We start from the raw sequence: 72,089 nt of genomic DNA, 5'->3' as shown, positions 1-72,089 counted from the left end.
CCTAGTTGGGTGTGGGCATCTTGGAGCTTGTTTCTCTCCTGCTGCACCTTCATAAGCACCCTCTCGCCGGCCTTTAGCTGACGCAGTAGCTGTTGCTTGTCCGGATCTAGTCCGGCGCCCTCTGCAATATTATTGTCAGATTCACGCCGCACTTTGTTAATTAATTATCTTTTCAAAGTACGTCTTACCAGCGGGGGTCTCTGTGGCTCCCCCTGTGGCGGCCAGTGCGGCCTCAAGTTGGGCCTTGCACTCTTGGAGCTCCTGGGACAGATGGGTATTCTTCTCCGTAAGATCCTGCATAAAAATTGATCCTTAAATCAGTTATTTTAACTATTTTAAGTCTCGGGGGCTACTGGCATATATAACTATTAAAATTACTTACACGTATGTCTTTCACATACTGCTCCGTGGCTCTGGTTAACCCATCTTGAGCGGCACGGAGGTGTGCGTTTCCCGCATCAAAGGCATTTAACGCCTTCGGGGAGAAACACGCGTCACGAAGAACTGTCCGGCGACGCCTGTGATTCATGGCGCTCTCCACCTCAGACCGGGTGGCGGACAGCCTGTCGGCATCCTCCGTCGGAGGAGCGTCCGACTCATGCCTTGTATTCGCCTCCCCTCCCGGGCCATGCGTTGGAGCATGGCTGGCGGAGGCTTGATTGGCAACCTCTCCGGACACTGTCCGGCGAGCGCTCTTTCTGAAAAAGTTATGAGCATTAATAAACCTCCTGGGAATCCTTCCCTTAAAAATAGCGGTGCTCCGTACCGTTGCAGCGACGTTTCAGTTCGCGTCGCACTCCTCTTCCGCCTGCTGGGCCGGACTGACCCTTGTTGGCCGGCCATCGCGGGTTCGGCTTCCCGCCTTAAAGGCACCTCCTACGATGCACCATCAGTATGGGATGGTCAGAATTGAGCATGGATTAAATGATGGTGTCAAGACCTCGGTCGTAGTCACCTGGGAGGCCGGAAACAAACCAGGGTAGTCAGCCATAATGGCGACTAAAGCATTGTCTATGCTGAGCTGGTGGAACACCCCGTCGATCAGTTCCACCGCTAAGTCTGGATCCTCTTTGGAGGCCGGATCAAGGGACCTTTCTGGATCCTCGGGTAGTGGAGCAGGGCTTTTTATGCCCTCCACATCCCGACGCAGTTCCTGTGTCAAAATCATACAATAAGACAATTGCCTTTAAAGGCACGGATCAGATATGCATGCGACCGCTTACCCAGCTCCGAGGGTTGTTCATGGAAAACCCGTTCAGAGGATTCGTGCAGAGGAAGTCCTCCTTCTCCCCCTTGTACAAGCCGGACAGGATCTTCACCAGGTCATCGGCCGAGCCAGGTCCCTTGCGGCCGTGACGGGTGGCGTCATCGTCTCCATTAAAGTCCCACATGGGGTAGCCCCTATATTGGAGCGGCTGCACCCCGCGCATAATGCATGTGGCCATGACTCCGATCATGGTTAATCCGGAATGGGCTAGCAGCCATATCCGGCCCATCAAGTAATGGACGCTCCTATCATCTTCTTGTTGAGGGCTCCGTGGGCGCCAACTCAGGCGTTTCTTCAGTGGAGCGTTGCTGAACTCCGGAAGGCCAATTCGGACTAGATCCGGCAGCGGAGCGTCCTCCATATAAAACCACTTCGAAGGCCAGTCTTCGGACGCCTTCTTCGGGGTCCCGGACAGATATCCGGTCCCGGCGATGCGCCATATTTCGGCTTCGCCCACTTGATATATCGACCCCTCGTGAGAGCGGGGTACGAGGCAAAACAGCCTCTTCCACAGCGCAAAATGGGGCTCAATGCCCAAGAATAGCTCACACAGAGCTACGAAGCCCGCGATGTGCAAAATGGAGGCAGGTGTAAGATGATGAAGCTGGAGTCCGTAGAACTCCAGGAGCCCCCGGAGAAACGGATGTATAGGAAATCCGAGTCCCCTTATTAAGTAGGGGACGAAGCACACCCGCTCTCCTTTGGAGGGATTGGGGGCGCTCTCCGCCTGCTTCCCACCCTTGTAGGTGGCCAGTCCGGCTCGAACCATGAAGGCCGGGGGAAGGTATCCCTCTGCTTGGAGCGTCACTAACTCGCTGTGCGGGACTGGGCATCTCCTCCAATCTCGTGGCTTAGGGCTGGGAGCGCGAGAAGAGGAGCCGCATCGACTGTCCATGTTGGAATGGGTTTGGTGTCAGATGCGCCTCGATGAGTACTTGCGGAAGGAGGATGGTGTGATTTGGATCTGGATCCTCGCCTCTCTTATAGGCAGCTTATTTGCACAGCTAGGGGGTAAAACATAAAAATACCCTGGCTTTTCGCATTCGTACGACGCGTGGAAGAAGGCCATTATTGGACGCGGAAGCCAAGGAGCGCATCATTTATGAAGCAACCGGACACTATCCGGCAAACACATAGAGCATGGAGAAGAACCCGCCTTGCAAACGCCGAAGACAACATACGCGCCGGATTCGTCGTTATTGAAGCCTGGTTCGGGGGCTACTAAGGGAGTCCCAGACTAGGGGGTGTCCGGATAGCCGAACTATCATCATCGGCCGGACTCCAAGACTATGAAGATAGAAGATTGAAGACTTCGTCCCGTGTGCGGATGGGACTTTCCTTGGCGTGGAAGGCAAGTTTGGCGATACAGATATGTAGATCTCCTACCTTTGTAACCGACTCTGTGTAACCCTAGCCCTCTCCGATGTCTATATAAACCGGATGGCGTTAGTCCATAGGACGAACAACAATCATACCATAGGCTAGCTTCTAGGGTTTTAGCCTCCTTGATCTCGTGGTAGATCTACTCTTGTAACCCACATCATCAATATTAATCAAGCAGGACATAGGGTTTTACCTCCATCAAGAGGGCCCGAACCTGGGTAAAAACATCGTGCCCCTCGTCTCCTGTTACCATCCGCCTAGACGCACAGATCGGGACCCCCTACCCGAGATCCATCGGTTTTGACACCGACACCGCGCTTGAGGCTGGTGGGATCAGCCAATTGGCCTGGTGCCAATGGAGGTCTTGAGCATGGAGGGTTGAGTGCGAATTTCTTCATATACTTGGGAGTAACATACCTGTACTCCCTCCATTCCCGTGCCCATCTCCTCTCAATCTTTTGAATGCGCACCTTGCGCTGATTTCTATCCTCCTCAGGGGGTGTGCAGTACCCAGCATAAATGTCCTCAGGGATTTTGAAAGCAGTATTGACCTCAGGCCTCTTCCCACCCTTCTGTGGCTTCTTACCTTCAGCCATTTTCTTCAGCTGAGGAATATGAACAACTGAAGTTTCTGAAGAGGTGTGCAACTTTTCTTCAAGGAACGCTGCAAATGAGTTAAGTTGATTAGAACCTAGTGATTCAGCAGTGGACATTTGTACCTGTGAACAGAGTATGGTTGCGAGGAATTCGGAGAGGTCATATGCGTTCTCAGAAGATTTTTCAAAAATAATAGGTTTGAGGAATTTGACCAGATGAGTCTTGAAGAATTTCACTAAGCGTTCTTTGTCTTAGGTTCCAGAGTTGTATAGATTAAAAATCCACACAATTGAGGAATCTTGCAGAAAATCATTGCTTAGAGAAATGAATCAAGAGCAGATGACATGTGAGGTCTTCATGTGTGTGAAGATTTGAGGAATAAACACCTTTGATGATTTTTAAGAAAACACAAGAATCAAAGAGGGCAGTAAAAGTAACTTTTAATTACCCGAAATGAAGAACTCGACGAACTGGGAAGTGTAGATGTGAAGTTCGTCAGTTAAGGTCTTCCACGCCCTAACACGGCAGAGGAAGACAGCTACGATGACAGCGGAGTGAAGAAATCCACAACCGGAGCGAGTACGATGGCAATGACATCGAGGTAGTGAAGCTCTTCCTCACCGGCAATGATGAAGTAGCGGCGGTGCTAGGGTTTGGGGAGCTCGAGCGGGAGTGAGAGCGAGCGGAGTAAAAGAGAAGTGAGGTAGAGGCAGGGGTATTTATAGCGGGAGTGAAAAACTATACGCCCGAGGAAATCGGACGAATGTGCCCTTGGCCCTTCTCATTCGCTTGACATGTGTCACCCACGTACTAAGAGGTGGCGATCGTGTAGGATCGTGGGTGAATAGATAAGTATTGTCGTGGGATGCGGAGCGATTTGAGAGGCAAACCCGAAAATTCAGATAAGATAAGTTAAAAGTTCCGTTCTCAATTTCTTCAGGACACAATGAAGATTTTGAACGAGTTTCAAATAGAACGCACATGAAGAATTTGTGAACAGACTGGGTTGAGTTTAGCATAGAGGGGGAAGGGTCCGATCACATTCACTTAGCAGAAGAAATCAACTTGAAGAAATAGCAATAAGTGAATGATGTAGAGGACATAAACTCATATATATATTCGATAACGAACAACATCGGAAAGAGTGAAGACAATGCAAAGTGAAGAATTTGAAAAACCGAGGAATTTCAAAAACGACGAAAACACTCAAATGGAAGATTTTCAACTTTTGGTTCGTGGCGTAACCCACCGTATAAGAAAGCTGATTTCAGAAACCGCGTACAATTGTCGTAGGGCTCTGAGAATCAATTTCTTCATTAATTTCTTCACACTTAGAGGGTTAGTCTTCATTGATTGAAGAAAAATGTTACTTTGTGTGTTGTGCATCTAAGTCATCAAGTCAGCATAAGTGTTAGGATGTGTGTCCATTTCAGAGAACATTCAAAGATTCTAGGATATTTAGCCCACACCGCAACTTGCTAAATCTCTTCTCATCCAAGGGCTTAGTGAAGATATCGGCCAGCTGGTCTTCAGTGCTAACGTGGTCGATGGAGATGTCTCCCTTCAACACATGATCATGAAGAAAATGATGACGAATTTGGATGTGCTTGGTCTTCGGGTGCTGAATTGGGTTATGATCAATCTTGATAACACTCCCATTGTCGCAGTAGAGAGGCACATTCTTCACATTGACGCCATAGTCCTTGAGTGTTTGCTTCATCCATAGTAGTTGAGCACAGCATGATCCAGCAGCAATGTACTCAGCTTCTGCAGTGGAGAGTGATACGCAGTTCTGTTTCTTCGAGGACCAACAGACCAAAGATCGTCTGAGGAAATGGCATGTGCCTGATATTGACTTGCGGTCCACACGATTGCCAGCATAGTTAGAGTCTGAATATCCAATGAGATCAAACGAGGAGCCCTTGGGATACCATAGTCCAAGTGTTTGTGTGTGAGCTAGATATCGAAGAATATGCTTCACAGCCTTATGGTGTGATTCCTTCGGTGTAGCTTGAAATCGGGCACACATGCAAACACTAAGCATAATATCCGACCTAGATGCACATAGGTACAATAAAGAGCCAATCATGGAGCGGTAAAACTTTTGATCGAAGTCTTTACCATTTTCATCAGTGCATAGATGGCCATTTGTGGGCATTAGAATTTTGACCCCTTTGCAATCTTGCATGCCGAATTTCCTCAATACGTCCTTGAGGTATTTCTCCTGAGATATGAATATCCCATTGCATTGTTGACGAATTTGAAGACCTGGTGCTTCAATGTAATTGATGATCTTCTCGATTTGCACTTCGTTTGCAATGCGAGGATGAGCGGGTTGTCTTCGAGGAATTTGATCCGCATTTTCTTCAGGAGCATTTTCCTCAGCAACATTTTCTTCAGGTGCACTAGCTCGACGTTCATCTTGTTCTGGAATGAATTCTTCAGCAGATTCTTTGGTGGGAATGACATCCTCAGTAGCCTTGAACTTGATAGATTCTTCAGGTGCTGGTTCATCTAACACAGAAGGTAGGTGCTCTCTTTGTGAGCCATTAGTTTCATCAAACCGCACATCTACAGTTTCAACAACCTTATGATGAGCGTTGTTGAAGACTTTGTAGGTGTGCGAGTCCTTTCCGTAACCAAGCATAAAACCCTCATGTGCTTTCGGTGCAAATTTAGAATTGTGATGAGGATCTCTAATCCAACATTTAGCACCGAAGACTTTGAAGTATCTTACATTGGGTTTCTTGTCAGTGAGGAGTTCATAAGCAGTCTTCTTGAATAAATTGTGAAGATATACTCTGTTGATGATGTGGCACGCAGTATCAATAGCCTCAATCCAGAAACGACAAGGTGTCTTGTATTCATCAAGCATAGTGCGAGCCATCTCAACAAGAGTTATGTTCTTGCGCTCCACGATGCCATTCTGCTGAGGAGTATAAGGAGCAGCTAACTCATGAGTAATACCAAGTTCATCAAGATAGTCATTGATACATCTCCGTCGTATCTACTTTTCCAAACACTTTTGCCCTTGTTTTGGACTCTAACTTGTATGATTTGAATGGAACTAACCCGGACTGACGCTGTTTTCAGCAGAATTGCCATGGTGTTGTTTTATGTGCAGAAAATAGAAGTTCTCGGAATGACTTGAAACTCCACGGAACACCTTAGAAAAAACAATAAAAAATCCTCGCCAAAGATGAAGACCAGGGGGCCCACACCCTGTCCACGAGGGTGGCCCCCCTGGGCGCGCCCCCCTACCTCGTGGGCCCCCTGGTGGCCCTCCGACGCCAACTCCAACTCTATATATTGGCTTTCGGGGAGAAAAAAATCAGAGAGAAGAAATCATCGCGTTTTACGATACGGAGCCGCCGCCAAGCCCTAATCTCTCTCGGGAGGGCTGATCTGGAGTCCGTTCGGGGCTCTGGAGAGGGGGATTCGTCGCCGTCGTCATCATCAACCATCCTCCATCACCAATTTCATGATGCTCACCGCCGTGCGTGAGTAATTCCATCGTAGGCTTGCTGGACGGTGATGGGTTGGATGAGATTTATCATGTAATCGAGTTAGTTTTGTTAGGGTTTGATCCCTAGTATCCATTATGTTCTGAGATTGATGTTGCTATGACTTTGCTATGCTTAATGCTTGTCACTAGGGCCCGAGTGCCATGATTTCAGATCTGAACCTATTATGTTTTCATGAATATATGTGTGTTCTTGATCCTATCTTGCAAGTCTATAGTCACCTACTATGTGTTATGATCCGGCAACCCCGAAGTGACAATAATCGGGACCACTCCCGGTGATGACCATAGTTTGAGGAGTTCATGTATTCACTATGTGCTAATGCTTTGTTCCCGTTCTCTATTAAAAGGAGGCCTTAATATCCCTTAGTTTCCAATAGGACCCCACTGCCACGGGAGGGTAGGACAAAAGATGTCATGCAAGTTCTTTTCCATAAGCACGTATGACTATATACGGAATACATGCCTACATTACATTGATGAACTGGAGCTAGTTCTGTGTCACCCTATGTTATGACTGTTACATGACGAACCGCATCCGGCATAATTATCCATCGCTAATCTGGTGCCTACGAGTTTTCCATATACTGCTTCTTGCTTATTTACTTTTCCGTTGCTACTGTTACAATCACTACAAAATACCAAAAACGTTAGGTTTGCTGTCTTTACTTTTGTTACCGTTACCACCACTGTCATATTACTTTGCTACTAAACACTTTTCTGCAGATACTAAGTTTCCAAGTGTGGTTGAATTGACAACTCAGCTGCTAATACTTGAGAATATTCTTTGGCTCCCCTTGTGTCAAATCAATAAATTTGGGTTGAATACTCTACCCTCGAAAACTGTTGCGATCCCCTATGCTTGTGGGTTATCAAGACCTTTTTCTGGCGCCGTTGCCGGGGAGCATAGCTCTATTCTTTGAGTCACTTGGGATTTATATCTGCTGGACACTATGAAGAACTTGAAAGATGATCGAACTACTATTTTTCCCTCAACTACGAGGGGAGGTAAGGAACTGCCATCTAGCTCTGCACTAGATTCTCCTTCCGTTATAAGTAAGCTTGCGACACCTAAACCTGCTACTGCTATGAATGCTGATATGTCGCATGTTATTGATGATGCCACTTCTGCTATGCATGATACTTATGATGAAACTATTTCTATGCTTGTTACTACTGTGCCCCTTGGTGAATTTCTTGATGAGCAAATTGCTAGGTCTAGAGAAAGAGAAATTATTGAACCTGAATACGATGATGATAGTGATGATGAGAATATGCCTGCTATTCCTGAGGGTTATCTTTTTTATGCAGAATCTTCTGCAGCTATTTTTCCTTGCCAGGATAGATACGAACTTAAGAGGTTGCTAGTTAAATGGAGTAAAGAATCTCTTAGAGATAGAATGAGGCCCGACCCTGCTTTTGCTACTTTACCTATCTGTGTTCCTGATAAGGATTATTATGATTTTTCTGTTGATCCAGATATAATTACTTTGGTTGAATCTGATCCTTTCTATGGTTATGAATCTGAAACTGTTGTGGCACATCTTACTAAGTTAAATGATATAGCTGCCCTGTTTACTAATAATGAGAGATCGCGCTACCTTTATTTACTCAAAATATTTCCTTTCTCATTAAAGGGTGATGGTAAGATATGGTTTAATTCTCTTGATCCTGGTTGTGTGCAAAGTCCCCACGATATGATTTATTACTTCTCATCTAAATATTTCCCTGCTCATAAGAAACAAGCTGCTTTGAGGGAAATATACAACTTCGTGCAAATTGAAGAAGAGAGTCTCCCACAAGCTTGGGGGAGGCTTCTCAAGTTACTTAATGCTTTGCCTGATCATCCTCTTAAGAAACCTAAAATACTTGATATCTTTTATAAGGGACTAACTGATGCTTCCAGAGATTACCTGGATAGTTGTGCCGGTTCTCTTTTCAGGGAAAGAACACCGGATGAAGCTGAAATTCTATTGAATAATATGTTGACAAATGAAAATAATTGGGCACCTCCTGAGCCACCTCCTGAGCCAGCTTCTGAGCCAATTATTGAGCCTATTCCTAAACCAACTCCGAAGAATAGAGGTGTTCTATTTCTCAGTCCCGAAGATATGCAAGAGGCAAAGAAATCTATGAAAGAAAAAGGTATTAAAGCTGAAGATGTTAAGAATTTACCTCCTATTGAAGAAATACATGGCCTTAATTTACCGCCTGTTGAAGAAGTATATGATCTCAACTACTTATTTACTGAAGAACCTCCCGATATCCCGGCACAGGTAGTAAAGGTAAATTCTCTCTATAGATATGATAAAGCTGAAGTCCCTCCTACTAAAATTGCTAGTCAGTGCTTGGATGAGTTTGATGACTTTATGTTTAAGAAAGATGACTTTAATGCTTATTTTGGTAGACAATTAAAACAAAATACCTTTATGATTAAACGCTTGGGTGATTATATGGCTGATATTAGAGGTGAACTTAAACTTGTTAGCAAACATGCTTCTATGGTTACCACTCAAGTAGAACAAGTACTTAAAGCTCAGAAAGAAGTGCTTGATGAAATGAATAGTAAGAAAAATGATTATGCTGTTAGAGTGGCTACTAGAACTGGTAGAATGACTCAGGAACCTTTGTATCCTGAAGGCCACCCTAAGAGAATCGAGCAAGATTCTCAGAGAAATAATATTGATGTACCTAGTTCTTCTAAGAGGAAGAAAAAGAAAAATGATAGGACTTTGCAAACTTCTAGTGAACCTATTGCTGAACCACCTGAGAATCCGAATGATATCTCTATTTCTGATGCTGAAACACAATCAGGTGATGAACATGAACCTAGTGATAATGTTAATGATAATGTTCATGTTGATGATCAACCTAGTAATGATAATGATGTAGAGATTGAACCTGCTGTTGATCTTGATAACCCACAATCAAAGAATCAACATTATGATAAAAGAGACTTTGTTGATAGGAAACTTGGTAAAGAAAGGGAACCATGGGTTCAGAAACCCATGCCTTTTCCTCCGAAACCATCCAAGAAAAAGGATGATGAGGATTTTGAGCGCTTTGCTGAAATGATTAGACCCATCTTTTTGCGTATGCGATTAACTGATGTGCTCAAAACAAATCCTTATGCTAAGTATATGAAGGATATCGTTAATAATAAAAGAAAGATACCTGAAGTTAAAATTTCCACCATGCTTGCTAATTATACTTTTAAGGGTGGAATACCAAAGAAACTTGGAGATCCCGGAGTACCTACTATACCATGCTCCATTAAGAGAAATTATGTTAAAACTGCTTTATGTGATCTTGGAGCCGGTGTCAGTGTTATGCCTCTCTCTTTATATCATAGACTTGACTTGAATAAGTTGGCACCTACTAAAATATCTTTGCAAATGGCTGATAAATCAACTGCTATACCTGTCGGTATTTGTGAGGATGTGCCTGTTGTGGTTGCAAACGTTACTATTTTAATGGACTTTGTTATTCTTGATATTCCCGAGGATGATAGTATGTCTATTATTCTTGGAAGACCTTTCCTTAATAATGCATGGGCTGTTATTGATTGCAACAAAGGCAATGTCACTTTTCATGTTAATGACAATGAGCACACAGTACACTTTCCGAGGAAACAACCTCAAGTTTATAGTATCAACTCTATTGGAAAAATTCCATCGATTATTTTGGAGGTTTTGAATTTCCTCTACCTACTGTCAAGAAAAAGTATGGTATTCTTATTGTTGGGGATTTTCATATCCCCGTTGAGATAACTTAGTGCTATTCGAAATTTCTCTAGTTCCATGATTATCGGAATGAGTTTGTTAACAAGACATGATCAACCTTGTTAGTGGATTCTTTTTGATGAGAATGAGATGGATGAAACTAGAAGCACAACCTTCTGTACCCTCTTTATATTTCCTTTTTATTTAGTAGAAATAAAGTAAAATAGTATTTTTCTGTCTGTCTCCCGACTTATCCGTGCAATATAAAAATATCCCGAAAATAAAAGTCCTCAGGATGCCATGCCTATTTAATATGATTTTTTGGGAATATCTGAGGATTTACTGTGCAAAAATTACCGCGGGGGGGGGGGGGAGCTGCCACCTGGTCACGAGGGTGGAGGGCGCGCCCCCTGCCTCGTGGGCCCACTGTGGCCCTCCTCCACTTATCCCTGCACCCATCTTCTTCCTCTTCCTCACACAAACACGAAAAACCAACTCAAGCACGAGTTCCAGCCCTCGTTGCTGTGATTTTCAATCTCCTTGCTCAAAGCACCTCTCGCAAAACTGCTTAGGGAGATTGTTCCTTGGTATGTGACTCCTCCATTGGTCCAATTAGTTTTTGTTCTAGTGCTTTATTCATTGCAAATTTGTGCTGCATAGGTGACCATGTTCTTGAGCTTGCATGTCAAATTTATATGGTTCCAAGTAGTTCCAATGCTTTATATGGGCTCTAGGCACTTGTGGGATTTGTTACTATCAATTTTATTGAAGTTGGTTCACTTTTATTTGAAGTTACTAAAAATTTTAGAAATTTTTCAGAGGAAACAATATGTTTAGGAGGATGTTCCAAGGTGGTTCTTCAAGGAAGCAGGGTCCCAGACTTGCAATACGTGATGCTGACGAGGAACCACCAAGAGACGCTCCTGTGAGGCCCTGGAATGGCCTTCGGAAAATTTTATGAATCAAGTGGGAATCAAAGAAGAATTTAGCGCATATTTGCACAACGCCGGTCTTGAGGACTTTGAAGCTGATAAATGCCCCCAGTATCATGATCTCACAAGTTCATTTGTGAGGAGGTTTGAGTTTTCATCTTCGCATAATTCTCCTTCAGTCATGTTTGACCTTTATGACAAATCTTATACCATGGACTTAGAGGATTTCACTTCTGCTTGCACACTTCCATCATGGGGTAGTGTCAGGGATCCCTCTAAATCTGAATATAGAGACTTTCTTGCTAGATCAACTATGGGGGAATCTAGAGATATAACACAAGCCACTTTAGGGAGCATTCACTTTCCTGCTATACATTATTTTGCTCTCTTCATAGGTAGATGCATAAATGCAAAGATGAAGCATGTCACATGTGTGTCCCTGATCTCAGCATTCTCAGGAGTGTTGTGTTAGGAGACCAATCTTATCATATGGGAGCCATTGTAGCTCGCAGGTTGCATCAGAATAGACATAACGGAGATTTCTTTGGAGGAATTTATGCAACCCGCTTAGCTAATTTTCTTGAGATAGACATTCGTGAGGGTGATATGGAGTTACCCCCTTCTTATTTAGATTTTGATTCTATGGTTTCCCACCAGTTTGTTGAGAGGACTGAACCACCTCTCCAGTATCGACTAATCTTTAACAAACGTCATGTAGTCCATATTGCTCTTCCTGCTCCTGCCTTCTTTGATTTTTAGACAAAAGGAAGATATATTATTACTAGAGAGGAGGCAGATGAGTACGAGAGGAGAGTGGAGGCTGCTCGACGCCACGCTACAGCTCAGGCGGCGATAGCAGCTGCATCACAGTATGACCCCAGCTTCGCCTACGGGTATCCGCCAGGCTATCCCTGGCAATAGACCAACTTAGGCCAAAAGCCTAAGCTTGGGGGAGTACGTATTTCCCACCGACATTACATTCATATTCACACACACTCATTGCTAGATGTCGGTGCTCATACTCTTTCACTGTAATATCCATGCTAGTTTATTTTCTTTTTCCTGCTTTCTTCTTGTGTGTTTGATAAACCTTAAGGAAAAACCAAAAAATTAGTATTAGTTTCTTTCTTTGCTGTAGTAATTAAAAAGAAAACCCAAAAATATTTCCCGTTCTTCTTTTGCTTGTTGGGAGCTTTCCCGTGTAAATAGTTTTTATTTCTTTTCCTTTCTTTGGGGGTCGAGAAGACTATATTGAAAATGCTTAGTGGCTCTTATATGCATGATTGTTTATTAAACTTAGAGCCCATATTACTTGTCTTCTCTCTTGAGTTGAATGCTTGCAGATTCTAGCTTAGTCCAATGCACGTGCACTCTTATTATTATACACATCGTTCAGTCGTGCAAGTGAAAGGCAATAATGATGATTTATGATGGACTTGTTGGGATGAGAAAAGCTGGTATGAACTCGACCTCTCTTGTTTTTGTAAATATGATGATTCATCGTTCCTGAGTCAGCTATTATGAAGTAAACATATTTGCAATGACATTTAGAGATTATAGTTGCTTGTGCCATGCTTTATTAGCTATGAGTTATAATGGTTTACCTTGCGTGCCAACATGCTATTAGGATGATTATGATGTGGTATGATGGGATGGTATGCTCCTTTAAATGAATTGAGTGACTAGACTTGGCACATGTTCACGCATGTAGTTGAATCAAATCAACATAGCCTTCATGATATTTATGTTCATGGTAGATTATATCCTACTCATGCTTGTATTCGGTGTAAATTAATTTTAATGCATGTTTACGACTGTTGTCGCTCTCTCAGTTGGTCGCTTCCCAGTCTTTTGCTAGCCTTCACCTGTACTAAGCGGGAATACTGCTTGTGCATCCAAACTCCTTAAACCCCAAAGTTGTTCCATATGAGTCCACTATACCTTCCTATATGCGGTATCTACCTTCCGTTCCAAGTAAATTTGTATGTGCCAAACTCCAAACCTTCAAATGAAATTCTGTTTTGTATGCTCAAGCAGCTCATGTTTCAACTAGGGCTGCCCTTATCTTCCATGTTAGGCGGTTATTCTCAAGAGGAGTGGACTCCGCTCCTCATTCACGAGAAAAATGGTTGGTCGCCGGGATGCCCAGTCCCATGCTTTATGCAAACTAAATCAAAATAACTGCAAACAAAACTCCCCATGGGACCCGTTGAATGTTGGAGGCACTCGTTGTTTCGATCAAGCCATGGATTGATGCTTGTGGAGGAGGGGGAGTATAAACTTTACCATTCTGTTTGGGAACTGCCTATAATTTGTTTAGCATGGAAGATATCATCATCTCATAGTTGTTGCGTTGACAGCAAAAGTTTGCCGCTCAAAATGTTATTCAATCTCTATTTTAAAACCAAGCTCTGGCACCTCTACAAATCCCTGCTTCCCTTTGCGAAGGGCCTATCTATTTACTTTTATGTTGAGTCATCATCCTTCTTATTAAAAAGCACCCGCTGGAGAGCACACTGTCGTTTGCATTCATTATTATTGGTTTATATTGGGTATGACTTGACTGGATATCTTTTACCATGAATTACAATGTTTATTCAGTCCTTGATCTTTAAAGGTGCTCTGCATTTATGTTTTGCAGTCTCAGAAAGGGCTAGCGAGATAACATTTTGTTATATCATGTTATGATTATTTTGAGAAAGTGTTGTCATCCGAGTTTTATTATTATGGCTCGCTAGCTGATTATGCTATTGATATGAGTAATTGTGAGACCTTTGTGTTATTGTGAGTATGGTTAGTTCATAATAAATGCTGAAACTTGAATGTTGGTTTTTCATGTTTACAACAACAAGAGCAAACAGAGTTTGTAAAAGTTTTTCTTTTTCTCTTTCAGTTTATCAACTGAATTGCTTGAGGACAAGCAAGGGTTTAAGCTTGGGGGAGTTGATACGTCTCCGTCGTATCTACTTTTCCAAACACTTTTGCCCTTGTTTTGGACTCTAACTTGTTTGATTTTAATGGAACTAACCCGGACTGACGCTGTTTTCAGTAGAATTGCCATGGTGTTGTTTTATGTGCAGAAAATAAAAGTTCTCGGAATGACCTGAAACTCCACGGAACACCTTAGAAAAAACAATAAAAAATCCTTGCCAAAGATGAAGACCAGGGGGCCCACACCCTGTCCACGAGGGTGGGGGCCCCCCTGGGCGCGCCCCCTACCTCGTGGGCCCCCTGGTGGCCCTCCGACGCCAACTCCAACTCTATATATTGGCTTTCGGGGAGAAAAAAATCAAAGAGAAGAAATCATCGCATTTAACGATACGGAGTCGCTGCCAAGCCCTAATTTCTCTCGGGAGGGCTGATCTGGAGTCCGTTCGGGGCTCCGGAGAGGGGGATTCGTCGCCTTCGTCATCATCAACCATCCTCCATCACCAATTTCATGATGCTCACCGCCGTGCGTGAGTAATTCCATCGTAGGCTTGCTAGACGGTGATGGGTTGGATGAGATTTATCATGTAATCGAGTTAGTTTTGTTAGGGTTTGATCCCTAGTATCCATTATGTTCTGAGATTGATGTTGCTATGACTTTGCTATGCTTAATGCTTGTCACTAGGGCCCGAGTGCCATGATTTCAGATCTGAACCTATTATGTTTTCATGAATATATGTGTGTTCTTGATCCTATCTTGCAAGTCTATGGTCACCTACTACGTGTTATGATCCGGCAACCCCGAAGTGATAATAATCGGGACCACTCCCAGTGATGACCATAGTTTGAGGAGTTCATGTATTCACTATGTGCTAATGCTTTGTTCCGGTTCTCTATTAAAAGGAGGACTTAATATCCCTTAGTTTCCAATAGGACCCCGCTGCCACGGGAGGGTAGGACAAAATATGTCATGCATGTTCTTTTCCATAAGCACGTATGACTATATAGGGAATGCATGCCTACATTACATTGATGAATTGGAGCTAGTTCTGTGTCACCCTATGTTATGACTGTTACATGACGAACCGCATCCGGCATAATTATCCATCGCTAATCCAGTGCCTACGAGTTTTCCATATACTGGTTCTCGCTTATTTACTTTTCCGTTGCTACTGTTACAATCACTACAAAATACCAAAAATGTTACTTTTGTTGTCTTTACTTTTGTTATCGTTACCACCACTATCATATAACTTTGCTACTAAACACTATGCTGCAGATACTAAGTTTCCAGGTGTGGTTGAATTGACAACTCAACTGCTAATACTTGAGAATATTCTTTGGCTCCCCTTGTGTCGAATCAATAAATTTGGGTTGAATACTCTACCCTCGAAAATTGTTGCGATCCCCTATACTTGTGGGTTATCAGTCATCAAGACCAGAATTCTTGAACTCAGTCCCATTGTCACTTCTGATGTGCTTGATCTTCACACCAAAGTTGGTTGAAGCCCTCGAGGAAAATCGTTTGAAGACTTCCTGCACCTCATGTTTGTAAGTGACAATGTGCACCCATGTGTAACGAGAATAATCATCAACAATAACAAAGCCATATAGAGATGCATCATTTGTAACAGCAGAATAATGATTAGGACCGAAAAGATCCATGTGAAGCAATTCAAATGGACGCGTGGTAGTCATGATATTCTTCACGAGATGCTTGGCCTTTCTCATCTTTCCAGCTTCACAGGCTCCACATAAGTGATCCTTGAGGAATTTGACATTCTCAATGCGAATGACATGCTTCTTCTTTGCAAGCGTGTGCAAATTCCTCATGCAAGCATGACCAAGTCGTCGATGCCATAGCCAGCCTTCTGAAGCTTTTGCAAGTAGGCATACAGCCGGTTGTGGTCCTGTAGAGAAATCAACAATGTACAAGTCTCCTCTCCTAAAGCCTTCGAAGACTTTGGAATTGTCAGCTTCCATGATCACAACGCAACGGTATTTGCCAAAGACAACAACCATATCAAGATCACAAAGCATTGAGACAGACATGAGGTTATATCCTAAGGACTCGACAAGCATGACTTTGTCCATGTGTCGATCCTTCGAGATCGCAACCTTACCTAGACCCAATACCTGACTTTTGCCTTTGTCAACAAAGATGATATGCTTCAGATGTGACGGTGATAAAGGAGCGTCCATCAATAGATTCTTGTCACCAGTCATGTGATTCGTACATCCACTATCGAGGACCCCCTCATTGGCTTTGGGTTGATCATCCTGCAGATGAATTAGTGCATCTTACGAACTCATATACTTCATCAGTGAAGAATATGACATCAATATCATCAGATCAATTTCATCAAACAATAGAACAGATAAGTAGTATGAGGACATGTGAAATGAAGGTTCATTTCATCATGATTAGCCTGCGTCCTTTCAGGCAATGTTCAGGTCTCCAGCAAATTCTTCAGACGTTTTAAGCACGTCTGGAGACCTGATCCTGCATAAGAGATTAGTTATTTTTCTTCACCACCCACATCTGAAGGGTTGGCAAAGAATTCATCACTCTACGAGCACCATATGAGAAAGGTGGCATAGAAGCCAGTCCACTTCGTTTCACATAAGAGGAGTTAGGGTAAGCATATGAATAAGCAGAGAAATTCTTCGAGGACTTATCAACATAATGATTAGAAGAATAATGCTCATATTCATAGCCCTTAGCTCTACCCTGCGAAACAGAGGGGTTACCACGATGATGATCATATGAGGACTTTGATCCATTTGAGGAATTTGATCCACGTGAGGAATTTGGTCTGTATGAGGACTTGGATCCATATGAAGAATTTGGTCCATATGAAGAATTTGATCTGGAGTTCCTATTCTTCACAGGTGGTGTCATGAGGACATTCACCTGAAGACTTTCAAGGCAATTTTTGGGAACCCGGATTTTCTTCATAGGGGAACCATTCCTGCAGTTAGTGCCAACATATCTAGCAAATACTTCACCATTCTGATTTTTGAACAGTTTATAGTTGGAGTCAAATGACTCATCAAAAGAATGAGGGGATTCACATGTAAAGCCAGATAAATTGGATGGATCAACTGGAGGTCCCTTTGCAGCAACCCATGAGGTTTTGGGGTACTGCTCAGGCTTCCAATATGTTCCATCTGCATTGAGTTTCCTCTCAAAGGCAATACCTTCTTTCCTAGGGTTTCTGTTGAGGATCTGCTTTTTGAGCACATCATAAAGAGTCTGATGCCCTTTGAGGCTTTTGTACATGCCTGTCATGTACAATTCGTTCAGCCCTGCATCATCAGTGATACTAGCAATGTCCTCAGATGAGGAATTAGTGATATCAGAGACAGATGAAGAATTTGTAGTATTAGAAGCATTTGAACATTTAGGTGAAGAATTAGCAGTTTCACGTTCAATGCACTTGAGACATGGAGGAACAAATTCTTCGTGAGTAGCATTGATTTGTTGAGCAAGTAATGAATCGCGCTCCTTCTGAAGATCTTCATAATCCACTCTTAGATTTTCAAGATCTTGCTTTCTTTGAAGAAATTCATAAGAAAGCTTCTCGTGATCAGATAAGAGAGTGTTATGATGACCTTGAAGGTTGTCAAACTTGGACTGAAGTCTTTGAAGACTCTTAGTGAATGCTTTTGACTGATCCATTTCTTCACCCAACATATCATCGCTCTTATTTAGCATGTATTGAACTTTTTCCAAAGCTCATTGTTGTTTAGTGGCAAGGGAAGCAAGTTTGACATAGCTGGGGCCAAATTCATCACCTGATTCATCATCACTAGATTCGGAAAGGTAGCATTCAGTTACCTTGTCACCCTCTGCCATAAGGCATGGTGAAGAGGATGATGATTCAGGTGCGAAATTCATCTCCTTGAGAGAATCCTTGTAATCCTCAAACCAAGGATCATGACGAGTACGATGACCTTCGTAGACCTTAGAGAGACGGTCCCAGATCAGCTTCGAGTGATTGAGATGCATGACGTTCCTGAATTGATTTCGGGACAAACAGGAGCAGATGACATCCCTCGCTGTGAGGTTGAGTAGAGTGTACTTGTGAATGTCACCAGCCTAAGCCATCTTGCATAGATCGGTAAGACCAATCTCAGTGACGGTCCACAGTTCGCGGTTCATAGCCATGAGTCGCTTCTTCATCATGGCCTTCCACCGAGGATACTCATGACCGTCAAAGATGGGACATGATATGTTCCTCAATCCTACAGTCAACATAACTAAAACTCCAAGCGGTTAAACCAAAATCACACAGAACAAGGGAGTACCTTGCTCTGATACCAATTGAAAGTGTGTTATATTGACTAGAGGGGGTGAATAGGCGATTTTTATGAATTCTTCACTGAGGAATTTGCTGGTGAGGAAATTCCTAAATGAAGAACTACTAGCAGCGGAATAAGTACTCAAATGTAAACATAACAGAACACAAACGCGGTCATCATGATGGAATGAAGACAAACACAGAGTACAGAAAGCGTAAACTCAGGATAACACAGAAAGAAGACAATGATTTGGTAGACTAGCTGAAAAAATTGAACTGAGGAAATTGAGAAAGTCTTTAGTCAAAGTCTTCAAACAGATATGAACAAGCACACAACAACAAAAATGAGGAAATGAAAGAGTTGAGGAAATAGAACCAGTAAGCTTGGTGAAGACAATGATTTGGTAGACCAGTTCCAACTACTGTCTCAGTTGTACATCTGGTTGGAGCGGCTGAGTATTTAAACTCGAGGACACACAGTCCCGTACACACAGTCCTCACCATGTTCTCCTTGAGCTAAGGTCACACAGACCTCGCCCAATCACTCGTGGTAAGTCTTCAGGTGGCATCCAAACCTTCATAGACTAGGTCATTCGGCGATCCACAATTCCTCTTGGATGCTCTAGACCATGACACCTAACCGTCTGGAAGAAGCACGGTCTTCAAAGGTAACAAGCGTTGGATCCACGCAGGATCAATCTCTTAAGTGATGCTCAATCACTTTGGGTTTGTAGGTGTGCTGGGTTTGGGTTTTCCTCACTTTATGATTTTCGCTCAAAGTCCTTGGAGGATGGGATGCTCTCAAATGACAAGTGTCAGTTTCTCTCGGAGCAGCCAACCAGCTAGTAGTTGTAGGGGGCGGCTATTTATAGCCTAGGGAGCAGCCCGACATGATAAGACATAAATGCCCTTCAATGATATGACTAGGTGGCTAGATGTTTTGGGACAGCTGGCGCATAGCACAGCAACGGTCGGAATTTTGACTCTCAACTTCCTCAGGGCTATCATGTTCCTCACTGTGTAGGCAATCCGCACTGGAGAATTCCTAACTCCTCAGTCAGAACAAATTCCTTAGAGACCAGAAGAACTTCGTCTCTGTCACTGAAGAATATGACTGAACTGTAGGAGACTTCCAATGGCTTCACTCGAAGGGATTGGTAGGTGTAGGATTTTGAGTTGAGCATCACATGGAAATTTTTCCTTAGTATTTCCTCGCCCCCCTTTAACAGTATGGTGTTTCCTATGACTCAAGAAATAGAAAATGAAACTATAAAAACAAAAGTCTTCACGCTTCATGTTCCTCGAATGATTTCCAAGTCTTCAAGGTTACACCAATTTCTTCACTTTCAAAGTCTTCAGAAAGTCTTCAGAAATCCAAAGTCTTTAGTTGAAGAACTTCAGTTTTAGGGGTCGACTTTCTCTGTAAATATCAAACTCCTCATAGACTTATAGACCTGTGTACACTCACAAACGCATCAGTCCCTTAACCTATAAGTCTTCAATACACCAAAATCACTAAGGGGCACTAGATGCACTTAAAGCCGGGGCGACCGTTGTCGTCGTAATTGTTGTTGTTGTAGCCTCCACCACCATAGTGACCGCCGCTACTTCCACCATGATTGTAGTCGTCGCTACCTTACTGGTGACTATCGCCATCATATTGGTTTGAGCCGTCGCCGCCACCATAAGAATTGTTGGAGTTACCCCGTGATGGAGAGCCCTTATAAGAAGTGCGGCCTCCTCGAGCAGCTGCGTTCGTTGAGGATTTAAAACCACCTATGGCCCCTAGAAGATCTCGATGCGCTGATCAAAGTTGGACATCAACGCAACAATATGGTCTAGGGAGAGCGGCTTAGTACGGACTTCGAGGGCGAAGATGAGAGGCTGGTAGTCGAGGCCGAGCCAGAGAGGATGTGAGAGATGATTTCTTCATCATTCAGATCACTTCCAGCTGTTGCAAGTTCGTCAGCCAAGGACCTCATGTGGGAAAGTAAGTCACTACAGGAATCAGGAACTTTGCCATCTGCCATGGCTGGCGGACGGCAAAGGCCTTTGCCATCAGCCAGCAGACGGCAACACATCAACAAACTACGGAAAAGGGCTCTTTGCCATCTGCTGGCAGGCGGCAAAGATGCAAAGGCCTTTGTCTTCTACTAGCAGACGACAAAGGGCCTAGGCGGCACACGTTCCAGCTTAGGTCCATTAAGGGGTTAACGGCGTGCTTTGCCATCTACTGGCAGACGGCAAAGATGCAAAGGTCTTTGTCATTTGCAGACGGCAAAGCAACCATATAGGCCAGCCCAGTGCCCCCCCAGGTTGCACAGGTAGCTGCCACGTGGCAGCTTTGCCGTCTGCTGGCTGATGACAAAGCTCTTTGTCGTCTGCTATATAGCCCCTATTTTTTCTTAAATTCATTCAATTTCACAGAATTTCACATACACACACACACAAGCATACCAACACATATCTAACAACAAGTTCCCAACAACATATGCAACAACAAGTTTCCAACACATATCCAACAACAAGTTTCCTCCAACAAAGTTCATCGTACAAAATCAAGACAAAAAGAAGCACAAGGAGAAGAGTAGATTCCATGAACGCAAGCTCCTCATCTAAAGCAAATCTGCAAATTGGTAAAGAAGAAAGTTAGAAGAAGAAGAAGAAGACTAGCTAGAAGAAGAAGGGAAAATAATAATAAGAAGAAGAAGAAGAATTTTTCTTCTCTTTCTTTTTGTCCTCCCCTCTTCTTTATCTTCTTCTTCTTCTAACTAAGGTAGGTAAAAATGTCGTTTTTTAGCTAAGCTAGATAAAAATGCTAAGTGTGGGTCATTTTAGAGCTAAGCTAGGTAAATAGGTCATTTTGGAGCTTAGTAAGGTTATTTTGTCATTTTGGAGGAAAATAAGCTAAGTCTTTGTCATTTTGGAGCTAAACCAATGTTATCATGCCATTTTGACCTAAGTATGCTAAGTATGTCATAAATGAACTAACCTAGGTAGTTATGCCATTTCTGAGCTAACTAAGCATATTTGTCATTTTGGAGGAACAAATGCTAAGTATAGGTCATTTTATAGCTATCCTAGGTAAAGTATGTCAGTTTGGAGCTAAGTAAGGTTATTATGTCATTTTCAAGGAAAATAAGCTAAGTATAGGTCATTTTGAAGCTAAACCTAGGTTATTATGCCATTTTTACCCAAGTGAGCTAATTATGTCATAAATGAACTAGCTAAGCTAAGCATAGATCATTATTGAGCTATCCTAGGTATTTATACCATGTTTTAGCTAACTAAGCATATCAAGTCATTTTGGAGGAAAAAATGCTAAGTATAGGTCATTTTATAGCTATCTTAGGTAAAATATGTCATTTTGGAGCTAAGTAAGGTTATTGCATCATTTTCGAGGAAAATAAGCTAAGTATAGGTCATTTTGGAGCTAAGTAGGTCATTTCTTAAGCTAAGTATGTATTTGTTAAGCAAAACACTTGGGAAAACTTACCATCATCATGAAAGTGAAGGACCGGTCGGGTTTGCGCCAGTGCCAGACGGAGAAGGACTAGTCAGGGTTGCGCCAGTGCGAGATGGAGAAGGATCGGTCAATGTTTGTCGGAAGGCATGTTGCACCGAAGATCATTTGCAATGTCTCGTTATCATGATGCAACTAAAATGTGACTACTAGTAACTAATGACCATTCAAATGAAACTCACCGTGTCCACTATACCAATCTAGGGCATCAGCGGAGGGGTCTGACCGTTTTTCTCGCACACAGACTACACATTTTGTTTTCACGAGTCAGTCATATTAGTTAGTAATGAAACGAACATTACGTGCATGATTTGGCTAATATGCATGAGAAACTTACCACGAGGAGCTTGTATAGGGCCCGGTGAGACGCATCATTCCGGTTCCTCTCCGCCTCCAACAGACTAGTCGTCCTCTCCTCCAACTCCCTCTCCCTCTACGCCGACTGCCTGTTTGCTTCCGTCTGAAGCTCCTGGGCCCTAGCCTCGATGGCGACCTCCATTGGCCGTGGATGAGTCCTTTTCTCACGAAGATACCTCGTCAGCCGCTTCTTGATCTCAGGGAGACTTCTAGGACAATGTATCAGTCCATCCCCAATGGCTACCGAGCCATGTTTCCTCCCATCACCAGATAGCATCATGAGTTCTGGATCAAAAGGACTATAGCTCGGGTTGAAGTCCTCCCCTTTTGTCGCCTTCCCAAGTCTCTGTACCTCACGAGCTTGTTGTGGGTGGAGATGTTGGTGAAGCTCTCTGGATGATCGAGGTCATCTTTAGAGAATGCCTTGGCCTTCCTGTACGGGGCACTATGGGCCATGGCATAGAGGTCGTATAGCAGTGGCACGTCCTTCTTGTTGTGTCACGCCTAAAAGAGAGGAACAAAATATTAGTTAAGGGCTCAAGCCAGCATGAAGAATGAAATTGCATGAATCATTAAGGGCTCAAACCACATACCCAGTAATCCCCGTACTCAAACGGGATGGAGCTCCCTTGTTGGTGTGGCACACCTTGCATTTGGGCACGCTTATCCCTAGCCTTGTTGTGGATGGATAACCATTGGGGAGAGCACCACTCATACACCAATGCCTCCCAACAGTCCATCCTATCCGCACACCATCTTGGGGGCACCTAAGTTAGACAAAGAGAATTTCAACCTGCACCCGAGCCTCGTGTCGTAAGTTCTGAAGTAGGTGCTTAAGAATAGGTAATTGCCTTCATGTACGTCTCCTTACTCAGATACTTGGCGCGGCACTTCTTCTTGGCCCTCTTAATGTTAGTCGAGGCTTAGTAGTCTCGAACAGCCTGTACTCGAGTCTCGTGCCGTAAGTTCTGAAGTAGGCGCTTGCACTCGGCTTTGAGAACCATAGCCGCATTCGCCTCGTGTTCCTTAAGACACCTGTAGAAGGTCTGCAACCAAATAAGACAACACTGATTAGTACAATCACTAGGTACTATTGATTTTTTAATTCTGTAAAGGAGAAATTACCCAAAACCGTCGGATCACAATGTCGGCCACCATCTCGCACAAGACACCATCGACCCTCTCCTACGGCGGGGCCGGGGCAGCCATATACAGCCCCCAGCTCAGTGCTAGCTGTGGAACCTCACCCTCACTAGGTAATGTGACCCACCCCGAGAAGTGGTGTCGGCAAAGCACACCAAGGACCTGGTTGAGCCTGCGGACACCAGGGGCGTGTTTCCAACCCCTGCAGTATGACAAGGCCAACACATTAGATATTCATTTGAAGAAACATGAAGGCAAAAGGTTAAAAAGAGTAAATGCACTTACTTCTCCTTGTTAGGCTCAAACAACCAACTCTGATCGCGGGTCGCCGACACGGACGGGAGCTTTGTACCACCATGCTGGTAGACCTTCTTGCCCCCTCAACCAGCTCGCCCTCGCTATAGCTATCGTCAAAAAAGTTGTCCTCGCCACCATCAGCATGGCCACTAGCCTCCGGAGTCACGTGGGACAAAGACTCTGGGACCCGAGTCTCCTGGGACGAAGACTCTGGGACCCGAGTCTCCTGGGACGAAGACTTTGGGACACGAGGCTCGTCGGACGAAGGCTCGGTGACCCAAGGCTCATTGGCCCGAGGCTCGTGGACCAGAGTCCGAGACGGGTCTAAGTCAGATGGGTCCACCTGAGACGGAACACTCCGGTGGTCTGGAGAATCGGCTGGGGTAGCGGCAAGGAAGACGCAGTAGCCTTCCTACCTCTCCCACCTCCACGTCCACCTCTAGCTGCACCCCTCTTCGTCTTCCCCCGACCTCTCCCGGCCGAAGAAGAAGCGCCCGCCGGTGTCTGCATGCTGTCTACCAGCACTCTCCGAAGGTGCTGGGGTGGAATAATAGCACCCCTCCCAGCATGCCCAAGGAAGGAGGCTCGGAGCACTCTCGACCCGCGCCCACCATCTATCAACACCTGCAATGACAAAGAGTAAACAAAATTAGTACAACATAGACATAATATAAAATTTAAGTGTGTGTCATCATCATGAACATAATAACAAATTGAATACCTAATAATGTGAACTAATTAATAATATATATATATATATATGTGTGTACATAGTAATAATTGAATACCTGACCTAACTCATAATTCACAAATACATGACCCCGTCGGCCTCTGGAAGGCCAAAGAGCACCTTTTTGGGAGGTGTAGGGGGGCAGGGTGTCGGGGGTGTCGTGTCGGGGTCAGGGTGTCATGTCGGGGTTGGGGGTGCCGTGTTGGGGTGTCGTGTCGGGGTGTCGGGGGTGTTGTGTCGGGGTCGGGATGCTGTGTCGGGGTTGGGGTGCCGTGTCGGGGTCTCGGGGTGTCATGTCGAGGTGATGGTGGTGTCGTGTCGGGGTGCTGTGTCAGGGTCGGGGGTGTCGCATCGGGGCCGGGGTGCAGTGTCGGGGTCGCGGTGTCAGGGTGTTGAGGCGGGGTCTGGGTGTCATGTCGGGGTCAGGGGTGCCACGTCCGGGTCTCGGGGTGTCGTGTCGGGGGTCGGGGTGTTGGTGGTGTCGTGTCGGGGTATTGTGTCGGGGTCTCGGTGTCGGGGTGTCGAGGGAGGGTCGGGGTGTCGGGGTCAGGGGGTAGGGGTGTCATGGTCAGGATTGCAAATCCTTGACCCCTTTTCCCCTTGACCCTCGACCCCTCGACACCTCGATCCTCAACCCCTAGATCCTTGACTCATTTTTCCCTCGATCCTCGACCCCTCGGCCTCTTTTCCCCTCGAACCTCAACCCCTTCACACCTCCATCCTCGACCCCTAGACCCTTGACTCATTTTCCCCTCGATCCTCGACCCCTCTCAAAGTGCAATCTTGCCCTTACATCATGTTTTGATGTTGATGACAATATACATGTAGGGGACTAACTATCTTTGTCAAGTAAATCTCAGGTGTTAGTCTTCGGTTCATCAAAATGTGTGAGGATCGTGAACATACGAAGTTGATTTTACCCAAAGTATACTCAAGCAGGAAGTATCAAAAAGATTGCATCATTTGGTTTCTTGAGTATAGGATCCCGCACTATTAAGAGGGGATCAGTAGGGTTAGTGAAAGACTTGCTCAAGCCACAATAATTCCTAGCTTCAAAATCTTAGGGTCACACAAAAATATTCTGGTGTATATGTTCTGTTTTGCTCCCATACCGGATGTTCGGGCTGCCGGCCAAACGTCCGAGATGCACGCCGGATATCTGGCCCACTCGCCGGATGTCCGGCTCACTGCTATCCAAACACCATTAGGTGTGCATGTTTTCGCTGGATATCCGGGCTGCACCCCGGATGTCTTGGACTTCCAGCCACGCCGGATGTCCGGACTTTGCCCCGGATGTCCAGACTCCAGTAGGTATGCACGCATTTGCCGGATGTTCGGGCTTCACCCCGGATGTCCGGGACTTCCAGCCACGCCGGATGTCCGGACCTTGCCCCGGATGTCCGGGCCTTCCTGTGCTGCCTGATGTTCGGGCTTTGCCCCGGATGTTTGGCCCCTCTGCTTCATCCTCTGTTGTCTGCTTTACGCTTGTAGTGCTACACTAGGCCGGATGTCCGGCCTCTGCCCTAGATGTCCGTCCTACCCTATCATTTGCACTACAACGGTCACTTTTACTCACACACTATATATAGCCCTCTTCCCCCATGGTAAAGGGTTGACCATTCACTTTGAGCAAACCCTAGAACACATTTCGCTCTCTCTCTCTCTCACTCCAACACCAAATCTTAGATCCCTAAGGGATTTGAGAGCATTTGAGAAAAGTTGTCCACTCAAGTGATAGATCCACTCCTTCCCCTTCTTTGCACCAAAGGAGTTCGTGATTTGAGCAAGTCTTGAGCTTTTCCCCATCGTTCTTGTTACTCTTGGAGGTTGGAGACTCCTAGGCGGTAGACGTCTTTCGGAGAGGAATCGTTCTTTGTGATTACCCCCGGAAAGTTTGTGAGGGTTTGGAGACCACCCCAAGGTCTACCACCAGTGGTTGAGAAACGCCTTCGTGTTGTTGTCTCAAAGGGAGAATAGGGTGAGCCTTCGTGGCGTTGGTGTGCCTTCATGGTAACACCCACCTCTCTAACGGTGGCGTATCTTCCCTCCAAGGAAGTGAACATCGGCATACATCCTCGTCTCTCGGAGTTGCGGTTTTTCCTAACCCTAACTCCCTACTTGTGGTTACTTGTCTCTTAGTCTTTACTTATATCATATTGAGCTTGCTTACTCTCCTACTTGTGTTACTTTTTTACCTTGCTTAGCTCATAGCTTCACTCTTGCAATTGTTAGGCTCAACTCCATATTCCGCATTATTTCCTAAAATTGCTAAGTAACAATTAAAATTTGTAATTGTACCTATTCAACCCCCCCCTATAGGTCCATCTCGAACCTTTCAATTGGTATCAGAGCCTTGTGCTCTATTCTTGTGGCTTAACCGCCCTAGAGCGAGATGAACCCCGATGGGACTCCCCTTGTTGCAGATCCTAAGAGTAAGGGCGCGGCTTCCATGGAAGCCAAGTCCTTCACTTCAGAGGATCTGGAACGAGCTCTTGCTAAGCAAAAGGAGGATCATGATGCCTCTCTTCAGGCCTTGGTCGAAATGAGGATAGCCACACTAACCACGATGCTTGCACCACTTTCTGGTGGTGCGGCCTCGAGGCCAGCTGTGCCCACTCCCTCACTTGGACAAAAACCTCCTACTAATGAACACTCCAGTGTTCCTTGGCTTTATGCAAGACCTCAAAGAGAGAAACCTAAGTATAACCCTCAAGGCAAACCTCCTTTACTTGATGACACTACCGATTTTGCTTTGTGGAGAGTTGCTATGCAGGATCATCTTCGATATGCAAATGATGAGATGTTGGAGATCTTGGAGTATGGCTACCAAGCTGTTGACCCGAAGAATCTTACTCCAAGAGAGGTTTTTGACAAGAATCTCAACGACACAGCAACCATGTACAAAAGAAGAGGTATGACCGACAAGCAAAGGAGACCATACATACATATAACAAGTGCCAAGGAATTATGGGATAGCATTGTGAGGACCAAGACTGGTACTTCCACTCTCCGGCTTGCTCAATATGAAATTGACAAGGGTCAATTGCAAAACTTTTGTATGGAGAAAGGTGAATCTCCCAAGAAACTACTTGAGTGTCTCATGACTCTCACCGCTGACATTGAATCATGTGAATGTGACAAGACTCAAGATGGATTCAACTTGACTAAACGATTCCTTGTGGATAAGTTGCTTCAGGCTCTTGCTCCATATCAAAAACTAAGTGGTGTGGGACAACACCATGGATTAGAGGAAATGACTCCAGATGACATCATATCCACTTTCCAACTATTTGAAGAGTCAAAGGCAAATGCCACAAAACATCTTGCCATGCATGGTACCTCAACATCAAAGATCAATATTGCATTGAAGGCCAAGCATGCATGTGAAGAAGAGCAAATTGAAGAAGAAGAAGAAGATGAGGAGGAGGAGGAGGAGGATGGTGATGAGATTGACTCAGATGAGAGCCCGTCATATGAAGACATTGCTCTCTTTGTCAAGAAGTTTAGCGCGGGAAAATTCAAGGGAAGGTTCCAAAAGAAGAAAGTGAGGAAATGCTACAACTGTGAAGAAACCAACCACTTCTCCAATGAGTGCCCTTATGAGAAGAGAGAAGATAAACCAAGGTTTCCCAAGACATTTCCCAAGAAGAAGTTGCCAAATCCTTTCAACTCCGAGCTCAAGAAGATAGATGGGAAAGCAATGGTTGCTCATGAAGAATCCGATCTGGATGATGTTAGTGGTGTTGCCGGAGTTGCTCAAGATTCTCAAAACACTTTGAGCTAGTGAACAAGAGTGGTGATGTGGTAAGCTACAACTACATGAAAGACTACAAGGGCAACACTCACAAGTGCCTAACGATAAAGGCCGTGGTAGAAGATGGAGAGGACCAAAGCTCTCCTGACAAGGTCAAGGTAACCCCACAATCAAATCCTCCTCTTTTTACTCCTTCTACTCCTAGTGATGAGTATCTTGATGCGAAGGATAGTTATGAGGATGATGATCTCGATGATCCTATGCTTGCTAAACTTAATAAGTTCATGTGCTCCCTCAAAGGAAAGAAGCTCACTATGTTTCGTATGCCTATGGAGATGGTGAGTAAGCACACCATCACCATTAAGGAACTTGAAACCCTCGTCGCTGAGGAAAAGAAAAAATATGAAATCCTTGAGCGGAAAGTCCAATATGAGGAAGCACGAAATGATGAACTATGCTTAAAAATTGGTGCAAATATTGATGTTCATGCTAAAGATCTTGCCTCCTTGAAAAAGGCTAAGGACTCTTATGAAGAGTTGATGAATGATAAAAGTAAGCTTGTGAAGTCTCATGCTTCTCTCTCTAAGGATTGTGAGCTCCTATCCATGTTCCTCAAGACTAAGGAAGAAGAGCTCACCCTTCTTACAAAGAGTTTTGAGACGCTCAAGCTTACTTATCTTGAAACTCTAGCCAAGGCCTACTCTTCTCCTAGTATTAATGTTGATGCTTGTACTACTAACTCTAGTAGTGATCTAGCATCTATTCTTGAGGAGAATCGCTTTCTCAAAGCTCAAATCGAGAGGGCTCATGACATGTGCTCAAGGACAAAAGAACCTTAATGAGGTGTTGAGCCAACACAATGAGGTGTTTGCCAAAGAGGGGCTCGGGTTTAACCCAAGCACAAGCAAGAAGAAGTCATCCTCTCAAAGGTGCAACACCCCTCTAAAGGAAACATTTGTACGAGAAGGGCACAAGGAGAAAGGTAAGGTTGTTAGTGGGAAGGCCACAAGGGCATGCCCACTCTCAACAAGCCAAAAGAGTTCATGCCTCCATCCTATGTACTTCGTAAGACTAAGGATGGAGAAGTTTATGCAAAATTTATTGGTCCTCGAAATGCATCCGATTCTATGCTATTTGGGTCCCTAAGACCCTTGTGACTAACTTTAAAGGTCCCATTGCAAAATGGGTGCCTCTAACCAAGTCATAATTGTGTGTAGGTTTCCTTCTCCGGTGGAGTAAAATGGGTGATTGTAGTGGATGTACCAATCATATGACCAGAGATAGCAAATTGCTCTACGATTTCATGGAAGCCATTCAACCATTTATGAGCACTATGTTTGGTGAGGTTCAAAAGGACAAGTACTCGGGTTGATCAAGGTGGCTATCACAAATGACATGTCTCTAGAAAATGTCATGCTTGTTCAATCTCTTAAATATCATTTGCTTTCTATTCGCCAATTGGCTTCTGTTGGTTATGATACACTCTTTGGACTAACGGATGTGAAAGTCTTTAAGAGAGATACTCTCAATGTGGCATTTGTTGGAGAGTTGGATGGCAACCTTTACACGGTTGATTTCTCGAAAGAGAGCACATTCCATGCAACTTGTCTAATGGCCAAGGCCGACAAGGGGTGGCTATGGCATCACCGACTAGCCCATGTCGGCATGAGAAATCTTCAATATCTCTTAAAGTGTAATCACATCCTTGGACTAACCAATGTCTCTTTTGAGAAAGATCGTGTGTGTACTGCATGCATAGCCGGGAAGCAACATCAATCAAATCACCCACCCAAGAATATCGTGTCTACTTCAAGGCCTTTGGAGCTCCTTAATGTGGATCTTTTTGGGCCTCCTTCATGGGATAGTCTTGGTGGGTGTCGGTGTCAAAACCGGCGGATCTCGGGTAGGGGGTCCCGAACTGTGCGTCTAGGCGGATGGTAACATGAGACAAGGGACACGATGTTTTACCCAGGTTCGGGCCCTCTTGATGGAGGTAAAACCCTACGTCCTGCTCGACTAATATTGATGATGTGTGTTACAAGAGTGGATCTACCACGAGATCAAGGAGGCTAAACCCTAGAAGCTAGCCTATGGTATGATTGTTGTTCGTCCTATGGACTAAGGCCATCCGGTTTATATAGACACCGGAGAGGGCTAGGGTTACACATAGTCGGTTACAAAGGTAGGAAATCTACATATCCGTATCGCCAAGCTTGCCTTCCATGCCAAGGAAAGTCCCATCTGGACAAGGGACGAAGTCTTCAATCTTGTATCTTCATAGTCTTGGAGTCCGGCCGATGATGATAGTTCGGCTATCCGGACACCCCCTAGTCCGGAACTCCCTCAGTAGCCCCTGAACCAGGCTTCAATGACGACGAGTCCGGCGCGCATATTATCTTCGGCATTGCAAGGCGGGTTCCTCCTCCGAATAATTTATAAAAGATCGTGAACACCAGGATAGTGTCCGGCTCTGCAAAAATAAATTCCACGTACCACCGTAGAGAGAATAATATTACACAAGATCAATCTGCTAATGTATTCTGCGGCGTGACGTCACACCACTTCCAAGCCTTTACTTAAATTGTTTTTATTGTTCCACCTCAGCGCGTTTAGCGAAGCGGTTTCCTTGGCACGTCTTGTCGAAGCAGAGATCGTGTTCCCCTTATTCCGGGATTCCCATCAATACGGACGTGGGTAACCCAACCGCGCCCATTGCCACGCCCCCTCCATCGAAGGCGGGTTCCAAACGGTCACGGGGACGGCTCTTGGTATTCTTCCTCTTTATAATGAGACCAAGGCCCGTTCTTTTCAATCCTCTATCGAATCCGCCCCCCTCTCCCCAAGTTCCAACACCCAGGGCCCCAAATTCGGGTACCTTCAATCTTCGACAATGTCCGGTCCTGACCTACAAGGCCGGTGGATGCCCTCCTCGGTCACGGAAGAGGACGTACTAAAGCTGAGAGATGCCAGGTACTTAACCTACGAGATTTTGCATAGGCTGCCTGCCCGAGGGCAAGTTATCCCAACTCCCGAGCCTGGCGAGAGCGTCGTGTTCGTGTCTCACCTCCGTCGGGGTTTAGGCTTCCCGATGGATCCTTTCGTGAGGGGGCTCATGTTTTACTATGGGCTGGAATTCCACGACTCGGCTCCGGAGTCCATCCTCCATATCTCATCATTCATTGTCGTCTGCGAAGCCTTCCTCCGCACTACCCCTCACTTCGGCTTGTGGCTCAAAACCTTCAACGTGCAGCCGAAGATGATTGAGGGGCGTCAGGCAGAGTGCGGCGGGGCGGTTATAAGCAAGAGGGCCGAAGCTCCATGGCCCAAGGGCTCTTTTCAGGAGGAGTTCGGCTTGTGGCAACAGGAGTAGTTCTATATCACCGCTCCCAGGGGCAGCAGGTAGAGGCCGCCGCCCGTCTTTCGCTCGGGCCCTCCACAGCAGCTGACGTGATGGGTCAACAAGGGGCGTGACTGGGGGCCGTCCAAAGACGTACCCCTGTTGCACAACCGGATTCGAGGCCTCCAAGAAAGGGAGATCAATCTGGTCGCAGTGGTACAGGTTATGTTGATCCGGCGCCTACTGCCCTGCTGAAAGGATCGATAAGGTTGACTAGAGGGGGTGGGTGAATAGGAAACTAACAATTTTTAGACTTTTATTTAACAAATTAAAACTTGCAATGAAATAGGTTGTCTAGATGTGCAACTACGTGGATAACCTATATGATGCAAAGACAATGAGCACACAAGCAAGCAATGGATATAGCACAAGTAAGCTTGCAAAAGTAGAGGGATAAGATAACCAAGAGTGGAGCCTGTGGAGACGAGGATGTGTTACCGAAGTTCCTTCCTTTTAAGGGGAAGTACGTCTCCGTTAGAGCGGTGTGGAGGCACAATGCTCCCCAAGAAGCCATTAGGGCCACCGTAATCTCCTCACGCCCTCACACAATGCGAGATGCCGTGATTCCACTATTGGAGCCCTTGAAGGAGGCAACCGGACCTTTACAAACAAGATTGGGGCAATCTCCACAACACTTGGAGGCTCCCAACAACACCATGAAGCTTCACCACAATGGAGTATGGCTTCGAGGTGACCTCAACCGTCTAGGGTGCTCAACACCCAAGAGTAACAAGATCCGCTAGGGATAAGTGGGGGAATCAAATTTCTCTTGGTGGAAGTGTAGATCTGGGCCTTCTCAACCAATCCCGAGCAAATCAACAAGTTTGATTGGCTAGGGAGAGAGATCGGGCGAAAATGGAGCTTGGAGCAACAATGGAGCTTTGGGGGAAAGAGGTAGGTCAACTTTGGGGAAGAAGACCCCTTTTTATAGTGGGAAGATCAATCCAACCGTTATCCCACTTACCAGCCCCGCACAGAGTGGTACTACCGCTGGGGAAGGGCGGTACTACCGCTCCGGGCGGTACTACCGCTCAACCCAGCGGTACTGCCGCGCAGCCTGGGGCCCTGATCCCAGGGCGGTACTACCGCCAAGGAAGAGCGGTACTACCGCTCCGGGCGGTACTACCGCTTAGACCCAGCGGTACTGCCGCGCTGCCCAGGGCCCTGTCACCAGGGCGGTACTACTGCTAGGGAGGGGCGGTATTACCGCTTAGAGCGGTACTACCGCCCCTACTACCTCCCTTAGTGCCACAAAACCCGACATGAAAAATTCATTCGAGAATCGAGGCGGAAGTAGCCCAGACGCACAGTGGTACTACGGCCGAAACACCCAAGCGGTACTACCGCTCTGAGAGCGGTACTACCGCTATGGAGTTTCGGCGGTACTACCGCTGTGGACGCGGTACTACCGCTAGGGCAAAGCAGAGCATAGTAAGGGGGAAAACAACAGCTCCAGAGATGCGGAAGGAAAGACGACGGGTGTGATAATGATGTGTACGTGTGATTCCACCCAAGTCTTACCAAAACGGATCCCCTCTTGATAGTACGGTGATTCCTACGAAACTAGTCCACCAACAACGAAACGAAGGAGCTACACCGTCTTGAATTACAGCACCGAGGAGAGGAAATCGTCTCGTGCCAATGGATGAATCTCTGAAAGAACTAACGCACATGATTAGTCCGCACATGGATTGTCATCAGTCACCAAAACATATTGGGAATAAATATGCCCTTACAATCTCCCCCTTTTTGGTGGATTGATGACAATACGGGATTTGCACAAAATGAAAGATATAGGATAAGCGCAAAAGTACAACCGTCCTAAAATGTAGAAGGGCTCCCCCTGGATGTGTGCTACCTAGAAAAGTGCTTTGGACTGCATGGCACAGATGCCAGGAACAATGCTCCCCCTCATTTTAGAGACCAACTACCTAAGCATGATATGAGAGCAACATATATATAACAAGATAAGCATGGAACTCATAAGCTAGATAGACATAGAGAAAGATACGAAGAGATAAGGTAGCATGTGTCTCACACCATATGACTCGAGCTTAGGTCTTACGGACAGAACCAGAAGTTAGGTCTCATAGACACAAACCAAATAAAACAACAAGCGAAAGCACAAACACAAACGACGGAAGACACAAAACGCAAATCCCTAAACTCTCTCCCCCTTTGGCATCGAGACACCAAAAAGGAGAGGGAGTGATGCTACGGCTCCAGGTGAAGGTAAATGATGGACACCCATCAGATCTCAGAGGGATCATCTGCGGTGCCATCGTTAGCCGGGAAGTGCTCAGCATCAGAATCAGTCCAGGGGCAGTGCTGCTGAATCCACTCCTCCTCCTCGGTAAGCTGATCCTCAGAACCACTAATCACAATAGCACCCATCTGACGCATGAGCTCCTTGTGGCGACCTCGGGCCTTCTTCTCAGCCACATGAGTCATGTACTGACCATGAGACTCCATGCAGAACAGCTTCTTCACCTTGATCTTGAGCTTCTTGGCCCAAGAGGGCTCTGCCTCAGAAGGCACATAGTCATCATCTTCATCCTCAGCCTCAGCCCCAAACTCCTCCTCAGCCTCCATGGCAGCAGCAGATGAAGGAACTCCAGTCCTAGGGGCCTGAGTGCCCCAGTTATCCTTCTTCCTCAGACGCTTGACATCGTGAGAAACCAAGTCTCCAATCTCCAGCACCACCTTGGGATAGACACGATCCCAGGCCTTCTCGATGAGCAGCATAATGAACGGACCATAAATCGGGCACTTGCGCTCGGAGATAGCAGAAACCAGCTCAGACCACATAACATGAGAGATATCCAAGGACTCCCGGTGCTCTGCCCCTTCTCCTGCTGACAGAAGAGAAGCATGTCCATGAGATAAGAGTGAACCTGGTCCAGATTCCCGATGCGAGGGAAAAGAGTTTCTCTGAAGATACGGTGAAGAATGTCCAGATAGGCAGGCAGCTCATAGGTCTCCTTCTTCGTCTCATGGTTGATCCTCAGAGTGCAGTAGGGCCACAGAGCTTGCTTGTGAGTGGCATTGGCTCGACGGTGGGGGCGAAAGCCGACAACAGACTCAAGTCCAAGATCTTCCACCCCAATCAACTGCATGAAAGCTTTCCACTTGACTGCCAGCAACTTGCCATTTGTCATCCAAGTCAGAGTCCTGTCCTCATCGGTCCCAAGGTGAACCGTGGCATAGAATTGGGCCACAATATCAGCATCGTAGTCCTTGTTGAATTGCATGATCCCGAGAATGTTCAGCTAAGTGTACATCTGAAGAGCTTCACCAAAGTAGTCAGGATCATTCTCCATATGCTCGGTGTCGATGGAGTGCACGTTGACATAGAGATTCTTCTTGGCTTTGAGGACATCAAAATAGATGGCAAACTGGAACCTGTTCCAGAACGGACGGTTGACCAAAGTGGGATCTTGGTCGGCCTCATACGGGTTGCGGCGGCGCCTTGCCCAGAACTCCTTGGGCGGCATTTCTGGCACAGTTTTGCTTTGCTTTGGCTTGACCCCAGGCTTCTTCTACAGTTGGGGAGGAGGTGGAGCACTAGAAGATCCTCCGGCAGGCTCAGTGGTGCGGTAGCGCTTGGACGAGGCACGACCGGGGTTGACACGACGAGCCTGATGCTCAGGAACCTCATCACCTGGAACCACACACACAAACACGCAAACAACCAGAAAGAACGAGCGTAAGCCACAAACACGAACAAAGAGATCACTGAGAGGTTGGAGGATGATGGAACTGGGTAGAGGGCGGTAGTACCGTGACCCTTGAGCGGTAGTACCGCTCCGAGCGGTAGTACCGCTCTGGAGAGAGTGGTAGTACCGCTCTGGGAGAGCGGTAGTACCGCTCGAGGCGGGGAAACAGCAGTTTCCAACTACCGTGGTCAGATCCGGTACTACCGTCCTACCAAGTTCAAAAATACTCCAACCAAACACTAATCCAGACAGTCTAGAAGCATTCTCCATCCTACTCAAGCCTAGATCTGGACAAAAATCTAGAGATGCAACTGCTATTGCCCCAAGAATGCTAGATTGGAAATCTAGACAAAAGGAAACAGGGAACGGGGGCAATACCGGCATCCATGGCAAGAGGACAAGGTGGGGATCGATTCCACCGAAGGAAACGGAGAGGAGCGCCCCGGAGAGGGAGATCCGCCGGAGCCCTCCCGCGGCGCCGGTTGCTGAAGAGAGAGACGAACAGGGCGAAGGGGTGAGCGAATGGGTATGGGGGAGAAGAAACTCCCCCTGCCCCCGATATAACCCCCAGCCCGCGCCTCACAGCGGTAGTACCGCTTTGGAGCGCGGTAGTACCGCTTCAGCAACCACGCTACTTCTAGACCAACGACTAACGCTCAAAAAGAAATGGAAAGCAAAGCCAAAAGAACGAGAGGACTGACGCAACAACACACACACACACACAACAGACCAGAAACAACTCAAACACAAACAACCACACGAAACAGAGCAAGCTCTGGCCTCTCTCAGGAGAGGGCGGTGGCCGGAGCCACCTATGTTTGAGTCAAATGGTATGGCACCGCGAAGAATTATCCTTGGGCCCATGACCAAAACTCGTCTTTGAAGCACAAGTACCATCAAAAATGGCTATTGTGAAAGAGTTGATCGTTTTATGCATAATGGGGGGAGGGGAAAGTTCATTGAGAGAACAACACTCCCCCTATGTCCATGCCTACATCTAAGCAGGATACCAAGTTGAGTGGGGTGGGGTGTGCCAGGGTTCAAGTCACATTGCTCGAATCAATGATATTTAGCTCATGCCTTAACTCGCGAAATCTTGCTTCATCCAAGGGCTTCGTGAAAATATCTGCAAGGTTATCATGAGTGTTGACATACTTGAGCTCGATCTCTCCTCACCTAATGTGATCCCGGATGAAGTGATACCGAATCTCAATGTGCTTCGTCTTGAAGTGTTGTACCGGGTTGAGAGAAATCTTGATGGCACTTTCATTATCACACCAAAGAGGCACTTCGTCACAAATGACACCGTACTCCTTTAAGGTTTGCCTCATCCATAGGAGTTGAGCACAACAACTACCTGCTGCCACATACTCTGCTTCAGTGGACGAGAGAGACACACAACTTTGCTTCTTGGAAGACCAACTTACCAAAGAGCAACCAAGAAATTGGCACCCTCCAGAAGTGGACTTCCTATCCACTTTGTCTCCCGCCCAATTGGAATCCATGAAGCCTTCAAGCTTGAAGTTTGCTCCTCTTGGGTACCATAAGCCAAAGTTTGGGGTATGAGCCAAATATTGAAAGATTCGCTTGACCGCCACATAGTGACTTTCCTTTGGTGCGGCTTGAAACCTTGCACACATCCCCACACTCAACATGATATCCGGTCTAGATGCACAAAGGTAAAGCAAGGAGCCAATCATGGAGCGATATACCTTTTGATCCACCGCTTTACCATTGGGATCGATGTCAAGTTGGCACTTGGTAGGCATTGGTGTAGAAGCCGGCTTGACATCACTTAGCTTGAATCTTTTAAGCATGTCTTGAGTGTATTTGGCTTGGCTGATGAAGGTTCCTTCTCTTCGTTGTTTGATGTCAAAACCAAGGAAGAACTTCAACTCTCCCATCGAAGACATCTTGAACTTGGAGGTCATGAGAGCGGCAAATTCCTCATTGAAAGCTTTGTTAGGAGAACCAAAGATAATATCATCAACATATAGTTGGCATACAAACAACTCCCCTTTGACCTTCTTAGTAAAAAGTGGGATCGATTTGTCCTACTTCAAATCCACGATCTTGTAGCAACTCGGTAAGGTGGTCATACCATGCACGTGGGGCTTGTTTAAGGCCATAGAGTGCCTTATCGAGTTGATACACGTGATCCGGGAAGTAGGGGTCCTCGAACCCGGGGGGTTGCTTGACATAAACCAACTCATTAATGGGACCATTAAGAAAAGCACTTTTCACATCCATTTGTTGCAACTTAAAGTTGTGATGGGAAGCATAAGCAATCAACAAATGAATGGATTCAAGACGAGCAACGGGAGCAAAGGTTTCACCGTAGTCGATGCCCTCGACTTGGGAGTAGCCTTGTGCTCCAATCTTGCCTTGTTGCGAATGATGTTCCCATGAGCATCTTGCTTGTTCTTGAAGATCCAATTTGTTCCAATGACGTTGTGGTTCCCCGAAGGTCTTGGCACCAATCTCCACACCTTGTTGTACTCGAAGTTGTTTAGTTCTTCATGCATGGCATTGAGCCAATCCGAGTCTTCGAGCGCCTCATAGACCTTTTGGGGTTTAACACAAGAGACAAACGCATGATGTTCACAATAGTTAGTTAATTGTCTACGAGTGCTTACCCCCTTTCTTAGACTTCCAACCATGTTTTCCATGAGATGGCCCTGGGTTGTGAGTTTGGAAGCAATCTTCGCGGCACGACGCTCTAATTCTTCCTCGGGGGTGGAAGGAGGAAGGTTAACTTGGTCATCTTGAGCGCCGTCTTGAGCTTGCTCATGATCTTGAACTTGCTCGAGGGGGAGAACTTGACCTTGGGCATCATTTAGAGGTTCACCTCCATCTTGAGGTTGATCTTGCCCTTGGTCTTGTTCATGAAGGTGAGGGCCTTCACTTTGTTCTTCGGAAGCATGTGGGTCTTGGGGAGGTGATGGCTCTACTTGAGTGGAGCATTGTCCTTCTCCTTCGGCCACAAGGGGTTCCTCAATGGGTAGAATATGACCAATACCCATTCTTCTTATGGCTTGGGGAGGAATTTCATCACCTACATCACAAGTACCACTTTGCTCCACTTGGGAGCCATTATTTTCATCAAACTCTATGTTACACGTCTCCTCAATGAGTCCGTTGGACTTGTTGAGAACACGGTAAGCATGAGAGTTTGTAGCATAACCAACAAATATGCCCTCATGAGCTCTAGCTTCAAATTTAGACAAATGAACACCTTTCTTGAGAATGAAACACTTACACCCGAACACCCGGAAGTACTTGAGATTGGGCTTGTTCCCGGTGAGTATCTCATACCATACGGAGTCTTGTTCAAGCCTTTGCGGAGATAGAGCCGATTGGATGCATGACAAACTGTGTTGATGGCTTCGGCCCAGAAGTTGTATGGAGACTTGAACTCCGCCATCATGGTCCTTGCCGCATCCATCAACGTCCGGTTCTTCCTCTCCGCAACACCATTTTGTTGAGGGGTATATGGTGCGGAATATTGGTGCTTGATCCCTTCATCACTAAGAAACTCATCCAAGGTGTAGTTCTTGAACTCGGTGCCGTTGTCACTTCTTATTGTCAAGATCTTTGCATTGTGTTGACGTTGAGCTTCATTTGCAAAGTCAATGACGGTTTGTTGAGTCTCACTCTTCCTCTTGAAGAAGTATACCCACGTGTATCTTGAATAATCATCCACTATCACCAAGCAATACTTTCTACCCCCAAGACTATCAAAGGATGGGGGCCCAAAGAGGTCCATGTGGAGGAGCTCCAAGGGTCTCTTCGAGTAGATTATAGTCGTGGGAGGGTGAGCCGTCTCATGAAGCTTTCCTTCGATACAAGCACTCCAAACACGATCTTTGGCAAAACTAACATTCGTTAGTCCACGGACATGGTCCCCCTTGAGAAGATTTTGCAAAGATCTCATATTGACGTGGGCTAAACGGCGATGCCAAAGCCATCCCACATCAACTTTAGCCATTAGGCATGTCGCGGTCTTAGTGGGTTGCTCCGAGAAGTTAACCACATAGAGACCATTCTCTACATGCCCAACAAAGGCTACTTTAAGAGTCTTGCTCCACAAGAGGGCCACGGTATCAATATCAAAGAAGGTGGCAAAACCCATGAGTGCGAGTTGACGAACGGAAAGTAAATTGAACGCAAGGGACTCAACAAGCATGACTTTCTCGATCATTAGATCATGAGAAATGACAACCTTGCCAAGACCCAGTACCTTAGAATGTGAGGCATCACCCCATTCGACATTGGTGGGCATAGATGGGATATTGTGCACGTCCACCACCAAGTCATTGCTCCCGGTCATATGATTTTTTGCTCCACTATCGAGCAACCATGATCCCCCACCGGAAGCAAACACCTACAAGAGATCAATGCTTGGTTTTAGGTACCCATTGAGTAATGGGTCCTTTGATGTTAGTAACAAGGGTCTTAGGAACCCAAATAGACCATTCAAGGTACTCATAAGGAGAACCAACAAATTTAGCATAAACATGTCCATCACTAGCACGGCACAACACATAAGAGGGGTTAAAGTCGCCGGCTTTGTTGGGAGAGATGGCGTTGTGCTCTTTGGCTTCACCGCTCTTCCCATTGTTCTTCTTCTCCTTAGGAGCACCTTCTCCCTCCTTCACAAAGGTTTGCGTGAGCGGAGGAGGTCGATTGGTCTTGCTCTTCTTATCCTTGTTCTTCTTCTTGTTCTTGGACTTGGGTGCGAACCCAACTCCCTCCTTTCCCACAACTTCCTTTTGATTGCTCAAAAGGTCATTTAGGTTCTTCTCGCCTTGTATGCATGACACAAGACCTTTCTCGAGTTGTTCCTTCAACTTGGCATTTTCCTCCACAAGATGCACATGCTCACAACATGGGTTAGTAGCATTTGCATTATCAATTAAGACCATGTGAGGAAATGTGGCCTTTTCCTTAGTTAGCTTAACTTGGAGTTGAGCATGAGACTCCTTGAGGGTGGCATGAGCACTTTTCAAGACCTTGTGGGCCTTGTAAAGTACATCAAACTCCTCCGTGAGTCTAACATGATCAACCCCAAGTTTAGCCTTCTCGGAAGCTAGAACATGAGACACAACAAGAGCATGATCAAGATATTTCTTTAGTTTAGCATGACCATCATTGTGTGACTCCTCAAGAGCCAAACTATGCTCACGCTCTTCCTCAAGAGCATTAGAGAGATCCGATATCACATCGGCATAGTCACGACTATGACTTTCCATCTTAGTGATGGTTTATTCATGAGCCCCGATCATGTCATTGGCTTCACCAAGTTGTTCCAAGAGAGCAACGAAATGCTTCTTGGATTTGCCCTTGAGCTTACTCATGAAGGACTCAAATTCATTGATCTCCTCATTAGACCCATTACCATTATCAAAGTCATCCATTGAAGGAGGGTTAGGAATAATGGTGGTTTTGATGTTCGGGGTTACCTTGTTGGTGGCCTTAGCCATGAGGCACTTGGCGATGATGTTCTCGTTAGGTGCATCGAATAGAGACACCCGAGGAGTTGAGACAATGGCAACGGATGCCATGGCCATTGTTTCACCATATTCATCATCATCGTCATCCTCACGGTATTCTTCTTGAACCACCAACCCACGAGAAGGAGTCTTCTTGGTGAAGTTGTTCTTGTTGGGGAAGGACTTGGCTTTGTCTTTTCGAATGAACTTGCCACCATTGTGTTCCCGCTTCTCTTATGGACAATCCGCAACGAAATGACTAACATTGCCACAGTTGAAACAAGTTCTAACTTGTTGCTTCCCTTTGAGGCCACTTGAGTTTTTCTTGTTGAAGTTGGGTCTTGTAGTCTTCTTACTCCAAAACTATCTTGAGGCAAGAGCCATGTGCTCATGATAATCATACTTCGTGTCCCCGGGGTTGCTCTCCTCATCTTCCTCTTCTTCTTCTTCTTCCACACTAACCTTGGCCTTCAAGGCAAGATTGGGCTTCTTTGCCCTTTGGGAACGGAGCACCGCATTGTCGGCGGTCTTATCCAAGATGTTCATTGCAACAAACTCATCCAACACTTCACCAGAGGTCATGGAGTGGAAGTCCGGTCTTTGGCGAATGACGGAGGACATGGCCTTGTTGTAGGGCATCATGGCCTTGAGGAACTTGCGCTTGATCCAGTTGTCACCCGTGTCCTTACTCCCATGATCTCGGAGTGCGACCGCAAGTTTGGTCACTCTTCGAAAGAGCTCACGAGGTTCTTCATCCTCTTTCATTGCAAACTCATCGGCTTCATCTTGCACCACTTCATAGTTGGAGCGTTGAATGCTAGCACTTCCTCTATACATACGCTCGACACACTTCCATGCTTCTTTAGCCATGACATGAGGTCGAAGACGAGGGAGATCTTCAGGAAGGATAGCATCTTGGATGATGAATAGAGCACTCTCATTGAATTGATTGTCCACTTCTTCTCGAGGGGTGAAGTTGCTTGGATCATGAGGATAGAAACCTTCTTCAATAATTCTCCAAAGGTTAGTATTCACATGTTTTAAATGACGCTTGAAGCGATAAACCCAAGAATCATAATCTTCAGTTTTCACATATTTAGGAGGAGGACCGACATGATTCAAATGAGTAGAGGGGATCGGTCCTCTATACACCGGGGGTTCCACATGGGCAAAGATGTCGGTGCCATTTATACCACTAGTAGAAGGACTCTTTTCATTGTTAGCTTCCCCCTTATCGGCGTTAGCATCCGTCACCTTGTTAGTGGGATCACCCACTTTCATTGATGAGGTAGATAATTTAAGTCCCTCTAGAAATTCAGTAAACATGCTTTTAACCTCGGCCGTCATGGAGGTTTCCAATGTGTCTAAAGCCACATTGAATTCCTCACGTGAGACCGAGGTTCCCCCTTCGGCTGAAGACGAGATGGGATTCACACCGGAGTGTTCCTCCGCACCGTCGTTGACGTCAACCATACTCTTCGGACGGCAAAGTCCTTAATAAAGAGATGAGGCTCTGATACCAATTGAAAGGATCGATAAGGTTGACTAGAGGGGGGTGAAGAGGCAACTAACAATTTTTAGACTTTTATTTAACAAATTAAAACTTGCAATGAAATAGGTTGTCTAGATGTGCAACTACGTGGACAACCTATATGATGCAAAGACAATGAGCACACAAGCAAGCAATGGATATAGCACCAGTAAGCTTGCAAAAGTAGAGGGATAAGATAACCAAGAGTGGAGCCGGTGGAGACGAGGATGTGTTACTGAAGTTCCTTCCTTTTAAGGGGAAATACATCTCCGTTAGAGCGGTGTGGAGGCACAATGCTCCCCAAGAAGCCACTAGGGCCACCGTAATCTCCTCACGCCCTCACACAATGCGAGATGCCATGATTCCACTATTGGAGCCCTTGAAGGCGGCAACCGGACCTTTACAAACAAGATTGGGGCAATCTCCACAACACTTGGAGGCTCCCAACAACACCACGAAGCTTCACCACAATGGAGTATGGCTTCGAGGTGACCTCAACCGTCTAGGGTGCTCAACACCCAAGAGTAACAAGATCCGCTAGGGATAAGTGGGGGAATCAAATTTCTCTTGGTGGAAGTGTAGATCTGGGCCTTCTCAACCAATCCCGAGCAAATCAACAAGTTTGATTGGCTAGGGAGAGAGATCGGGCGAAAATGGAGCTTGGAGCAACAATGGAGCTTTGGGGGAAAGAGGTAGGTCAACTTTGGGGAAGAAGACCCCTTTTTATAGTGGGAAGATCAACCCAACCGTTATCCCACTTACCAGCCCCGCACAGAGCGGTACTACCGTTGGGGAAGGGCGGTACTACCGTTCTGGGCGGTACTACCGCTCGACCCAGCGGTACTGCCGCGCTGCCTGGGGCCCTGACCCCAGGGCGGTACTACCGCCAAGGAAGAGCGGTACTACCGCTCCGGGCGGTACTACCGCTTAGACCCAGCGGTACTGCCGCGCTACCCAGGGCCCTGTCACCAGGGCGGTACTACCGCTAGGGAGGGGTGGTACTACCGCTTAGAGCGGTACTACCGCCCCTACTACCTCCCTTAGTGTCGCAAAACCCGACACGAAAAATTCGTTCGAGAATCGAGGCGGAAGTAGCCCAGACGCACAGCGATACTACGACCGAAACACCCAAGCGGTACTACCGCTCTGAGAGCGGTACTACCGCTTGGAGTGGTACTACCGCTCTGAGAGCGGTACTACCGCTGTGGAGTTTCGGTGGTACTACCGCTGTGGACGCGGTACTACCGCTAGGGCAAAGCAGAGCATAGTAAGGGGGAAAACAGCAGCTCCAGAGATGCGGAAGGAAAGACGACGGGTGTGATAATGATGTGTACGTGTGATTCCACCCAAGTCTTACCAAAACGGATCCCCTCTTGATAGTACGGTGACTCCTACGAAACTAGTCCACCAGCAATGAAACGAAGGAGCTACACCGTCTTGAATTACAACACCGAGGGGAGGAAATCGTCTCGTGCCAATGGATGAATCTCTGAAAGAACTAACACACACGATTAGTCCGCACAAGCATTGTCATCAATCACCAAAACATATTGGGAATAAATATGCCCTTACACCTGCAAACGTCGCCCCCTCCGCCTGTGGGAATTTAATCCGGAGGGGACACGAGCTCTTCAACACTTCATGGGTTTGGCACCCGTGGAGATGTACAAACTATTCTTCAGATCGCAAGAGACGCGTCCGGAATTGACCGAGGATGCTGGCCTAAGCTGCAATCGCCCAGATACTCAAGTAAGTAGCCCTGTTTCCGGACACGTTGTCGATTTATTTACTGTGGGTTTGCCTTTTAACCAGCTATCCCTTGGACAGGAGTGGATAGCGCAAGAAAAACTGATACGGTGTCCGGCCCCCCTCCCTGAGACCACGCAGAATCCCATGTTAATCAAAATGTTAGAGGTTGCACCTTCGGAGGAGGGCGAGGAAGGGCACAGGGGATCTACCACCTCCGCCATGGAGGCTTTTAGTAAGGGAGGAATCGAGAGTTCCTCCTTCCAGGGGGATAAGAGGACCGCTTCCGAAGACCCGGGGGCCAAGGCCCCAAAACGGGGAAAGAAATCTGTATAGGAAGGTCCCGGGCCAGGCAGAGGCCCCGCCGAACTGTCTCCTCGGAGGAATCAGCCCTCTAGCGAGCCGTAAGTAAAAGGGGGGATTTTTTAATAGTGGACATCCCTGTTTAATTTCTAAGGGTAACCGAAGTCTTCACCTTGTAGTTCGGATCTCAACCCATCTCAGCACAGCTCATATTCGGGAGACCTTCATCCAGAAATGATGGAGAGCGAAACGCCTCCATCTGCCGCCCCATCGCGCGGGGTGGACGACCCTGAGGTATCATCGCGGAGGGTCTCCCCGAGTCCGGCGGGACCGAAGAGTTCGACACCCATTGGAGTACGGCCGGTGGAGCTGCAGGATTTGCTTAAGAGGGCGTCCATCTCAGAAGATCACCGCACATTAATGGGTAATGTGATTGAGAGGATCTCGTCCACCGAAAGCGAGTTGTATGAGGCCGTCGGAAGTTTACTGACGGGATTTGAGGTACGCAAAAAATGACATACCTGTTGACAGTTTTGCACATGAAGTGCGCCCTGTATAGATAGTAGCCCCTGAGACTTGGTATGCTGTTGAAAACGACAGCGTGCCTAGGATCATAATCTCAGTTATTAATTGTCGCCTTTCCTATGCAGGTGGCGGAACGTTCGGTGGCCAGCCGGACTGATGGATTCGCCGAGCTGAAGAAGCAACTCGACGCTGCAGATGCGGACATCTCGCTGGTCAATAAATGACTTGATGAGTCACAATGTATGTGGTTGCTCCGCGGTCGCTTAGTAAGGGCGCAGATGCCCATTGCTTACAAGTTGTATGCTTGATGCAGATGGTGCTGCTGCTGTGGAAGACCTTCGAGCAGAACTTGCTCGGGCCAAGGAGCGAGCCAGAAAAAGCGAGGCGGCTGCCTTGAAGGCAGCGGAAGAGCTAGAAGCCGAGAAGGCTGCTCACTACCGAAGCAGGGAGGAGATGGCCGGAATGGCCATGAAATTAAAAGTTGCTACCGACCACCTGGAGGTTCTTGAAGGAGAACACCGAGCGGAGCAAGAGGACCTGAAGAAGGCCGATGCCGAAGCCAAGGATGCCCGTAGTGCGATGCGTGCTATGAAGGAGGAACTGCGTCAGGTCAGAGACATTGTGGCTGGAAAGCCCTTTATGCTGCGTAGGAAGTTCACGGATACAAAGTATGCTCAGCTGGGCTGATTGTACGGTGCGGAGGATCCTTATCTGGACTTGGCGGCGAGTGCGGCGGACGCAGTCGTGCACTTTCGAAGCCAGGAGGATCATGAAATGGAAGAGCTTTTCTGGCCTCAATTCCATAGTCCGAAGCGTCCACTTTCGTTGAGTGATTGGCTGGTTGAGTGGGCTGAGCTGAATAGATTGTCCGGACTAGCCATGACGGATGTGGTCGCTCATTTGTGGCCGAAAAGGCCCAAGCCGAAGAGTTATTTTGGCTTGTTGCAGCAATTCCTTGGGGCAGTGCCGCATATTAAGGCGATGAAGCGGTCGGCATGCATAGAAGGTGCACGGATGGCTCTCGCCCGTGGTAAAACATACTGGGCGGAGATGGATGCCACCGCTGTTGCATCCCGGGGTTCGGACAAAAGTCGATTCCCCACCGAGCATTACTTTGAGGAAGTCCTGCAGGGCGCTCGTATAATAGAGTCGCAGTGCTCGAAAGATGTTATGTTTGAATGACATGTATGATTTCTAAGATCATGTTTATAATGCAATGACTTTTTATACTTGTGTGTTCAAGTATTGAACTATCTCCTGTGCGGCCGTATATATATGTATAATCTGAAAGATGGCAGTCTTTGGCTTCAGCCCCCACGCACATGGTGCGGGGGTGTTTGCAAAAAGAAAATCGCTTTTTCACACTTAATCCAACGTCTTGGTCCTTTTAAGGAGGTGATAGCGTAGCAAACTAGGCAACCGGACTATAATGCTTTATCACTTTCACTTAGCCATAGGAGCTCGAATGTGGGGCTACTATATAGCCCCTGATGGCACCGTGCTTCTCCAAACTCGGGGCGCGTATGTGCCTGACCGGGAAGCGGTCCTTCGTCAAAGCGGAGGAATTCTAAACATTCCAATGGTCGATCGAGTGGTTGACCAGTCTCTCACTATATCATGACAGTCAGTTTTCGGCTTTCTCTACTGAGGTGCTCTCCCGGCCGAACCGGGGCACAATCGCAGTAGTTCTCCTGGCATCGCGTGAGCCGATGATACGGAACGTAAGGCAGCAAAACACAGGAGCCGGGCAAACCCAACATTTGACCAAAGACATGATTCGGAGCTGATGCATATAAGGCCTAACTCGAGACGCCAAACACTCCCTGAGGTGTTCGGTCTTTATGATATCGGGCAGAACAAAGCCCTAAGCCCCTAGTGTCTAGGTACAGGCGGGAACTTCTGACGCGGCCGATGCCAAAACGCCAGCCTCCTCCTCGGCTCTGGTAGGAAACCGGGGGATGTGTATCAACAAGAGACAGTAAGAAAGGTTTACACAGGGTCTTAATCTGAAAAGAATCCTTGCAACTGGTCCCTACTACACGTCTGCGCCTGTGTCTCCGTTGTGCTGTATCCTGGACGGGTGTAGCACGTGCTTCATCTGTAAAAGAGAAGGACTTAGTTTCTAATAAATATCGTGCAAAATATGTATTAAAATAAAGTATAATTTGGAAGATGAAGAAAGTTGAGCTTTATTGGCTTTCATCATTTATGCGCGCGGCCCCCTAAAAAAAGGGGTATGCGGCTGGGAAGCCCCTTGTTAAGTTACGTCAGACTCGTCTAACCATGTCCGAGGTCTAAATGACCTGTTTTGGGGGGACTTTGACCTACAAGGTCTGATTAATGTGTGGCTGTCGAAGCAGTCGCACATTCTCTGTGGTCGAGGGACACTCGGAGTTATGAGATTATGCCACGTGGACCGGGCATTTCTAAGTGTAAGAGACGCGTAATGTTGTATTGCATTAGAGCAGGCGAAAGCTTCGCGCCCCAATAGTGCTTAAGGGCTACTGTTAAGTGGGGCGATGGAGAGTGAGCTTTTCACGACGGAGGTTGTCGGATGAACCGAACACGACCTCTAGTGGTACAGAGCCTGTAAAATTGGCTTAAAAGGCCTGGCGTCACTCCTTTGAAGGAAGTGATGCTATAGCGAATTTGGTGGGTTCTATCCCCAGTCTGCGGACGGTGTCCTGGTATAGCAGGTGTCGCGCTGCGTGTTATCACATGAAGTGAGTTCGCTGTTTTGACTTCTAGTGGGAAAGTCTTTTGGTTTCCGGAGCGCTGCTTTTGGGTTTCGTCACTTTCACTTGGTGTGTCGAGCCCCTTGTGTTCGGCGTTAAGTCGGCCGGACTGCTTGAAGACCCAACAATCTCTGTGGGTATGGTTTGCAGGCTTCCCGGAGGTACCATGTATTTGGCACAGTCTGTCCAGAATCTTGTTTAGGTTGGATAGCTCGTCACTATTGTCCTTGAGGGGCAGTGTTTTGTTGTTCGGACGAGAGCTTTTGAATCCGGCGTTGACCGCTGTACTATTTGGGCCATTTTCCTTATTCCGGCGCTGATCTTTTCTGCATCGTGATTTCCCACTTCCATCCCTGATTTCGGATGTACTCGGGTCGCTGGTGTTGCATCTAGCCAGCCAGCTGTCTTCCCCTGCGCAAAAGCGTGTCATGAGGCTTGTTAGTGCGGCCATTGTTCTTGGTTTTTCCTGGCCGAGGTGTCTGGCGAGCCATTCGTCTCGGACCTTATGTTTAAAGGCTGCTAAGGCTTCAGCGTCCGTACAATCGACTATTTGGTTCTTTTTAGTGAGGAACCTGTTCCAGAATTTGCGTGCTGACTCTCCGGGCTGTTGAGTTATGTGACTTAAATCGTCTGCATCCGGAGGCCGGACATAAGTCCCCTGAAAATTTGGTCGAAACGCATCCTTAAGCTCTTCCCAACTTCCAATCGTATTTTCTGGGAGGCTTTTAAGCCAATGCCGAGCCGACCCTTTGAGCTTGAGGGGTAGGTATTTTATGGCATGGAGATCGTCTCCTCTTGCCATATGTTTGTGTAGGATATAATCCTCAATCCAGACTCCAGGGTCTGTTGTTCCGTCGTATGCCTCTATGTTTACGGATTTGAATCCCGCTGGAAATCCATGGTCCAGTACCTCGTCGGTAAAACATAGTGGGTGTGCGCCGCCCCTGTATTTGGGTGTGTCATTGTCTTCAAATGCTCGGTTGGTTGCGTTACTTCCTGGAGTCTTATTTTTTGGCCCATAGATAGACCTGGCCGGGTTATCCTTTTTCCGAGGATCTTTATGCTGATCGTGTGCCGGCTTGTGTGCGGCGCCCCTTGTTGCTCTTGGCCTGTCATCTGGTCGTCTATCCAGCCAGGCGGCTTCTTTCTTTTTTGACTGCGGGGGCTCTAAGGCCTCCTCGTCAAATTCGGGCAACAACTTGCGCTTCGGGTAGCTCTTTGTCTGGTGACTAGTGCCATATTTATCTGCAGTGTTGAGTACTTTGCTCCATCTCATTCTGAGTGCGTCCTCCGCTGTTTTGAGCTTCCGCTTTTGCTTCTTCAAACTTCTTGCAGTGGCGACGAGCCTTTTATGAAGATTCATATGCTCTGGTGATGTGAGATCATCTTCGCCGGGGATGGGTTGCTTGTCCAGTTCATGTCCGGCTGGCTGCTTGTTGACGTGTGCGTCGTCCACTGCTTCGCCCTGCTCTAGGGCCGGGTCCGTATGGGTGCCGTTTTTATCGATGCCGGTCTTCGGGCGGTGCTTGCATCGCCGCTTTGTTTGTTTGTTGGGGGAGTTGTCCTTCGCCACGTCCCGTTTTCCCTCATTGTCGCTTCCTTTTGGTGTGTCCACCATGTATACGTTGTGAGCTGGGGTGGCTTTCCAGTGCCCGTTAGGCGCTGGTTCTTGGTCGTCTCCGGCATCGTCGTCCATACCGTCGATGTCTTCGGGGTCGTAGTCTAGCATGTCGGTTAGATCGCCGACAGCGGCTACCAAGTGGGTGGTGGGTGGGCTTTGAATTTCTTCGTCGTCCGCATCCCAACCTGCCTAACTGCAGTCCGTCCAGGGCTCTCCTGATAACGAGAGATACTTTAGCGAACTCGAGATGTCGCCGAAAGGTGAGTGTTGAAAGGTGTCCACTGCGGTGAGTTCCATGATCGGCGCCCAATCGGATTCGATTGGGGAGGGCGCGGGGGGTTCGGAGTCCCGCGAGGAGTCCGGCACCTCGGAGTCATGAGCTTTATGAGGGACAAAGTTAGTGTTCGGCTTTATCGCCATAGAGGTTGCAGCCCCCGAGGCGGTGTCTAGCCATCCGTCCTCGATCTACGCAGCCGGCTCCGAATTGAAGATCGGAGCGGGTTCGAGTGCGGCCTCCAGGGTATTGTCCGGCTGCAGAGCTAAATCATGCTCGCCGTGACAGTGCGGCACGCTCGGCTGTGGCTCGAATCCGTTGAGGATCAAGTCCCCGCGGATGTTAGCCGTGAAGTTCAAACTTCCAAATCTGACCTGACGGCTAGGGGCGTAGCTTTCGATCTGCTCCAGATGGCCGAGCGAATTGGCCCGCAGTGCGAAGTCGCCGAATACAAAGATCTGTCCGAGGAGAAAGGTCTCACCCTGGACTGCATCGTTGATGATGGTTGGAGAAGCCATCGAGCCTATCGGTGACGACACAGAGGAACTCTCAATGAAAGCACCAATGTCGGTGTCAAAACCGGCGAATCTCGGGTAGGGGGTCCCGAACTGTGCGTCTAGGCGGATGGTAACAGGAGACAAGGGACACGATGTTTTACCCAGGTTCGGGCCCTCTTGATGGAGGTAAAACCCTATGTCCTGCTCGATTAATATTGATGATGTGTGTTACAAGAGTGGATCTACCACGAGATCAAGGAGGCTAAACCCTAGAAGCTAGCCTATGGTATGATTGTTGTTCGTCCTATGGACTAAGGCCATCCGGTTTATATAGACACCGGAGAGGGCTAGGGTTACACAGAGTCGGTTACAAAGGTAGGAAATCTACATATCCGTATCGCCAAGCTTGCCTTCCACGCCAAGGAAAGTCCCATCCGGACACGGGATGAAGTCTTCAATCTTGTATCTTCATAGTCTTGGAGTCCGGCCGATGATGATAGTTCGGCTATCCGGACACCCCCTAGTCCGGAACTCCCTCAGCGGGAAAAAGTATGGGCTTCTCATTTGTTGATGATTACTCAAGATATACATGGGTGTTTTCCTCAAATCCAAGGACAAGATGAAGATCACCTTCATTGATTTTGCCAAGCAAGCACAATGCAAGTTTGATAAAGACATCTTGGCAATAAGGAGTGATAATGGCTCTGAGTTCAAGAACTATACCTTGGAAGAATTTCTTAGTGATGAAGGGATTGAGCATCAATATTCAGCTCCATACACTCCTCGGCAAAATGGTGTAGCCGAAAGGAAGAACCGTACACTTGTGGAGATTGCAAGGTCTATGTTAGATGAATACAAGTTGCCACATAGTTTTTGGGCTGAGGCTATCAACACTGCATTGCATGCATCAAACTGGCTCTTCCTCCGCACTATATTGGAAAAGACTCCATACGATCTCCTAATTGGGAACAAGCCAAATGTCAAGTACTTTCGGGTATTTGGGTGCAAATGTTTCATCCTCAACAAAACAGAACGGTTAGGAAAATTTCAATCCAAAACAATTGAGGGCATATTTGTTGGCTATGGATCAAACTCTCACACATATAGAGTCTACAACAAATCCAATGGATGTGCTGTAGAAACTTGTGTCATGGTGTTTGATGAGTTTAATGGCTCCCATGGGGAGCAAGTTGATCTAAGTGATGTAGGTGAAGAAGATTCTTCTCAAGATATTTTGACCATGGGTGTTGGTGCACTTCTTCCAATGGAACAAGAACCTCCTGATGATGAAGAAGAAGATGCAGGCTTCACACATCATCAAACTACTTCAACACTCATACCTCCTCAAGATCCTATTGCTCAACCAAGACCCTTAGTCCAAGTACAAGAAGATGATCAAGTCCCTCCTCATGACAATCTTCAAGAACTAGATCATCATCAAGGGCAAGAACAAGAAAGTGCAATCATTGATCATGAACCTCAACAAATGCAAGAAGAAGAAGAAGATCTTCCACCACACATTAATGATCCATATGTTGAGGACGTGGATGATGGGCATGAAGTTGAACCTTGCGAAACCCTAACCTCTCCATCATGCCTCGTGTGGCCAGTCGTGTTGATGTTGACAAAATTCTCATCGGAATATCGGAAGGTAGAGTCACTCGTAAACATTTTAAAAACTTTTGTTCTCACATCTTTTTTGTGTCTAGTGTTGAGCCTCTCAAGGTACAAGATGCATTGATGGACAATGATTGGCTCATTGCTATGCAAGAAGAGTTGAACAGTTTTGAACACAACCAAGTGTGGTCATTAGTCGAGAGGCCAACTACAGAGCACAATGTCATTGGAACAAAATGGATTTTCAAGAACAAGTAAGATGAGAATCGTGTAATCATCCATAACAAGGCAAGGTTAGTGGCACAAGGGTACTCACAAGTTGAAGGTTTGGACTTTGGAGGGACCTTTGCCCCCGTTGCCCGTCTTGAATCTATTCGCATCTTACTTACTTATGCTGCTTTCAATGGTTTTACATTACATCAAATGGATGTGAAGAGTGCTTTCCTTAACGGTCCTCTACAAGAAGAAGTATATGTATCACAACCACCTGGGTTCATTGATCCCGATCACAAAGACTATGTGTATAAACTTCATAAGCCACTACAAGAATCTTGTTAATCCATGACGGATTCGTCCCATCACAGAACAGTGCAAAACCATCAAGGAGGGCGGTCCATGACGGATTTGGAATCTGTCATGTATATCGTGTCATAATTGGACAACTGCACCACCATGATGGATTATGGCCGTCACCGAACAATCCATAGCCCCCTCCGGCCCGCTCCAAGCCCGGTCCTCTATGACAGACTAATCCTTCATGGACTGACATAACGTTGTACCAACATGGATCCGACATGACATCTACGTGGACCTGACGTGGCATCCTGCATAGCCATTGGCCTAATTATTTCTGTCTAACCAGGCCCATTATCTCATTTATTTCAATACAAACCATGATATTCATCCAACCAGCTACAACACAACCCATTACACATATTCGAACGAGTTTTCACAACCCAATTAATTTCCATTGAACATGGCCATAATTTGACCCATTTCATAAATTTTCATTCAATAATTTCACCAAGTAAAGGTCATTTACATCCAACATCTGTTCACATGGCCCTCTTACAAATTACACGTCATTACATAAGAAGTATACAACATTGTGCAGACCCTCTTAATCATCAACTTCACCTCTGCTACTCAAACTTTCTTTGCAGCCCTGACCAAGGAAACCTGTATAACAAACTTGGATTTTGTTACACAATAGCAAGTTGATTACAACAATAGCAACATTAGTTATTATCATCTGAACCATCGTTCTAATTTCACATTATTCTAAAATGTATATACAAAACTACTATGTGCATATCAAATCTATATAGAAAAAGCCTAACCATAAAATGTAAACCTCTTATGGAATCAAACCTGACTATTACTGTAATGTAGTGCACAAAAATGTTAACTAGATAAATAAGTGCATACATAAGCCACTCTATCTTACCACCATATTGATAGAGATCCAACAAGACATTGATTAAAAAGGCATAATCATGCAAAAATCCTGGTGCATTTGCTGGGTCATTGGGATAACTATGATGCAACCTTTTTGAGCTTGTATCATAGAGTTTTTCCTTTATAAAGTTTGATGCCTTTTCTGAAACTGGAAGATATTCTACTAGCTGCAAAAATATCCACAAATATGGACAATCAAGAAACAAATTTATATGACACGAACAAACACATTCATGTAAAGCAGGTGAAGACAAAAATCTAGTAATTTTTGTATGACTTTCTAATATAAAAGACTGTAGGAATTCTCTTACAGTCATTCAATGTTGAAAACAAATACAAAAAATCTAGCACACGCCACAACACATGAAGGGGAGATAGCCTTTTAGACCTGATACAAAGCAACATATACACTGCTGCAGAAGAGGTCCATACACAACATCATGGTGTTCTCGTAACATAATGGACAGTTTAATTTAACTTTTTTAAACAAATGCATGGGCATGCATTCCTAGCGATTAGGTTTGAACAAGTCCAACATGTGTAGAGAACAACTGAGCAAGAAGAATAAGCAACAAACTATAAAGTACTGACTGGCCATGGCTCTCCATTGTTTATGGTGTGGTTACAACTTACGACTAGTCAAAATAGTAAATAGGTGCCATGAATATCTAAATTTATCAATTTGAAAACAGTTCCAGTTTGTTACTTTCGCCCATTCTTTTTCACCTGATTCCAACTACACATAGTTCAGTTTATTAGATGACTAAAATGCTTTGGCAGGTGCTGAAATTATACAGAATTGATCAACAATTAAATACTAAGGATAACTCGACTATATTATATCCACATATTTGAGTATATGACTTGATATGTTGAAAAAAGATTTAGCCTGAATAATATGTGATAGGAAGCACCAACTGGGAATAATAACATGATATGTCCAAAATTATAACAAACATTAGATATTTGTAGATGGCTTACAATTTTTCCTAGTCTTGTAGGGAACTAAAACACTTTCCTTCCATGCTTATACTAATACTAATGCAAGTAGGTCAGAATCACGTGAAATACAAACCAATCAACAGTTTCCATGTATTTTTCAGTCATACCAAGCAAAGCAAATAACGTCCTAGTTGCAGAAAGAGGACTTGCATGCTTGTAGTCGGGTTCAGCTTGAATAGATGCAAAAGACTAGAATATATGTATGAATGAAATTCTTATTAGTTGTTGCATTTAAGGAAGTGATGCATGTCTTCTATGATTGTAGTCAGGTCCTAGTTAAAGAAAGAGGGCTTCCATGCTTGTAGTCAGGTTCAGCTTGAATAGATGCAAAAGACTAGAATATATGTATGAATGAAATTCTTATTAGTTGTTGCATTTAAGGAAGTGATGCATATCTTCTATGCTTGTAGTCAGGTCCTAGTTAAAGAAAGAGGGCTTCCATGCTTGTAGTCAGGTTCAGCTTGAATAGATGCAAAAGACTATGCACGTTGTAGGCACGTTGGAACAACAAAAAATATAGAAAAATGTATGTAGAAATATTGATGATAAGTCACAACAATTTTGTACAGTCAACCATGTTGTAAACTTGACCACCAGATCTAAAAATATATTATATACTCTACACGAAAGATGATTGCAACAATTTTGGGAAGCTGATATAACTTAATATCAAATGAATGTACACCACATTTTCTTCTATGAATTAACTATGCAAACCCATGTAGTACTGCTACAATAGGATCGTGGCTATATGATATCTTGGTCAACAAATGTATGTATCAATCAAAACTCAAAAATGTTGGAATAAAGTATCAATTGATGAGTGCATACCATTATTCCCTTGCTAGTGAGCACGCATTATTAAAGGTATTAGCTTAATTGGCCTTCAGTTTCAGGCCGCCAACATCATTCAGAGTGTGCTAATGAAACAGGGGTGTTCAGATTCATGAGTTGTTGAGCTAGCTCGACTTGGACGCTTCCATGAACTGGTCACTTGTCTCGACATATTTGCTGGTTGACACCAGCAGCCAACAATCGACATCATTGTCGTACATCCACTTCTCTGCTATCCCTATCAAATCAAAAACTACAAAATTACTATGTGAAACAGGCTACAATGTGCATATTAACCAAGAAAACTACCTCAGCAAAAGAAGTGAAATATATATGTATAAGTGATGTGCATATTAACCCAGAAAATTACTAACTACAAAATACTTCCTTCAATTTCCCTCACTGTACAGGAACTTGTTCAGGTATATACAGATGAACACGCTTCAGTCAGTCAACGCACATTCTACCAAGAAAATAAGATGGCAGGGGGAGAGGAAGATGGGATTTGGGGTGTTCACCTGGGCAAGAGAGGGCCTCCAGTGGTTCAAATGCGGCAGAGGAGGTTGCCACGGGCTGCACAGCCGTGCCGGAGACGCGACAGAGGAGGTTGCGGTCGCCGTCGTGCAGCCCAATGCGAGTGAGCGCACCGAGCTAGGCGGAGCCATCCAGGAGGCGTAGAGGGCGCGAGGGGGCATAGTGCGCGACAGAGCGGAGCCACCGGAGACGCGCCGACGATGGAAGCGAAGCCATAGTAGAAACCCTAGCCACTAGCTAGGGGTCACCGGGCGAGCGCCAAAGACCGGGAGCTGCGGATCCTGGCCTGGAGAAGAGAGTGGTCGGAGACCAGCTCTTGTGTGTGCTGCGCCGTGGTGGACGTCGCCAGAATCGGCGGACGTTGGCTGCGTTGTGTGGGTTCATAGGAGAGAGAGAGAGATTGTTTGTGAGATGGATGGGTGGGTGGAGAATGCTGCAGATCTGGAAGCTGCCCGAGTTGAGGAGGATAGGGCCGTCGGCAAACTGTTGGAGGGAAGCGAGGAGGTTGGTTGCGGCGGCGCTGTGCGGGGGTGATGGGGAGTCAGGAGGGGCTGCGGGGGAGGAAGTGAGGATGAGGGTTAGGGTTAGTTTTTTATATGTGTAAAGCTTATGCGGGCTTGGGCGGGCTTGTGGTGGGCTTGCGGGGCTGTACCACGCCATCCATGACAGTATCCAAAAATGTCATCGAAAATCCGTCATGGATTAACAGGTTTCTTGTAGTGAGCCTTTGTATGGCCTCAAACAAGCACCTCATGCTTGGTATGATCATCTTAAGAAGTTTTTATTCGATGATGGTTTTGTGAGAGGGGTGATTGATCCCACTCTTTTTACTAAGAGGGACAAGGGTGATTTGATCTTATGTCAAATCTATGTAGATGATATCATTTTTGGTTCTCCTAACATTCATCTTGCAAGAAGTTTGCAGCCTCCATGACCACGAATTTTGAAAATGTCACTCAATACGGATTTGAAGTTCTTTCTCGGATTTCAAATCCAACAATTTCAAGAAGGAATTTTCTTGTCTCAAGCAAAATACCTCAAGGATATCCTAGAGAAGTTTGGCATGTCTGATGCTAGTCCATGTAAGACACCCATGCCAACCAAAATTGTACTCACTGAAGACACGAATCGTATCCTTTTTGACCCATCTATTTACCGCTCTATGATTGGTTCATTGCTTTATCTTTGTGCAGCTAGACCAGACATCATGTTCAGTGTGTGCATGTGTGCTAGATTTCAAGCTTCCCCTAGGGAAAGTCATCATAAGGCGGTTAAGCATATTCTTAGATACCTTGTTCACACCCCAAAGTTGGGTCTATGGTACCCCAAGGATGCTAAGTTTGATCTCATTGGGTATACGGATGAGGATTGGGTTGGAGACAAAGTGGGACGGAAGTCCACCTCTGGTGCATGTCAATTTCTTGGACGCTCTTTGGTAAGTTGGTCCTCAAAGAAGCAAAATTGTGTTGCCCTCTTCACCGTCGAAGTTGAATACATTGCAACCGCCAGTTGTGCAACTTAGTTACTATGGATGAGGCAAACTTTGAAGGATTACGGTATCACCTATAGACATGTGCCTCTTCTTTGTGATAATGAAAGTGCCATCAATATTGCTGAGAATCCCAAATATCATACCCGCACCAAGCACATTGATATTAGGTATCATTTCTTGAGGGATCATGTGGAAAAGGGTGACATCCATATTGATCATGTTGGTACAGATAACCAACTTGCAGATATTTTCACCAATCCATTGGATGAAGCAAGGTTTTGTCAACTTAGGCGTGAACTTGGTATCTTGGAGCTTGACAACATTATGTGAAATCTAGTACCCATTCATGCATTTTCATCATGTCTTGTCTTGATGTAGGCATATATTTAGGGGGAGACATTCAACTCATGAGCACTCTCACCCTACATAATGCATAAATAGAACAAACACTCTCAAAGTTACCAAGCTTTTCAAACTATGGTGCATTAAATGATCGAGTCGTGACTATGTATCCAAAGTCGAAATCTTTGCGATCCTATGTCCCATATGCTCAAACATGGTGACCTCGGTCACTGCTCATGGATTGCTTATATGAACCTTTCTTTACTTAATATTGTTGGGTTATTATTGCACATCTTAGTATGACCATAAAATTACTTTGTCTTTCATCTATACTATATCAAAATCTCCTTGGCAGAGTCTATATCACAATCTAACTCTATATGGCCCTTCACTGCCCTCTCTCTTAGTCTCAATATGTGTCCAGTGGCCGGACATTCGGGCCTTAACCGGACATCCGGGCCCTGGCATTTCTTTGCTTCCTAAAATCGTCGGGCGTCACCAGTGGTCGGACATCCGGGCCATTAGCCGGACATCCAGGCCCTGGAGTCCTGCTTGTCTGGTCCCTGACTGCTAGTCGCCGGATATCTGGGCCTCACCCCGGATGTCCGGCCCATCGCCCCGCGGACACACAAAACGGGATGGGGGCTCGGGAGTTGGGGGAAGTTCCCCTTTCCTTCTCTCTTGCTCTCCCCATCCTTTTCACATCGCCGCCGCCGCCGGGCTCTGCTTTGGTGCTGCCCCGGCCATCTCCTCCAACCTCGGGCCCTGATCTCCTGCCTACGTCTTCAACTCCTCCCGATCTACGATTCCATCCAATCCATGCTCTGGGTTGTGGTGTGAATCACTCGGGAGGGACCGACTCGGGTGTTGACTTGTGGATCGGCCGCCGGAGTTCTTCATGGCTCGTACCAAGAATTGCGGCCCTCCTCCTTCTTCCCGGGGTATGGCTGCTATCTACTCTTGCCTCTATTCCGTTTTGGCACAATCATTCTAGGTTTTCATGATCTCTCATGGCTATCTTGTTGTATATATCTCTCTAGAGATTTGATGTCACTTGTCAATATTTTGATCTACCACTTGGATTTGTCCTATGGTCATGTTCGAAAATGTTCACATCCTCACTGTTTAATTTGCTTTATCCTTGTTCATACTTTTTGACTCTTTCTCATCGGTACCCTTATTGTGTATCTATTTCAGTCAATCGTCAGCAAGGTTCCACCGACTCCGATGAACATGCTCGACCTAAGAAGAAGAAGACCTCCACCGGTCCTAAGAAGAAGCTTAGGGCACCATCACCAAGTCAGTCTGCCTCTGATGCTGATGATGAGGACTATGTTAGGGAGGAAGAGGAAGACATTGCCCCTAGGAGTTCCGTTGGTTAGTCAAAGCCGGGCACCCGGAGGAGGCCCGTGCCTCAAGTCCGAGGGTCTACTATGCCTGTTGCATGTGGTCGCCACATCCCCATGGAGATCCCTAACAGCGGGGATCGCCCCATTCACGATTTCACAACCGTGGGGGCTAGTCCATACCTTGAGTTTAGAAGGGATATCAATCAATTTGAGATGAGGGCTCATGCTGAGGATGCTCGTTTTCGTACTTGCATGCAGCAGGACCTCTACTCTAGCTTCACCCGCGGTCGTGGACTTGCTGTTCACAAGTGCGTGGATATTAAGTTCTTATGGGATAATCCTGCCATGTTCCTTGACAACCCAGTCAAGATCACTGATGATATGACTCCCGGTCCAGCAATGACCTTCAGGTGTGATTGGAATGAAGCTGCCATCCTTCAATTCTATGCCACCTGCTTCTTTGGCCCTGCCAACACTCTCACCTGGATGACCGATGGTACCGTGCTGAGCATCACCTATGAGTGTTTTGTTCAGATTTTGGGCCTCTCCGGTGTTGGACACAAAATCCACAGTCTTGATCCACTTCATAAGCCCAAGGGGATTGATGATTGCATGCCACTTGTTAAGCCTATCACTTAGCTCACGGAGGAGGAACGTGGTATCCATCTTCAAGTCTCCTTACTACATTCTCTATCAGTGTGTGCTTCACACTCTCTATCCAAAGAAGGGAGATTCCTCAAGGGCTCGCAACTACTACATTGACTTGATGATTCGTATGCAAGAGAAGCCTACCGAGCCTCTTGACACAGCTCATTATGTTTGGCATGAGATCTGTCTTTCCAGCTTTCTTCAGTCACACCAATTCCCTCATGCTCCGTTCATTCAGGCGCTGATTGATCACACTGCTCCGTTTGAGGTTGCAAATACGGAGGTGCATGCTATTTGGAAACCACCTCCTCATATGTGCATGTCTGCTCCTACACCATCTGTTGCTCCTCGACAGTCTAGGAAGTCTACTGGTGCGTCTCAGCCCACAGGCTCCTCCGTGCCTTCCTCCTCGACTACACCTCATGGACGTCTTGCCATGTTCTTGAGCAAGGCTCGGTTTGCTATTATGAAGGCAATCACTTTCAACTGTCAGCAAAACCATGATGTTCAAAAGCGCCTCATCATCTCCAAGAACAAGATCAAGCAGCGCCTTCATGACCGTGGGAGTCCCGTGAGTGATGATGATCCTATTCTTGCGGCCCCGTCCTCTTCCACCTTCGGATTCCCATCTCGTGATGAGTTCGTCGAGTTCTTTGGTGATAATGATGACATCCACCAGGAGTGATTTCTATTGTATTCTTATGGTTCTTCACCCCTTTTTGCATGTTGTTGTCAAAGGAGGAGAAGTAGTATCTTAGTTTGGGTTTGGATCATGCTATATGTTGATCATGTGTGTGCACTATTATCCAAACTCTTATGTATGCTACATATGGTGCTTACTCATTTGAGACTATCTTGTTAGCCTTATGGCTATGGGTTGTTGTTGTCTCATATGTGTGTGTCATACTTTCTTATCTTTTTTTAAGCTACATATGCTACCATGTACATCCTAACATAATCATCCCATGCACTCAATGAGGGGGAGCTAAAGCAAATAGGAACATATACTATATTATTCTCTCATGATTTACAATGCAAGATTTATTTATTGCATCTATGATACTACATGTATGATTGTCATCAACAAACAAAAAAGGGGAGATTGAAAGTGCAACCTTGCCCTTACATCATGTTTTTGATGTTGATGACAATATACATATAGGGGACTAACTATGTTTGTCAAGTAAATCTCAGGTGTTAGTCTCCGGTTCATCAAAATGTGTGAGGATCGTGAACATACAAAGGTGATTTTACCCAAAGTATACTCAAGCAAGAAGTATCAAAAAGATTGCATCATTTGGTTTCTTGGGTATAGGATCCCGCACTATTAAGAGGGGATCGGTAGGGTTAGTGAAAGACTTGCTCAAGCCACAATGATTCCTAGCTTCAAAATCTTAGGGTCACACAAAAATATTTTGGTGTATATGTTCTGTTTTGCTCCCATGCCGGATGTCCGGGCTGCCGGCCAGACGTTCAGGCCGCACTCCGGATATCCGGCCCACTCGCCGGATGTCCGGCTCACTACTATCCAAACTCCAGTAGGTGTGCATGTTTTCGGCGGATGTCCGGGCTGCACCCCGGATGTCCGAGACTTCCAACCACGCCGGATGTCCGGACTTTTCCCCGGATGTCCGGCTCCCTGCTATCCAGACTCCAGTAGGTATGCACGCATTTGCCGGATGTCCGGGACTTCCAACCACGCCGGATGTCCGAACCTTGCCCCGGATGTCCGGGCCTTCCTGTGCTGCCGGATGTCCGGGCTTTGCCACGGATGTCCGGCCCATCTTCTTCATCCTCTATTGTCTGCTTTATGCCTGTAGTGCTACACTAGGCCGGATGTCTGGCCTCTGCCCCAGTTGTCCAGCCTACCCTGTCATTTGCACTACAACGGTCACTTTTACTCACACACTATATATAGCCCTTTCCCCCACGGGAATGGGTTGACCATTCACTTTGAGAAAACCCTAGAACACATGTCACTCTCTCTCACACACTCCAACACCAAATCTTAGATCCCTAAGGGATTTGAGAGCATTTGAGAAAATTTGTCCACTCAAGTGATAGATCCACTCCTTCCCCTTCTTTGCACCAAAGGAGTTCGTGATTTGAGCAAGTCTTGAGCTTTTCCCCATCGTTCTTGTTACTCTTGGAGGTTGGAGACTCCTAGGCGGTAGAAGTCTTTCGGAGAGGAATCATTCTTTGTGATTACCCCCGGAAAGTTTGTGAGGGTTTGGAGACCACCCCAAGGTCTACCACTAGTGGTTGAGAAACGCCTTCGTGTTGTTGTCTCAAAGGGAGAATAGGGTGAGCCTTCATGGCATTGGTGTGCCTTCATGGTAACACCCACCTCTCTAACGGTGGCGTATCTTCCCTCCAAGGAAGTGAACATCAGCATACTTCCTCGTCTCTCGGAGTTGCGGTTATTCCTAACCCTAACTCCCTACTTGTGGCTACTTGTCTCTTAGTCTTTACTTATATCATATTGAGCTTGCTTACTCTCCTACTTGTGTTACTTGTTTACCTTGCTTAGCTCATAGCTTCACTCATGCAATTGTTAGGCTCAACTTCATATTCCACATTATTGCCTAAAATTGCTAAGTAACAATTAAAATTTGTAATTGTACATATTCAAATCCCCCCTCTAGGTCCATCTAGATCCTTTCGCCCTCGACCACTCGGCGACCCTCGACCCCTAGGCGACCCTCTTTTTTACTTTCCTACTTTTTTATCTTCTTCTTACTTCTTTTTTTCATCTTCTTCTCTCTTTTTCTTCTTCTTCTCCTTCTTCTTCTTCTCCTCCTTCTTCTTCTAGTTATTGTTCTTTTTTTCATCATCTTCTTCTTCTTCTTCTTCCTCTTCTTCTTCTTCTTCTTCCTCTTCTTCTTTTACTTCTTTCTTTCATCTTTCTTGTTTATTCTTAAAAAGCAAAAGAAAAAAACTAAACTAATTAAACTAAAGTAACTTTTTCCTTAAACTAATTAAACTAAACTAAAGCCCCCTTTGATTGCTCTGTTTTTTTCTAAGTATTTTGAGAATACTACAATATTTGACATTGCCATAATTTTATTTTCTATGGGGTGTTTGGCTGCTACTAAAAATGATGCTTTTAATACTGCAGTATTTGCAAAACCTTGGTATTTCCTCTATTTAAAAAAAAGATATGGACCTCTTTTTTTAAAACTGAGCTAGCGAAAGAAACGCCTCCATGCACGACCACTGATCACTGCCTCCCATCTTTTCCCCCTCCAGCCCCATTACACCAGTCGTGAGAACGGAGCGAGCAAGTCCTGCTGGACTGTTGGTCGAGCTTGCTACTCACGCGGGTGGCCACAAAGCTAAGCTGATGTAGCACTTGCTTGTGTCATGTTTGTCCATCGGTGCCAGCCACAACACACGAGTATCCATATAACCAACTAATCATCTATGATCAACCAAACCATTGATGAGTTTTTCAATACTTTAGTTTTTGCAATACCTTGCTATCAAACACAACCTAATTAAACTAAACTAATTAAACTAAACAAACCTTTATTCTTAAAAACTAGGAAATAAACAGGAAAAAAAGGAGGGGTGGCAGGGGCTCACCGTGGGGGCAGCGACGGGCAGCGCTCCTCGAGGGCGGTGATGGGCGGCCGACACATGGCTGTGGCGGGGAGGTGGCGGCGGGGATGCTCGAGAGGGGGGTGGGGAAGCAGGAAGGGGGCGACAACGGGGCGGGGAGAGGGGGCGGCAAAGAAGAGGCCCGTTAGGGTTTGACAGCCAGTGGGGCAAACCCCCTCTTTGTCGTCTGCTAGCAGACGGCAAAGAGTTGGCTAATGGCAAAGCCTATCTTTGTCGTCCGCTTTCTGGTGGCTGATGGCAAAGCCTACCTTTGTCGTCCGCTAGCGGACGGCAAAGAATGGGAAGACGGCAAATCTGCTAATTCCAGTAGTGAGTAGCCACATCGTGAGTCCCCTTCTGGGCGTTGGTGAGGGCGACCTGCAGGTTGTTGATGCGCGGTCTGGAGGTGGAGGACAATGAGGAGACTAATGGGCTAGGGGCCGTTCTCAACTGCTACATCCAAACAAGAACCGGACGCCCGGAAAAGTTGGATCACTCGAGGCGATCAAGGAGGCGACTAGGGGTCCCTTGCGCGCCACCGGTGACGCTGCCGGTTCCCTCTCTCTCCGTCGGCCACTCCAGCGGCGGGAGGGAGGGGGAACCTCGGGTCTGTTCACTAGGTGGGTGGGTGGTAGGGTTAGGGTTGAGGGAGACGCTGCCGAGGCCGTTGCGGTGGTGTCGCGTCAGAATAAGTTTCTCCGGGCTCCGTTCGTGGTCAGGCGAGGCTTTTGCCTTGGTTTAGGAGCCAGCGGTGTTGGGGATCCCCAGATCTCGTCGAGGTCGCGGGCTATGGTGGTTGGAGGTCCATCGGCACTGGCCGTTTGGATACTCGGATGGGCGATGGAGGCAGGGAGACGAAGACCTTTCTTCTTCCTTGTTGGTATGATTTGCTGCTGTTGTTCTTCTCCTTCCTCTGCACTGATGCTGGTGGGAGATCCTGCTTTGCCCGGGTGGATGGCCCGGCCACGATGCTGGACCGGTCGGATGACTCGAGTTCTCTTCCTTCCGAAAGAGAAACTTTTCGCGGTATTCAAAGCCAAAGATGGCGACGGCTGTTACAGATGTGTTGGATTGATGTCCATGCCCTCTCAGCACTGGTGTCAAGAAAGGAGGAAGCAACGTGGCGGCAATTGTACCATGGTCGAAGATGATGACCTGTTTGCGACTGGTTGCAGATCCTTCTGTTGCAGGGGTCTTCTCTCGAGATTCAGGGATGATGACACAGGGCTCCGGAGATCTTCTTGTGTTATGGTTGTCTTAGGGTACTCTAGGTGTTCATGGTCCTTTGTGTTTGCGTTTCAGTGTGCTTGTAAGGGTCGCCTACTTTGTACTGATTCGTGATTTGAATGAAAAAAAATTCTCAAAAAAAACTGCTACATCCAAACATACTGTATCGATCTAGTACATTCTAGTTTTTTTTTGCGAGATAGTACATTCTAGTTAGACGTATGTATGTGGAGAAGGAGAGCAGAATAGCGCGGTGACTAGTTTGTTAATTTGCTTCCGTCAATCCGTCGGGATAAATTTGACATATGGATCGATTCGTCAGAATTGGGTGTTGGATTTGTGGGGAATTTAATAGCAGCGCTATTTAAACGAGAAGACTAAGAATAGATCTATAAAGCACGAATGCAATGGTGGTACCGAGTAGCGACCGGCGCAGCAGCCGCGGCGGCCTGGCTGCTGGCTCCTTTGTCCTCCTCCGGCTCCGCATGCGCAGGATCGGGAACCTGGGTGACCGCAGCGCAGACCACGACTCCCATCAACACAGCATAGCAGCAGTCAGCGCACCGCCCACGTCAGCAAGGATGGGCGTCACCGGCCCCCGGTCTTTTCGAATCTGACCGGAATAGCAACAGCAACGGGCAAATTATGTGAAGGTGGCCTTCAAATTCTTCAATGAAAAATAAAGGTGAGCTTCAGTTGTGGTTATATCTGGCCATGGGCCGGGCCGGGCCTAAAAAAGCCCATGGCAAAAAACTGAGGCCCAGGCCCTCCCATGCCCTACCATCGGGCCTACTTTTCAAGCCCAAGCCGGCCCATCTGGTCAAAAGCCCTCAAAAGCCCTTAGGGCTAAGGGCCATGGGCCGGGCCTCTTCCTTAAAATGCCAATATGCCAAGCCCAAGCCCGTCCAGGCCCTGCTGGTGGGCTCAAAACTTAGGCCCAAGCCCGGCCCATGAGCAAGCCCATCGGGCCTAGGCCCTGGATTTTAGGGTCGGGCCTGGGTGGGCCGACAGGGCCGGGCCTGAGATGGCCAGGACTAGTTGTGGTGTAATGGCAAAGTGTCAGCCTGCCCTCCCGCAACCGTCACATCCGGGTCAAGGGGTTGGACACATTGGTCTAGCCTAGCTGAACAAACTAGCCAATAAAAGTTTTGAGATTTCAGTCATGCTAAAATGATCCCAAATCTGTCGAGCAACAGGCTTATAAACATTGAACGAATCAACATGTGGTTGGATGGTTAGAGGGACAGTGGTATTCCCAGCCCATCAGGGTTCAAGTCCTGGTTCTCGCATTTATTCCTGGATTTATTTCAGGATTTCCGGCGATGCGCTTTCAGTGAGAGGAGACGAGCCCGTCGACGACGAGGCGCCTACGGTGATTTCATAAATTTCAAGATGATATGTCGTCTCAGTCTCTCGGAGGTGCTCATAGGGGTAGGGTGTGTGTCGGTGTCAAAACCGGCGGATCTCGGGAAGGGGGTCCCGATCTGTGCTTCTAGGCGGATGGTAACAGGAGACGAGGGACACGATGTTTTTACCCAGGTTCGGGCCCTCTTGATGGAGGTAAAACCCTACGTCCTGCTTGATTAATATTGATGATGTGGGTTACAAGAGTAGATCTACCACGAGATCAAGGAGGCTAAACCCTAGAAGCTAGCCTATGGTATGATTGTTGTTCGTCCTATGGACTAAGGCCATCCAGTTTATATAGATACCGGAGAGGGCTAGGGTTACACAGAGTCGGTTACAAAGGTAGGAGATCTACATATCCGTATCGCCAAGCTTGCCTTCCACGCCAAGGAAAGTCCCATCCGGACACGGGACGAAGTCTTCAATCTTGTATCTTCATAGTCTTGGAGTCCGGCCGATGATGATAGTTCGGCTATCCGGACACCCCCTAGTCCGGAACTCCCTCAGTAGCCCCTGAACCAGGCTTCAATGACGACAAGTCCAGTGCGCATATTGGCTTCGGCATTGCAAGGCGGGTTCCTCCTCCGAATAATTTATAGAAGATCGTGAACACCAGGATAGTATCCGGCTCTGCAAAAATAAATTCCACATACCACCATAGAGAGAGTAATATTACACAAGATCAATCTGCTGACATATTCTGTGGCGTGACGTCACACCACTTCCAAGCCCTTACTCGAATTGTTTTTATTGTTCCACCTCAGCGCGTTTAGCGAGGCGGTTTCCTTGGCACGTCTTGTCAAAGCAGAGATCGTGTTCCCCTTATTCCGGGATTCCCATCAATACGGACGTGGGTAACCCAACCGCGCCCGTTGCCACGCCCCCTCCATCGAAGGCAGGTTCCAAACGGTCACGGGGACGGCTCTTGGTATTCTTCCTCTTTATAATGAGACCAAGGCTCGTTCTTTTTATTCAATCCTCTATCGAATCCGCCCCTCTCCCTGAGTTCCAACACCCGGGGCTCCAAATTCAGGTACCTTTGATCTTCGACAATGTCCGGTCCTGATCTACGAGGCCGGTGGATGCCCTCCTCCGTCACGGAGGAGGACGTGCTAAAGCTGAAAGATGCCAGGTATCTAACCTACGAGATTTCGCATAGGCTGCCTGCCCGAGGGCAAGTTATCCCAACTCCCGAGCCTGGCGAGATCGTCGTGTTCGTGTCTCACTTCCTTCGGGGTTTGGGCTTCCCGACGGATCCCTTCATGAGGGGACTCATGTTTTACTATGGGCTGGAATTCCACGACCTGGCTCCGGAGTCCATCCTCCATATCTCATCATTCATTGTCGTCTGTGAAGCCTTCCTCCGCACTACCCCTCACTTCGGCTATGGCTCAAAACCTTCAACATGGAGCCAAAGATGATTGAGGGGCGTCAAGCAGAGTGCGGAGGGGCGGTTATAAGCAAGAGGGCCGAAGCTCCATGGCCCAAGGGCTCTTTCCAAGAGGAGCTCGGCTTGTGGCAACAGGAGTGGTTTCATATCACCGCTCCCCGGGGCAGCAGGCAGAAGCCGCCGCCCGTCTTTCGCTCGGGCCCTCCACAGCAGCTGACGTCATGGGTCAACAAGGGGCGTGATTGGGGGCCGCCCAAAGACGTCCCCCTGTTGCAGGACCGGATTCGAGGCCTCCAAGAAAGGGAGATCAATCTGGTCGCAGTGGTGCAGGTCATGTTGATCCGGCGCCTACTGCCCTACAAACGTCCCCCCTCCGCCTATGGGAATTTAATCCGGAGGGGCCACGAGCTCTTCAACACTTCATGGGTTTGACTCCCAAGGAGATGTATAAACTGTTCTTCGGATCGCAAGAGACGCATCCGGAATTGACCAAGGACGCTGGCCTAAGCTGCAACCGCCCGGATACTCAAGTAAGTAGCCCTGTGTCCGGACACACCGTCCATTCATTTATCGTGAGCTTGCCTTTTAACCAGCTATCCCTGGACAGGAGTGGATAGCGCAAGCAAAACTGATACGGTGTCCGGCCCCCCTCCCTGAGACCACGCAGGATCCCGTGTTAATCAAAATGTTGGAGGTTGTACTATCGAATGAGGGTGAAGGGGGGCACGGGGAAACTATCACCTCTGCCAAGGAGGCGTTTAGTAAGGGAGGAATCGAGAGTCCCTCCTTCCAGGGGGAGAAGAGGAACACTTTCGAAGACCCGGAGGCCAAGGCCTCAAAGCGGGGAAGGAAATCTGTACCGGAAGGTCCTGCGCCAGAAGGCGCCCCGGCCGTAATGCCTCCTCGGAGGAACCATCCCTCTAACGAGCCGTAAGCGAAAAGGGGATTTTATAATTATCAGACACCCCTGCTTAATGTCTAAAGGTAACGAAGTTTTTACCTTGTAGTTCAGATCTCAGCCCATCTCAGCACAGCTCATCTTCGGGAGACCTTCGTCCGGAGATGATGGAAAGCGAAATGCCTTCATCTGCCGCCCCATCGTGCGGGGCGGACGACCCTGAGGTGTCGTCGCAGAGGGTCTCCCCGAGTCCGGAAGGACCGGAGAGTTCGGCGCCCATTGGAGTATGGCTGGTGGAGCTGCAAGATTTGCTTAAGAGGGCGTCCATCTCAGAAGATCACCGCACATTAATGGGTGATGTGATTGAGAGGATCTTGTCCGCCGAAACTGGGTTGTATGAGGCTGTCGGAAGTTTACTGACGGGATTTGAGGTACGCAAAAAATGACATACATGTTGACAGTTTTGCACATGAAGTGCGCCCTGTATAGATAGTAGCCCCCGAGACTTGGTATGCTATCAAAAACGACAGCGTGCCTAGGATCATAATCTCAGTTATTAACTGTCGCCTTTCCCATGCAGGTGGTGGAACATTCGGTGGCGAGCTGGACTGATGAATTTGCCGAGCTGAAGAAGCAACTCGATGCTGCAGATGCAGACATCTCGCTGGTTAATAGACGACTTGATGAGTCACAAGGTATGTGGTTGCCCCGCGGTTGGTTAGTAAGGTAGCTGACGCCCATTCCTTACAAATTGTATGCTTAGATGCAGATGGTGCTGCTGCTGTGGAAGACCTTCGAGCAGAACTTGCTCGGGCCAAGGAGCAAGCCAGAAAAAGCGAGGCGGTTGCCTTGAAGGCAGCTGAAGGGCTAGAAGCCGAGAAGGCTGCTCACTGCCGAAGCAGGGAGGAGATGGCTGGAATGGCCATGAAATTAAGAGTTGCTACCGACCGCCTGGAGGTTCTTGAAGGAGAACGCCGAGCGGAGCAAGAGGACCTGAAGAAGGCCGATGCCGAGGCCAAGGATGCATGTAGTGCGATGTAGGCTATGAAGGAGGAACTGCGTCAGGTCGGAGACATTGTGGCTGGAAAGCCCTTTATGCTGCGTAGGAAGTTCAGGGATCCGAAGTATGCTCAGCTGGGCCGATTGTACGGTGCGGAGGATCCTTATCTGGACTTGGCGACGAGTGCGGCTGACGCAGTCGTGCACTTTCGAAGCCAGGAGGATCATGAGATGGAAGAGCTTTTCTGGTCTCAATTCCATAGTCCGGAGCGTCCACTTCCGTTGAGTGATCGGTTGGTTGAGTGGGCTGAGCTGAATAGATTGTCCGGACTGGCCATGAACGGATGTGGTCACTCATCTGTGGCCGAAAAGGCCCAAGCCGAAGAGTTATTTTGGCTTGTTGCAGCAATTCCTTGGGGCAGTGCCGCATATTAAGGCGATGAAGCGGTCGGCATGCATAGAAGGTGCACGGATGGCTCTCGCCCGTGGTAAAACATACCGGGCGGAGATGGATGCCACCGTTGTTGCATCCCGGGGTTCGGACAAAAGCCGATTCCCCACCGAGCATTACTTTGAGGAAGTCCTGCAGGGCGCTCGTATAATAGAGTCGCAGTGCTCGAAAGATGTTATGTTTGAATGACATGTCTGATTTCTAAGATCATGTTTATAATGCAATGACTTTTTATACTTGTGTGCTCAAGTATTGAACTATCTCCTGTGCGGCCGTATATGTATGTATAATCTGAAAGATGGCAGTCTTTGGCTTCAGCCCCCACGCACATGGTGCGGGGGTGTTTGCAAAAAGAAAAACACTTTTTCACACTTAATCCAACGTCTTGGTCCTTTTAAGGAGGTGATAGCATAGCAAACTAGGCAACCGGACTATAATGCTTTATCACTTTCACTTAGCCATAGGAGCTTGAATGTGGGGCTACTATATAGCCCCTGATGGCACCGCGCTTCTCCGAACTCGGGGCGCGTATGTGCCTGACCGGGAAGCGGTCCTTCGTCAAAGCGTAGGAATTCTAAACATTCCAATGGTCGATCGAGTGGTTGACCAGTCTCTCGCTATATCATGACAGTCAGTTTTCGGCTTTATCTACTGAGGTGCTCTCCCGGCCGAACCGGGGCACAATCGCAGTAGTTCTCCTGGTGCCGCGTTAGCCGATGATACGGAACGTAAGGCAGCAAAACACAGGAGCCGGGCAAACCCAACATTTGACCAAAGACATGATTCGGAGCTGATGCATATAAGGCCTAACTCGAGACGCCGAACACTCCCTGAGGTGTTCGATCTTTATGATATCGGGCAGAATAAAGCCCTAAGCCCCTAGTGTCCAGGTACAGGCGGGAACTTCTGACGCGGCCGATGCCAAAACGCCAGCCTCCTCCTCGGCTCTGGTAGGAAACCGGGGGATGTGTATCAACAAGAGACAGTGAGAAAGGTTTACGCAGGGTCTTAATCTGAAAAGAATCCTTGCAACGGGTCCCTACTGCACGTCTGCGCCTGTGTCTCCGTTGTTCTGTATCCTGGACGGGTGTAGCACGTGCTTCATCTGTAAAAGAGAAGGACTTAGTTTCTAAGAAATATCGTGCAAAAAGTGTATCAAAATAAAGTATAATTTGGAAGATGAAGAAAGTTGAGCTTTATTGGCTTTCATCATTTATGCGCGCGGCCCCCTAAAAAAAGGGTATGCGGCTAGGAAGCCCCTTGTTGAGTTACGCCGGACTCGTCTAACCATGTCCGAGGTCTAAATGACCTGTTTTTAGGGGCTTTGACCTGCAGGGTCGGAATAATGTGTGACTGTCGAGGCAGCCGCACATTCTCCATGGTCGAGAGACACCTGGAGTTTTGAGAATATGCCATGTGGACCGGGCATTTTTAAGCGTAAGAGACGCGTAATGTGGTATTGCATTAAAGCGGGCGAAAGCTGCACGCCCCAGTAGTGCTTAAGGGCTACTGCTAAATGGGGCGATGGAGGGTGAGCTTTTTGCGACAGAGGTTGTCGGATGAACCGAACCCGACCTCTAGTGGTACAGAGCCTGTAAAATTGGCTAAAAAAGGCCTGGCGTCACTCCTTTGAAGGAAGTGCTGCTACAGCGAATTTTGGTGGGTTCTACCCCCAGTCTGCGGACGGTGTCCTGGTATAGCAGGGGCCGCATTGCGTGTTATCACGTGAAGTGAGTTCACTGTTTTGACTTCTAATGGGAAAGTCTTTTGGTTTCCGGAGCACTGCTTTTGGGTTTCGTCACTTTCACTTGGTGTGTCGAGCCCTTTGTGTTCGGTGTTAAGTCGGCCGGACTGCTTGAAGACCCAACAATCTCTGTGGGTATGGTTTGCAAGCTTCCCGGAGGTACCGTGTATTTGACACCGTCTATCTAGAATCTTGTTTAGGTTGGATAGCTCGTCACTGTTATCCTTTAGGGGCAGTGTTTTGTTGTTCGGCCGAGAGCTTTTGAATCCGGCGTTGACCGCCGTACTATTTGGGCCATTTTCCTTATTTCGGCGCTGATCTTTTTTGCGTCGTGATTTCTCATTTCCATCCCTGATTTCGGATGTACTCGGGTCGCTGGTGCTGCATCTAGCCAACCAGCTATCTTCCCCCGCGCAAAAGCGGGTCATGAGACTTGTTAGTGCGGCCATTGTTCTTCGTTTTTCCTGGCCGAGGTGTCTGGCGAGCCATTCGTCTCAGATGTTGTGTTTAAAGGTTGCTAAGGCTTCAGCGTCCGGAGAGTCGACTATTTGGTTCTTTTTAGTGAGGAACCTGTTCCAGAATTTGCGTGCTGATTCTCCGGGCTATTGAGTTATGTGACTTAAATCATCTGCATCCGGAGGCCGGACATAAGTCCCCTGAAAATTTGCTCGAAACGCATCCTCAAGCTCTTCCCAACTTCCAATCGTATTTTCTGGGAGGCTTTTAAGCCAATGCCGGGCCGGCCCTTGGAGCTTGAGGGGTAGGTATTTTATGGCATGGAGATCGTCTCCTCTTGCCAT

This window comes from Triticum aestivum, chromosome 5B (genome assembly GCF_018294505.1).
Source record: "Triticum aestivum cultivar Chinese Spring chromosome 5B, IWGSC CS RefSeq v2.1, whole genome shotgun sequence".
NCBI lineage: Eukaryota > Viridiplantae > Streptophyta > Magnoliopsida > Poales > Poaceae > Triticum > Triticum aestivum.
The sequence above is the reverse complement of the archived record's forward strand: the minus strand, read 5'-3'. Positions refer to the sequence as shown.